We start from the raw sequence: 72,089 nt of genomic DNA, 5'->3' as shown, positions 1-72,089 counted from the left end.
ATTTGCAAAACCATTTTTATTAGGTACCACTTCACATTTGAAGTGACTTTTAGGGGCCTATATGACAGAAAATACCAGAAATATGACACTATTCTAAAAAATGCACCCCTCAAGGTACTCCAAACCACATTCCAAAAGTTTATTAACACTTCAGGTGCTTCACAGGAATTTTTGGAATGTGGAATGAAAAAATAAACATTTACTTTTCTTTTACAAAAATTTCCCTTTAGACCCTTTTTTTTTTGCTTTCGCAAGGGTAACAGGAGAAAATCGACCATACATTTTGTTGTGCAATTTCTCCTGAGCATGCCGATACCCCATATGTGGGGGAAATTTCAGAGCCTTTGTGCTACCAGTAACGTGGAAGCCCCTTATATTTCCATTAACAGATGACAAATCTGAATGGAGACTTGCTTTTTTTGTGGATTGAGCAGAAGCTTTTATTGGGAACATTTTACATAAAGTTTGGGATCACAGCAAGGTAGCAGTTACTCTGGACTCCGTCTGGCCTCTGTTGGGCAGCTTTCTTCTTTTCAGAAGTGCACAAAACTGTGGCTTGTCGGCACTGTTATGCAATCCTAAAAAGATGGACACCCCCGGATCACAGGTGCTATGGCGTCCACAGTGCCTCCATCTGCCTCATTATAGGGAATTTTCCGTCATGATTCTGTCTGAACCACGTATTTCAGAAATTTACACAGAAACCCCGATGTAACCGCTCAGTGTAGAGGGTATGATAAATGCGCGCCGAGCCTTACTGCAATCTTTGGGAGTCAGAATGAAAAAATCAACAGCATGTGAAGAGTTGGTCTTATTTATTTTTTATACCGTTCCTCGTGCGGTATAAATGATTAGGTGTTAGGGTTTACGGATCGCACCAAATATAAATTATGAGGAAATGCGATAGCAACCCGGGGTCCACCGTGCGGTGATGGAGGAACCACAGCTAATAAACAATAGCGGAGCGATGCTGCATGCAAGCACCATAAACACACGGAGTTAAAGGTCACTCCGTTTAAAAAGAGTGCAAAAGTACCCGCTCGGTTGTTCCACAGAGCGGTACATTGACGGAGCACTCAAAGCTATACCCTGTTAGACTTCACAGGAGTATAGTAAATAATGACGCTAGTTGGGGTCCCTATAGTTACCTCCCCAGGAAAGTCTAGGCTGGTGGTTGTGTGGTGCCCTGCATCTTTATCCCCCACAAAAGGGTTAAATATGTACTGTTTTGTATGTGTTTTGTGATCAGTGGGAGTTATGCTTTCTCTGCTAGAGACCACAAGACACACACACACAATTTACCTCACTCCCTTACTTGTCTGAAGCTTAGAGCATTACAGACATACCCTAACTGGGAGGGGGAGGAGTCTAGAGTTGTTTCAGTGAACAAGAAGGAGGAAGGACGCTCTTGGAAGAATGTTTTCCCTCCAAAATACTGCAACAACCTAGGATCAGTGAAGGATAGTGCAAGTGGGAACTTGAGCTGCTTCACAAAGGATTCAAGCTGCAAATTGCTGAAGGAGAAATACACAGTGAGTAGAAGCTATACTAGAAGTTCCAAACCCTGGGAAGCCTTGGTCCCTGAAGGGATTAGAATAGCAGGAAGCTTACACTAAGTCACAGCAGAGAGAAGGATAACTCCCATCCTCCAGAGCAGACTGTATCCTGGTGAGAGTTGTAATATCTCCTCTGAACTGCACCTGAACTACAGTAAATGATAAAGTGACTTTCCTTGTCTCCTGCCTTATTACTCCATGCCTTCTACTTCCACCACAATCTCTGGGGGTCAGCTCTGGTTGGAGAGGGTTAAACATCTGCACTGCCATCACCATCTACTCCCCCAGGGATCATCTGCAGTGCCGGCTATACTACAATCGAACACTCCAACTGGCGTCATGACTCACTACATAAACTTTATCCCTAATCAATACTCCCCTTTTACATGACCGCCTGGGGCCATGGACCGGGTCACTGCCACTGTGACACATCCCTTTAAGATGACTGGCCCGGTACCGAGTATCCCACGGCCCCTGGGACGCATCAGTTGAGCTTGCTCTGACACTCAGTTGTGCTAAACAGCACATGCGACTTAGGAGGCCCTGAGTCAGATGCTAAGCCAAGCTGGAGTTACCACCCTACACTGCCTGCCTAGACACACAATTGCAGTGCTAGAGGTGGCACGAGTGCACTCAGAGTGGTAACGTGTCCACTGCCACACATAAAGCATAGAGGATCTTAGCGCACCGATGTGCGACCCCAAAGCCCCTTTTATATGCTCCGCTTAAGTCCAGCCAGACAGGACCTTGCTCCTGGACCAATCTGGAACTGCCACATCACCTGAGCAGCTGACAACCAACCACAAATGAGAGGTCGCCACCTCACGAGCATGCTCAGTAGAGTGATTTCTGGACTTAGCCTCCGGAGCATCTGTTAGCCACTGCTTATGGCTGATTACCATGGATCTGAGCAAGACGCTGAAACTGATGTCTTTGCTGACCATCCTACACTGTGGCCAGAGCAGAATGGGAGACTGCAGAGGCAGACAAGACTTGGGATCTACCCTGTGCAATGGGAGAATCCCGGCACCTAACATTAGGCGTCTTTATTCTTTGGGTCGGTGCGATAACAGATTTACAGTATGTCAGGTCTTTATGTTTTGCTGCTGTCACTCTCTAAAAGACGCTTTTTATTGCGAAAACTAGTTTTTGCATCACCATATTTTGAGAGCTATAATTTTTCAATATTTTGGCCGACAGAGTCATGTGAGGGCTTTTTTTTTCGGGATGAGTTGATGTTTCTATTGGTACCATTTTGGGCACATGGAATTTTTTTATCGCTTTCTATTCTGATTTTTGAGAGACAGAATGAACAAAAACCAGCAATTCAGGAATTTGTTTTTTTTTTTATACTGTTCCGCATGTGGTAAAATTGGCAAGGCAGCTTTATTCTTTGGGTCAGTATGATTACAGATATACCTCATTTATATAGTTTTTTTATGTTTTGGCACGTTTACACATTAAAAACTATTTCAAAGAAACAATAATTATTTTGCATCGCTTTGTTCTGAGAGCTATAACTTTTTTATTTTTCTGCTGATGGAGCTCTATCATGGCTTGTTTTTTGTGGGACAAAATGACATTTTCAGCGATATCACGTTTGTTTATATCCGTCTTTTTTATCACGTTTTATTGCATTTTTTGTTCAGTGGTATGATGAAAGTGCATTGCTTTTGCTTCATTTTTATTTATTTTTTATGGTGTTCACTGAAGGGATTAACTAGTGGGACTGGTTTATAGAGTGAGTCCTTACAGATGCGGCAATATCAAATATGTGTACTTTTATTATTTTTTTATTTACATAAATGTATTTATTGGTAAAAAATTTTTTGCATTATTTGGGGATTTTTAAGAAAAATATTTTTACACATTATAATATTTTTTTAAAACTTTATTACATTGTCCCAGTATGGGACAATACTATTTTACAGCAGATCACTGATTTGACAGTGCACACCAGAGTATCAGAATAGCAATCTGACAGGCAGGGAAGGAGGCATGCAAGCCACCTTCCCTGCAGGACCCTGCAGGACCCCGCGGCCACCTTGATGCCGGGGTCTCTATGGAGATCACCAGAACAACGCGATCACATCACGTTGTTCTGGTGGGAGCGTGTAGGGAAGGATGCTGACACCCGCGCGCGATCACCACGACGCTCAGCGTGAGGCTGTGCAATCGTGCCGCTGTACTAGTATTGTTTAGGGTACAAAGTCACCTCCCACAGAGCAGTACTGGTATGGCGAAGGTCACAAAGGGGTTAAAATCATTTTTCAAGCTGGTGTTATAAAGTATTCTAATTTACTGAGATAATGACTTTTGGGTTTTCATTGGCTGTAAGCTATAATCATCAACATTAGCAGAAATAAACACTTGAAATAGATCTCTCTGCTTGTAATGACTGTATATTATATATGAGTTTCACTTTTTGTACTGAAGAACTTAAAGAAATTAACTTTTTTGAGGATATTCTAATTTTGTGAGAAGCACCTGTATATCTTTGAAGCAAAAGAGTCCCACTCTTATACAATAGCTAGTCACAAATATTGTAAGGCTCTCTGGGAGTTGTGGAGTAAATAAGATTTGGGTTAAGAGGGATGCATGGGTGGCCAGCTGGCATTTTTTCTGCATTTGTACCAGATGTCACTGGAGAAAACTATAGTGCTCAGGAAGGCACAGAAGGAAATGTCATATGTGATACCGAAAACCAATGAACTAGGAAGGGGAAGAACAATCTACAATGTTTTTATTTCTGCCCATTTGTTAAAAGCATAAACGGTTGACCATGAACAAAAATGGCACAACTGGGCTGCTGGGTAATGTTAGAGAAAGAAATTCCACCTTACAACTTACAAGCATACATGACCGAGTTGCGAAGACAACGTTTGCCAGAATGCCAGAGTAAGTTCAGGAGCGAAGCTTGAAACTTCTTCAAGGTTGATGAAGTGATTTTTGTTGGTTGATAAACTAAAATAAATAGAGAAACTTAAGGAACAGAAATTTTGACTGTTACTATTTTACCTAGACAGGAGATATGGAAAGATGAAAAGCAGTTTTAGCAGTAAGTCAACTTCTCATATGTAGGGTGGAAGGTTTGCTTGGAACAGAACATTGTCCTTGGATGTTATATTGATTCCTAGATATTACAATGACCTCTCTAGGCAGTTGTAAATGTAAGATATTTTTAAGGGTTGAAGTCTAGAATCCAGTATAATAAGGGATAGAGCTTTCATTTTATTAATGCTGAATTTGAAGCCAGATAACTTACTGTATTTGTCAAGGGTTGAGTGTAAATTAGGAAGGGAGGTCTCAGGGTTTATTACTTTAAGCATCACATCGTATGCAAAAAGCGATAGTTTAAAGTCTCAGTCTCAGTCTTATATTCCTTTTATGTCTGGATTATTTCTATCTTGGGTTGCCATAGATTCTATGCTGAATACATAAGCAGTGGGTTTAGTGTGCAGCCTTGATGGGTATCATTGCTGATTGGTAAATTGGCAGAATGAACATGAGGTAAGCAGGCAATTGACCTTTGCATTGAGTATAGCCTTCTCAACGCCATTAGGAAAGGTCCAAAGAGACTGAAATGGTTTAATGTGTGGAACACAAAGCAATTCAACTGGTCAAAGGCCTTTTCTGCATCTAGACCCAATAGGACAGCTTCTTTGTTGCCTTTATTACCGTATATACTCGTGTATAAGCCGACCCCCCTGATTTTGCCACAAAAAACTGGGAAAACTTATTGACTTGTGTATAAGCCGGGGGTGGAAACCATAGACTATGCCCCCATATGCTGCTCCATAGTTTATGCCCCCATATGCTGCTCCATAGAATATGCCCCCATATGCTGCTCCATAGATTATGTCCCCATATGCTTCTCCATAGTTTATGCCCCCATATGCTGCTCCATAGAATATGCCCCATATGCTGCTCCATAGAAGATTGCCCCATATGCTGCCCCATAGACTATGCCCCCATATACTGCTCCATAGACTATGCCCTCATATACTGCTCCATAGACTATGCCCCCATATACTGCTCCATAGACTATGCCCCCATTTGCTGCCCCATAGACTATGCCCCCATATGCTGCCCCATAGAATTTGCCCCATATGCTTCTCCATAGTTTATGCCCCCCATATGCTGCCCCATAGACTATGCCCCCATATACTGCTCCATAGACTATGCCCTCATATACTGATCCATATACTATGCCCCCATATACTGCTCCATATACTATGCCCCCATATGCTGCCCCATAGAATATGCCCCCATATGCTGCTACATAGAATATGCCCAATATGCAGCTCCATAGACTATGCCCCCATACACTGCTCCATAGACTATGTCACCATATACTGCTCCATAGACTATGCCCCCATATACTGCTCCATAGACTATGCCCCCATATACTGCTCCATAGACTATGCCCCCATATACTGCTCCATAGAATATACCCCCATATGCTGCCCCATAGAATTTGCCCCATATGCTGCTCCATAGACTATGCCCCCATATGCTGCTCTATAGAATATGCCCCCATATGCAACTCCATAGAATATGCCCCCATATGCTGCAAGAAAAAAAAAGCCATACTCTCCTGGGTCCATCACCGCTGTCTGATGCTTCTTGTGTCAGTGACTGTTCAGCCAGCAGAGGGGCGGTGCGCACTAACCACGTCACTGCGCACCCTGCTGCCTAAGCGTCACTAACACAGGATGCAGCAGAGACAGCGGTGAGCAGCGATTGACCGGGGGACAGGTGAATATCGCTATACTCACCCATCCTGCCGCGGTCTCTGCAGCCTCGCTTGCTTCTCCACTGTCTCCCTTCCCTTCCTGTCTTCAGCGGTCACATGGTATCGCTCATTACCACTCATGAATATGCGCATATTCATGAGTGTCAATGCAAGAAAGCGGACGGCACCGCTGTTACCGTGCTAAGGTCCGCCAGTCAGCCATTTGACACACTCTCCTTCACATCTCCGACGTGACATGTAATTCAGTGTCAATAAACATTCATCATTATCCCGCAGAGTGCGACCTTTTTCTCTTGGAAACTATATTCATGAGTGTAATGAGCGGTACCACGTGACTGCTGAAGACAGGAAGGGAGACAGTGGAGAAGCGATGCTGCAGAGAACGCGGCAGGACTGGTAAGTATGATCTCTGACACCCCCGCTCCCCCTCCTCCGCCAACCCCCAGGTATATGACCCGTGTATAAGCCGAGAGGGGGACTTTCAGCCCAAAAAAATGGGCTGAAAATCTCGGCTTATACACGAGTATATACGGTAGCTACATCCACCAGATCCACCAATCACCTAGTATTATCTTCAGTTTGGCAAAAGTGAACAAATCCAACTTGGCCTTCGTGGACCAGATTGGGAAATCAAATGTTCAGACGTTCTGCTAACTGTTTAGTAGGAATCTTCAGATCTGAGTTTAACAGGCTTATGGAGCGGTAACTTGGGAATTCAGATAGGTCTTGCTGTAATAAATGATTAAAACAGCATGTCTGGGACAGCTCCTCCGTTCATAAAGCAATTAAATAATGAAATCATACGTAGGGATAATATATCTTGTTAGGTTTTATAGTATATGTTGGTTAGTCCACATGGCCCAGGTGACTTGGCAAGCTCTTTATAATTGCCCACAGCTCTTCCACTGTCAGCATCTGGTTTAAACAATCTGAAGCCTCCTGACACAATCTAGGAAGAAAAGAGGATAGGTGTTCTTCCATAATCCTGTTCTCATCTGCCAGGGATGACGATAAAGCAGATGGGAGAGAATAAAAAGATGACTAGTAGTCACAGAAAATCTGCAGTATTTTAATGGGATTGTAAACAGGTCACAATTTGCAACACGCAGATATAAGCAAAGAGGAAGTAGTCAATGTAACTGTTTATTTCCCTAAGGTGGGAATGGGAATGAGTGGTTTAACAGAAAGAATATGAAACATAAAACAGTATACTGTGTGGTGTAGTGACCACTGTGTCCGCTAGGGGGCGCTATGTGGGTATCCCAGGATGGGTGGAGTGCCCTCACTCACCAGGGCCGTGGGGTACTCGGTACCGGGCCGGTTTATCTTCTCAACGGGGGTTGTCACGGCAGCAGTGACCCGGTCCGTGGCCCTGGGGCTCCATTGTAAAAGGGGTTGTTTCAGTGTGCTTATGATGGTGAAAGTTTATAAGTGATTAGTGACGCCACCTGTGGTGTTTGGCAACTGTTAAGCCGACGCTGCAGACAGATCCTCTGGGACAGATGGTGTAGTGCAGCAATTATGTTATAGCCCTCCACAGGCAGGGCTGTAGTCCCAGGGCAGTGTAGGTTAAGTGACACTTAGATGGTGTAATGTCGGGCACAGGAGGGATGTAGTAGTGTCGGGCAGGCTGGCACAGGAATAAGTGGAGGGCATGTAGTTCCAAAGCTTTACTCACAGTCTGTTGTGGTACAGGTGCCCGCATCCGTGCCGTGTCCTCCGGGTCAGGAGCTCAGCCAACTTCCAGGCAAGATGAAGTATTCCCTTCCAACACTCCGCCAACATATGTGCCTTTTCTGAACGTCTCCCTCTTAGCGCCTTTGGGTGAAGTACTCACAGTACTGAGATACACTGGAGTTCCTCCTGTCAGATGTTCCTAAGAATCCTACTTTTACGGCAGACAGTTGTAGCCTACTTCAGGGACTCCTTCTACCTTGTCCCAGCTCACACACGTTGCTGTTGTGCCCCCAAGTCTGGTGTGGGAATAAAGTGGTCACTACTTCTATTCCTCCGGTGTCTGCTGCAGGACCATTAGTATCCATACAACCTCGGGGACCAGACCCCGGCCTTGCGCTTAGAACTTGGGAGGGGTTCTCCTCTAACCCTGGTCCTTGTTCTCTTATTCTCCTCACGTTCCGCATCAATCCTTCCTTTCTTATGGAGAGTCAGGCTTTCTATCAATGTTCCTTTCTTGTGCCAGCGGACCAGATCACTGAGGTCGGCTGCAGCACTTCCTTCCTCCATCCCACTCAGGGGATATCCTTTCACAGACTGACCTTGTCAGACTCCTGTGACTAACTAACTGAATCCTAAACTCTTCCCGCTCTTTTAGTGCAGACCAAACTCCACCCACCTCCCAGCACGCTTTGTGTTCCAAGCAGGGAACCACCAAAGGGTGCTTTGCTACACTACTATATTGTGTGGGATGCAGGTGTTGGAGTGTGGTCAGGTATCTCCACCATACCTGGATAGTGGGGCACCACACCTCAGGAGGAGGTGTAGTACCTTTGTGGCGACTGAACCCTCAGGGGCGCCACACAGGCGTATAGGCATGTCCAGTGTGGTAATAGGAGGAGGATGCTAAATAACCGTTATGTATCCCAAGGTGGGTGGCCTTGGGGTGAAGGCTTGGTTATGTGTTGATCAGCAGAGGTGCTGCTGAGGTTTCTGGTACAATGTGTCAGAGAAGCCTTCAGGTGACTGGTGAGATTGGTGGAACCAGTCACCTACCAACCCACCCAGGGGCGGGTGTCTAAAATGCCAATAGTAAAGTGTATGTGTGTGAATGGTTGTAGGACCTGCGATGAGGTCATAGCCAAGGATCCGGTGGGTGTGGCTACCGACCATATAAGTTGACCAGGATAGGTCACATGAGTGAATGCTTGCACCTGGTTGGTCCGTATGGAAGGTCTCTTCAGGCCGACTGCTGGGAGGTGTGGCTGCCTTCCAGGACAGCACATGTGGACGCTGTGTATAATGGCTGCGTGTGTCTGACAGTTCCAGGAGGGAACAGACGTCTGCAGTGTGAAGCAGCTAAGAGGTAACCCGAACACGGGAGAGTATAACTGAGAGACTGTATAGCCTATTGGCTGGATGAAGCACAGCCTGTGTGGCCAAAGGGCTAAGGGGAGCAGAGCTCCATTATGAAGATACCCAGTTGTCTGCTGTAAGACTGTTGCTTGCTGCTTTGGTTTATGATGATGAATAAACCGCATGGACTATGTTGATGTTTAATGAAAAACCCGTGCCGGACCTGGTTATTTGGCTGCACAGCGAGTATCCCCAACCCGAATAACAAGTGCTACCTTACAACTGTTAATACACTATGAAATATACAATGTTGGTTACTGCACACTAGGATTTTTATAATAAATTCTCTATATTATCTAGCTAATATTCTATGCAGGAAGTGACCACAAACTTATAGATTTCTATCACAATGTTCCCTTCTCTTCTATTATTCCCTAGTGAGGGTCTCAGGTTGGTCCCACTAGGCTACAAGTCCTTCCAACAAAGTCAAGCAATACTCTCTTAGCCTTTGTCACACTGACCGGTCCCTGTTCCATCTGTTGCAGTACCCCAGATTTTAGCCTTTACCGTACACCAGTTCTGGAAGAAATGGCCCGGCTCCCTCATGCCTGTGCTTCACTGCCACTGACGTCCACTTCCGGGTCTAGGTCCCCATCTGGTCTTTGGTGATTGACCTTCAACGGGCGATAATTAAGCCTGGAAGAACGAGGGATGTGGCCCGAATCTTGAGCGGCGCAGGCTTGTTCTCGGATCTTGCCTGACGAGGATCTGGAACTCAGGCCTTGACTGGTGTAGTCTGGTGCATGGACCTTGACCGGCATTGTTTGGACCCTGCTCACGGGAACACTGTGACACATTGATTCAGGCCTCCTGGCTGATTACGGGATCTTGGCTTCAGTGTCCCCCTTCACAGACGTCTTGCTCGTCTCACCCATTGGTGCCAAATATCCTCCCACCTTACTGCTCTGGCCATTTGTAATGGAGAACTGCATCATTAGGGCCACTTGACCTAGTGTTCCGTCTAGACCCTTTCTCTCCGAAACTCTTCCTCTTCCAGTTGGTTCCACAGGGTTCTGCTTGGACAGCAGGTGGCAGTCTCTGGACACAAAAGCTGCATAGCACTGGTGAATCTCATTTTTTGTGGCACACCCTCTTAGGCTGTGTGCACACGCTGCGGAATTTGCTGCGGTTCCGCAGCGGTTTTGGCCGCTGCGGACCCGCAGCAGTTTTTGCTGCGGTGTACAGTACCATGATTCCCTATGGGAATCAAAAACCGCAATGCAGACAGTGCGGAATTTTCCGCGCGGATTATCTGCGGTTTTCAATCCGCAGAAAGAATTGACATGTCAATTCTTTCTGCGGATTCTGCTGCGGTTTGCCATCTCCTCCATTGAGGAGATGTAAAACCGCAGGGCAAAACCGCAGAGCAATCCGCAGGTAAAACCGCAGGTATTTTGACCTGCGGTTTCACCTGCGGATTTTACAAAATCCGCGCGGATGAATCCGCACCTAATCCGCAGCGTGTGCACACAGCCTTACAGAATCACAGTGCAGCATTCCTGCTGAATCTTTGATTCCATAGGGGATGGCGCTGACTGTTCGTTCTCCTATTTTTTTAATAACATAGTGTGAGATTTATTGCTATATTTGTAATAAAGCTGTGGGAGTAGCCTAGTAGTTTTTCAAATTTCACCAAGGAAAGGCTTTTTAATTGGGCTCTAAGATCAATCACTTGAGGAGTTGCTTAGTGTGGTGGACAATTAATTCTTCTTAAGATCATTTCTGTTCTTATTCACGTAACATATTTTTTTAATTTGGAGCCATTTTATGGTTGAGAAGAGGTTGCTATACATTCTTCTCTAAATACGGTTTGAGGGGGCTGTGGAGGCATTGAAATAGTGGAAGCATCAGAAATATTTAGTGTTTTTCCTAATTCTTAGACCTAATTATGTAGGTCTTTGAGTTTCTTAACTCCTCCTTTAGTGGCTTGATATAAGTAAAATTCACTTTCTGGACACTTTGGTATTCATGGACACCACTGGACATATGATGACAGACTTATACACCAAACCTAAAGACCGAAATGGTCTTTTACATTATCATAGTCTTCATCCCACAACTATGATTCAGTCTGTCTTCAAATCACAATTCCAACGGGTGAGGCGTAACATGAGTTATCTCACTCTGCAAAATCAGAGATTAAAGGAGATAAGCAAGAAGTTCTCTGAAAGGGGCTATCCCTTGGACCTTTTTTAAAAATCCTCTGATCCCTCCACACCTACTCCATGTGCCCGTCCAGTGAGTGACCACATTCCCTTTGTACATACTTACATCTGTTTACCTGTATTTTACATAAAATCATCCGCAAGCATTGGAACATACTTCACACAGCATATCTTTCTGTAAGAGAATTCCAAAAATCCTTTCTTCCATGCTTCAAAAGTGCACCTAATATTAGAGATACACTTGTACTTGCACATTTTGGTACTGCATGTGGTCAGACTAGAAAAAGATTTCTACAAACCCTCAAAACTGGCACTTTCCCATATCTTCAATGCCACTAATGTAGTAACGTATTACGAGGTAACCTGTTACACCATCCATACACAGGAAAAAAAATATACCATCAGAGATTACACCACCAGTGACTCCTCGTAAGTCATCTATTTCATTAAAAGCCCATGAGGGCTTCTGTATATAATACTCATAAAGAGACTTTTATGAACCCATTTAGACTGGGAACTGTACAGTAGATGATTATGAGCCAAAGCTCTTGTCCCTTCATGAGCACATCCAAGATAAGGCACCTCCCCATTTCCAACTCAATAATTAGTTGGCATACTACATCTGCGTCTTTAAAAAGAGCTGCCACCCCGCTATATGGCTCCACCACAAGAGATCAGTTGGAGGGCCAATGGGTCCACTCCCTCCTTGCTTTCTTCAAGGGTAAGAGATCTGTCAACCTGGTCTCTCACGAAAACAAAATTTCGGTGTCAAGGCGACCGAGAAAATGAAAGGCCATTTACTTCATGCTGGGTGATCCGACTGGACAATAAGCTTTTTCCCACTCCTCTGCACAGTATGCTCACAATTTTCAGAGGAAGACATCCCATGCTTCATATTCACAAACATTTCTTACCCCTATCAGGCACACCCTGGCCTTGGAGCTACCCCCACATCTGCTACCTCCAGTGCAGGAGTCCCAGCATCCCCCGGAGTCCCAGAGACCTTGTATTTGACACCCGGCACCACTCCTTCCGCCTCTTGCTCCCTATCCAAAGAAAAGGGGAGGACCTCTCTGAGCATGGTACTGTTTAGTGAAGTCCATCGGAGGCACGGTGGTTGATCCGTTCTGGTCCATGATAGGTTTTTCCAAGGGGTCTCATTCCAAGGACTGGTTCCAGGGCTCCCTTGCTCTCCCTCTGTTATTTTTTTCCCGTTAATATTTTTCCTATTTCTTTTCTTTTTGCATTTGCCACTTTTCCTTCTCCTCATCCAGACTTTCACAGGACGAGGACTGGGAAGCTACGGCATCATTTTCTCTGACCAACCTCCTGACAAGATCGTCCAGTTCACCATCCGGAACCTCAGCTGCAAGCTCACCTGGGCTAGGATCCAGGGGTAGGTACATAGCCCTTTCTCCTTTTCCCTCTCCCTCTGGTGTTCTTCTTGCCAGCTTACCCTGGAAAGTAGCATCTTGCTTTTCACTGGTCCCTTGCTACCCTTGCCTCTGCTAGTCCCTTCACTGGCTGGATTTGACTCCTCTTCCTGACACAAATCCCACGGATTCAGGCCCGCATTGGCATAGGAGCAGAGAGAGTGACTAAACTGGTGGTCTAGATCCCCATACAGGTTACACCAAATATTAACACAAGATGAAGCAAGGTGACCCATTCTCCCACATATGACACACTTTGCCACCTTACACCCTGTGCTGAAGTCGGAGGGAGTACCACACTTGTGGCAAAGCTTATGTTGCTCCTGGTAGAAAACCAGGATTCAGTCTCTCCCCCAATATGTTAAGGTAGGAATGTGAGTAACTGAGTTGCCTGAAACCTTTAACTTAACCATAAAGGTCCAGGCTTCTGACCAAATCATGCTTATCCAAGTTTATCCTTGGGACCTAGACCACTTCCCTGAAGCGGCTGATCCAGGTCATGGTGTCCATACCAGAAAGTGACTCATTAGTGGTTAACACAGTCACTTTCTTTACCAAATTTTGGCAGAAGATTGCTTCAGTCACAAAATCCCGCCACTCAGGGCGACTTTGTGTCAGCTCATACTGAGATCAAAAGAGCTTGAAACCCTCGTGCCTCACAAATCTGACGTCAAAGTAGGTGGTAACATAGGGATAGATGAAAGCATGGATGCCATGTGCCTTGAAACCTGCCTTCAGAAGGAGCTCTACTACTTTCTCCCTAGAAGGACATGCTTCATTGCTTACCCACAAAAGGCGGGCCACATTCCTATGTGTAACTTCTGACATTCTGTTGACAGAGACCAAGCAGTCTTAGCCCCTTTCTTTCGGAAGGCAGATAAGCCATGTCTTTATATCATCTTTCAAGATGTGGTTTTAATCCATAAAATTGGTTACATTGATATATGCGGAAGTGCAGGTGTCAGTGAAGTTATTTCATGAACAATGAGACCTGCTGGACTATGGCCATTTCATGCCTTGCTGGCACTTCTACTGGACCTGCAGTGATGGATTCATCACCCCTCGCCCTTCAAGACCTCGAGGAAGCGCTGTTGCAAGTCACCATCTCCAAGATGGTCAAGGGCCTATTACTACTCCCATATGGCATGGGGTGGTGGTCAGAAGGGATAGCGGCATTTCCAGAAGTGACAGGCTGAGCGAAAACACCCCTTGCATGGTGAGGGTGAGGTGAATGGCTTCAGAGGAACACCATGGCTACCCTGCCTGATCAACCAATGCACCCAAGGCAATGCACAAGGTCACTCAGAAGAGGGGAGAGGGCATGGTGACCTATGTGGCGCCATGCCCTGGATCTTTTAGCCCCCAATTTTTTTATTTTCACAAGGGTAACAGGAGAAATTGGACCCCAAATTTTGTTATACACTGGTATCCCATATGTGGGAGAAAACTATTGTTTGGGCACACGGTGGGGCTCGGAAGGGAAGTAGTGACGTTTTGGAATGCAGACTTTGATGGAATAGTCTGCGGGAGTCATGTTGCGTTTGCAGAGCCCCTGATGTGCCTAAACAGTAGAAACCTCCCACAAGTGACCCCATTTTGGAAACTAAACCACCCAAGGAACTTATCTAGATGTGTAGTGAGCACTTTGAAACCCCAAGTGTTTCACTAAAGTTTGTAATGTAGAGCCGTGAAAATAAAAAATCATTTTTTTTCTACAAAAATGATCGTTCAGCATCCAATTTTTTATTTTCTCAAGGGTAACAGGAGAAAATGTATTCCAAAAGTTGATGTGCAATTTGTCCTGAGTACGCTGGTACCCAATATGTCAGAGAAAACTACTGTTTGGCCACACGGTCGGGCTCGGAAGGGAAGTAGTGATGTTTTGGAACACATCTCTAACCCTAATCCCAATTATAACCCTAACCCTAACCACATCCCTAACACTAACACAACCCTAACCACAACCATAACCCTAATCCCAACCCTAACCCTAGCCCCAACCCTAATTTTAGCCTCAATCCTAACCCAATCTTTAGCCCCAACCCTAACCCTAACTTTAGCCTAACACTAGCCATAACTTTAGGCTAACCCTTACTTTAGCCTAACCCTATCCCTAACTTTAGCCTAACAATAACCCTATCTGTAGCTCAACAATAACCCTAACTTTAGCCTAACCCTAACCCTAACTTTAGCCTAACAATAACCCTAATTTTAGCCTTACAGTAACCCTAACCCTTACAGTAACCCTAACCCTTACAGTAACCTTAACCCTAACAGTAACCCTAACTTTAGCCTAACAGTAAAACTAACAGTAGCACTAACTTTAGCCTAACAGTAACCCTAACCCTTACAGTAACCCTAACCATAACAGTAACCCTAACTGTTGTGAGTTCATTCTCTGGTTAACCAGTTGTGAGTTCCCCTTCTGGACTCCCTCTGGTGGTGGCGGGAGGTGGTGCGGCTGGTTTGATCGGTGGAGATCTGCCGCCTGAGAATGAGGATGATGATTGGATCTCAGGATTCTCAGATTGGATTTAAGACAGCCGACGCCCTATTCAGTTGCTGGTGATTCCTTCTGGCTTGTCAGCTCTTGGTTTTCAGCTCTGTTCCAGTCATCTAGGGCTGGGTTTTTCTGCTAATGTTCACACTTGATTTTGTTGGTCTATTCAGTTTTTTGTTTGGTCTGCCAGCCCAGGCTGGGGGCTGAGCTGAATTTCCACTCTTATTTATTAGTATTTTGTCAATTGGCTTTTTGTCCCTTACTAGTTCGGTCTCTTTTTGCTCTGTCTCAGAATATTCCAGAGTGCTGATATAGTGGGAGAAGTCTAGTGACTTCAGGGTTAATTTTGCTATCAGAAGTGTTGGACATTATTTTTGCAGGGTTTTTTGCAGGTTGCAGACAGTGACTTGCCTTTCCTGTCTAGTTAGTTTGGGCCCCATCATTTGCTCAGCCTATTTTCCTGCCTGTGTTTGTGCCTTCATCTTATTTCACCGTCAATACATGTGCGGGGGCTATCTATTCCTTTGGGGTCTGCTCTGGGGCAGTTAGTTTTCCCTTTTCTTGCTTTAGGCTTATGTAGTCCTCCGGCCATGACGAGGCGTCTAGGAACATCGTAGGCACGCTCCACGGCTACTACTAGTTGTGTGGTAAGATCAGGGATCTGCAATCTGCATAGTTACCAACTTCTCTGGTTTTCTGTGGCTTAGCTTGTTTTGTTTTTTTTCTTCTCAGTGACCCATTCATAACACCTAACTTTAGCCTACCACTAACCCTAACTATAGTACTAACCCTAATCCTATCAGTAACCCTAACAGTAAACCTAACTATAGCACTAACCCTAACTATAGCACTAACCCAAACCTGCCGTATCTGTTTTATTACATTATGACAAGATCGCTGACTGGCACAGCTCTTGCCAGCAGCACTTGTCACACTGTTTCTCCTCTAATCTCTCACTGACAGGATATCAGAGGAGAAACAGCATTACTATGAGGCAGATCACTGGGAAAGTTCATTGCTACAACAAACTTTCTGAGTGCTCTCTCTCATTGGCTGGTGTGATGCTGACGTCATTAGGACCTGAAACAATAAGGTCACAATGAAGTCGGGGGTCACAGGAAGCGTTGTGCGCCGGGATCCCCTCGTTATAAGGTACGTGAGGGTACTGATAAGCACAAAATTGCCGACCGTAGAAAAATGGCACTGCACAAAGCCCAGCAAGCGCGGACGTTTATCTACCGTTGGCGGTCGGGAAGCGGTTAAAGAATCTGGAAATGTTTAGCTTGCAAAATAGAAGGCTAAGAGGAGACTTCATAGCTGTCCTCACATATTTGAAGGGATGTCACAGTGCAGAGGAGTCATCTTTATTTTCTTTTGCACGTGGAAACATGAGAAGCAATGGGATGAAACTGAAAGGGAGAAGATACAGATTATATATTAGAAAAAACTTTTTGACAGTGAGGGTGGCGAATAAGTGGAACAGGTTGCCACAAGAAGTAGTGAGTAGTCATGAACAAACCCGAACTGTAAAATTTGTGATTTGGGCTGGACTCTTACATCCATGCACAGACCCCAAACATGGACTATTCCCTGGAAGTCTGTCATAATGTTTCGCCAGCTGACAGGTTTCTCCAGTGAAATAATTCTTCTTGAAAGGCTGCTGCACAGCCAAAGAACAAGCTTTTGCACTGTGCACTGTGTGCACTTCCGGAGCCATCACAGCCATGCCAAGTACTGGCATGGCTGTGATTGGCCAGTGCACAATGTGACCCTACTTGTATAGAGGCCAAGTCACGTGTTGAAAGGACAGTCTATTCCTTGTGCACTGTTAGTGTGGTTCTGTATGTAATATCAGCCTCATGTTGTGTGCCATATAAGCTTCGTACTCTGTGTCTGTAAAGCCTGCTACTGTGTGCCATAGCAGTGTTGTGTAGATTACCTTAACCCCTTAAGGACCAAGCCACTTTGTAGGTTAATGACAAGGCCTTAATTTTTAAATCGGACCACTGTCACTTTATGTGGTTATAACTCTGGAACGCTTCAATGGATCCCACTGATTCTAATATTGTTCTTTCGTCACATATGGTACTTCATGTTAGTTGTAAAATTTCTTCAATATGGTTTGCGTTTATTTATGAAAAAAGCGAAATATGGTGAATATTTTTAAAATTTTGTGATTTTCAAACTTTTAATTTTTATGCCCCTAAATCAGAGAGATATGTCACAAAAAATAGTTAATAAGTAACATTTCCCGCATGTTTAGTTTACATCAGCACAATTTTGGAACCAAATTTCTTTTTGTTAGGAAGTTAAAAGGGTTAAAAGTTGACCAGTGATTTCTCATTTTTCCAACAAAATTTGCAAAACCATTTTTTTAGGGACCAGCTCCCGTTTGAAGTCACTTTGAGGGGTCAATATGACAGAAAATACCCAAAAGTGACACCATTCTAAAAACTGCACCCCTCAAGGTGTTCAAAACCACATTCAAGAAATGTATTAACCCTTTAGGTACTTCACAAGAATTGAAGCAATGTGGAAGGAAAAAATGAACATTTAACTTTTTTTCCCCAAAAGTTTTCTTTGGACACAATTTTTTTTATTTTGTCAAGGGTATCAGGAGAAAGTGAACCACAATATTTGTTGTGCAAGTTCACTTGAGTACACCAATACCCCATGTGTGGAGAAAGACCAATCTTTAGGCGCACGGCAGTGCTAAGAAGGGAAGGAGCATCACTTGAGATTTTGAATGTCAAATTGGCTGGAATCGAGAGCGGATGCCATGTCGCGTTTGGAGAGCCCTTGATGTACCTAAACAGTGTAAACCCCAATAGTGACCACATTTTGGAAACTAGACCTCCCAAGGAACTTATCTAAATGTGTGGTGAGCACTTTGAACCCCCAAAGTCTTCACAGAAGGTTATAACGTTGAGCCGTAAAATTAAAAAATCATATTTTTTCTACAAAAATTATCTTTTCACCCCCAATTTTTATTTTCCCAAGGGTAAAAGGACCCCAAAAGTAATTGTGTAATTTGTCCTGAGTACGCTGATACCCCATATATGGGGACAAACCAATGTTTTGGTGCATGGCAGAGCTCGGAAGGGAACGAGCACCTTTTGACTTTTTTGGCTGGAATAGAGATCGGACGCCATGTCACGTTTGGAGAGAGTCTCTGATGTGCCTAAACAGTGAAAACCCCCCACAAGTGACACCATTTTGGAAACTAGACCTGCTTATGTAGATGTGTGGTGAGCACTTTGATCCCCCAAGTGCTTCACAGAAGTTTATAACGGTAGAGCTTGGAAGGGAAGGAGCGCCATTTTGTAATGCAGAATTTGATGGAATGGTCTGCGGGCGTCATGTTGCGTTTGCAGAGCCCCTGATGTGCCTAAACAGTAGAAAACCCCCCACAAATGACCCCATTTTGGAAACTAGACCCCCCAAGGAGCTTATCTAGATGTGTAGTGAGCACTTAGAACCCTCAAGTTCTTCACAGAAGTTTATAAAGTAGAGTTTTGAAAATTTAAAAATCATATTTTTTTTCCACAAAAATGATTTTTAATGAGCTATAATTTTTCCATATTTCGGCCGACAGAGTCATGTGGGGGCTTGATTTTTGCGGGACGAGCTGATGTTTTTATTGGTACCATTTTCGGGCCCATAACTTTTTTTGATCACTTTCTATTACAATTTTTGTGGAGGCAAAATGTACAAAAACCAGCATTTCATGAATTGTTTTTTTTTTTGTCATTTCGCGTGTGGTAAAATTGGTAAGGCAGCTTTATTCTTTGGGGCACTATGATCACAACAATACCTCATTTTTTTTTTATGTTTTGGCGTTTTTTACACAATAAAAACTTTTATAACAAAATAATTATTTTTGCATCACATTATTCTGAGAGCTATAACTTTTTTATTTTTCCACTGATGGAGCTGTATGGTAGCTCGTCTTTTGCGGGACATGATGGTGCTTTCAGTGATACTATATCTACCACTATTTGTTTTTTTATCACGTTTTATTACACATTTTTCAAGCGGTATGGTGACACCACTTGGAAAAAGTATAATTTGCTACTTTTTTGTGTTTTTTTACCGCGTTCACTGAAGGGGTTAACTAGGGTGACAATTTTATAGATGGGATTTTTACGGACGTGGCGATCCCAAACATGTGTATTTTTTTTTTTTTTTTACATAAACATGTGTATTTTTTAGGTGATTTTTTTATTTTTATTATTTTTCAATATTTTTTTAACATTTTTTTTTTAAAAAATGTTTCTTTTTTACCTTGTCTCTTTATGGGACTTTCACTTTTGTTGCAGTTATAATACATTGCAATGCTGGAGCATTGCAATGTAATATACCCTATGGAGAAAGCTTCTGAGACCATGCTGTGAGCATGGTCTCAGAGGTTTTCCGTAGCTGGATGACCTGGAGGTTGTCATGGCAACCCCAGGTCATCATGGCTGAGATCGGGCCCCGTGATTGCATCGCGTAGATGCCAATCTGAGGCAGAGGAAGTCCCCTGCCCTCTGCCTACCCCTGAATGCTGCGATCACACTCAATTGCAGCACTCAGGGGGTTAACAGCGAGTGGCGGCGCGGACGGCGCTCCTGGCTGTAAGTGCCAGAAGCTCAGCCACAGCATCTCCTGCCCGATCGTGCTGTGATCAGTCACTCATATTGACTGATCGATCGCAGCATTCTGGGTGCAGGGGTCCCTGCATCCCTTGCTGTGCCTTTCAGCTGTCTATGACAGCTGTCGGCAGTGAACTACTACTATGTGTTTACACGCAGTGGTAGTTCAAAGGCATGAAGGGCGTAGCCCTTCATGGTGAGGGAAGTTACATCCTGCCATGACGGGTTATCCCCGTCAATGGATGTTAAAGGCCTAAGCAGGTTTATTTTACAAGTGAACTTCATTGTTTCAAAAGTGGTTTCCCTGTCTAAGCTTGTTATTATAGTACTTACATGTATTACACTTAGTGTTGAGCATTCCGATACTGCAAATATCGGGTATCGGCCGATATTCGCTGTATCGGAATTCCGATACCGAGTACCGATATTTCTTCAATATCGGATATCGGAATCGGAAGTTCCCATAATGCAAAGAGCCACTGCTGTGGCTCTGATTGGCTGCCGAAATGACATCAACATGATGCGCGGTCTGTGCGCATCATGATGTGCCGTCAGTTCGGGACATCCGGGGGGTCTGTACCGGCCTGCCCGGGTGTCTGTGCCGGCCTGCCTGGGGGTCTGTACCGGCCTGCCCGGGGTGTCTGTAATGGCCTGCCAGGGTGTCTGTATCGACCTGCCCGGGGGTCTGTACCGGCCTGCCGGGGGTCTGTGCCGACTGTCCGGGGGTCTGTGCAGGCTGCGGGGGTCTGTGCAGGCATCGTCCGATGGGACTACAAGTCCCATCGGGCAATGCCTGCTACCATGATGGTGATTGACACCTTAGCCAATGATGGGACAGTAGTAGTCCCATCATCCGGCCTATGTGTTGAATGTAAAAAAAAAAAATACATACTACATACATGCTACATGCATGCAACATACATACATACTACATATATACCACATGCATGCAACATGCATACTACATATATACTACATGCATGCAACATACATACTACATATATACCACATGCATGCAACATGCATACTACATATATACCACATACATACTACATGCATGCAACATACATACAACATATATACTACATGCATGCAACATGCATACTACATATACACTACATGCATGCAACATACTTATATACTACATGCAACATGCATACTACATGCATGCAACATACATACATACTACATATATACCACATGCATCCAACATGCAAACTACATATATACCACATATATACTACATGCATACTACATGTATACCACATGCATGCAACATACATATATACAACATATATACTACATGCAACATACATAATACAGATATACTACATGCATGCAACATACATACAACATATATGCTACATGCATGCAACATACATACAACATATATACTACATGCATGCAACATGCATACTACATATATACTACATGCATGCAACATACATATATACTACATGTAACATGCATACTACATATATACTACATGCATGCAACATAAAATACATGCTACATATATACCACATGCATGCAACATACATATATACAACATATAAACTACATGCAACATACATACTACATATATACTACATGCATGCAACAAAAATACATACAACATATATACTACATGCATGCAACATGCATACTACATATATGCTACATGCATGCAACATATACATACTACATGCAACATGCATACTACATATATACTACATGCATGCAACATACATACTACATGCATGCAACATACATACTACATATATACCACATGCATGCAACATGCAAACTACATATATACCACATATATACTACATGCATCCTACAAATATACCACATGCATGCAACATACATATATACAACATATATACTACATGCAGCATACATACTACATATATACTACATGCATGCAACATACATATATACTACATGCAACATACATACTAAATATATACTACATGCATGCAACATACATACTACATACATACTACATGGATACTACATATATACCACATGCATGCAACATACATATATACAACATGCATGCTCCATATAAACCACATATATACTACATGGATGCAACATACATACAACATATATACTACACGCATGCAACATGCATACTACATATAAACTACATGCATGCAACATACATATATACTACATATATACTACATGCAACATGCACACTACATACATACTACAGGCATGAAACATACATACATACTACATATAAACCACATGCATGCAACATGCATACTACATATATATATACCACATATGTACTACATGCATGCAACATACATACATACAACATATATACTACATGCATGCAACATGCATACTACATATATACTACATGCATGCAACATGCATACTACATATATACTACATGCATGCAACATACATACTACATATATACCACATACATGCCACATGCATACTACATATATACCACATATGTACTACATGCATGCAACATACATACATACAACATATATACTACATGCATGCAACATACATACAACATATATACTACATGCATGCAACATACATACATACTACATATACACCACATGCATGCAACATGCAAACTACATATATACCACATATATACTACATGCATACTACATATATACCACTTGCAGGCAACATACATATATACAACATATATACTACATGCAACATGCATACTACATATATACTACAGGCATGCAACATACATACTACATATATTCCACATGCATGCAACATGCAAACTACATATATACCACATATATACCACATGCATACTACATATATACCACATGCATGCAACATACATATATACAACATATATACTACATGCAACATACACACCTACATATATACCACATGCATGCAACATACATATATACTACATGCAACATGCATACTACATATATACCAAATATATACTACATGCACGCAACATACATATATACTACATACATATATACTACATGCAACATACATACTACATATATACTACATGCATGCAACATACATACTACATACATACTACATATATACTACATGCATACTACATATATACCACATGCATGCAACATACATATATACAACATATATACTACATGCATGCAGCATACATACTACATATATACCACATATATACTACATGCATGCAACATACATACAACATATGTACTACATGCATGCAACATGCATACTACATATATACCACATATATACTACGTGCATGCAACATACATATGTGCTACATATATGCTACATGCAACATGCATACTACATACATACTACATGCATGAAACATACATACATACTACATATATACCACATATATACTACATGCATGCAACATACATACATACAACAAATATACTACATGCATGCAACATGCATACTACATTTATACAACATATATACTACATGCATGCAACATACATATATACAACATATATACTACATGCAACATACATACTACTTATATGCTACATGCATGCAACATACATATATACTACATATATACTACATGCAACATACATACTACGTACATACTACATATATACCACATGCATGCAACATGCATACTACATATATACTACATGCATGCAACATACATATATACTACATACAATACATTCATACAATACATACATATAGACATACAGTACATATAACATAGAGTACATACTCACCATCACTTGTCACTTTGATCCCCGAAGCCATTGTCATCTTTGGAATAAATATTAAAATAACAAACCACCAATATACTTACCCCTGATCTGCAGAAGTTCACGAGTGTCCCACGACGATCTTGCGTGGAGAACAGCAGCATCAGCTGATGCTACCGTTCTCTACGGGCTCCAGGAATCCACTGTCGGGAGGTAGGTATCCTTCCGCACTGTATTCCTCCGCCACTGTAAAAAAAAATTCCCTAGTCTCACTTTATGGCAAAAGTTGCGTGGGGTAAGTATATTGGTGGTTTGTTATTTTAACATTTATTCCAAAGATGACAATGGCTTCGGGGATCAAAGTGACAAGTGATGGTGAGTATGTACTCTATGTTATATGTACTGTATGTCTATATGTATGCATTGTATGAATGTATTGTATGCAGTATATATGTATGTTGCATGCATGTAGTATATATGTAGTATATATGTAGTATGCATGTTGCATGCATGTGGTATATATGTAGTATGTATGTATGTATGTTGCATGCATGTAGTATATATGTATGTTGCATGCATGTAGTATATATGTAGTATGCATGTTGCATGCATGTGGTATATATGTAGTATGTATGTAGTATGTATGTTGCATGTAGTATATATGTATGATATATGCATGTTGAATGCATGTAGTATATATGTGGTATATATGTATTATATATGTATGTTGCATGCATGTAGTATATATGTGGTATATATGTAGTATGCATGTTGCATGCATGTAGTATATATGTTGTATATATGTATGTTGCATGCATGTGGTATATATGTAGTATGCATGTAGTATATATGTGGTATATATGCAGTATGTATGTATGTTGCATGCATGCAGTATATATGTAGTATGCATGTTGCATGCATGTTGTATATATGTAGTATGTATGTTGCATGTGGTATATATGTAGTATATATGTATGTTGCATGCATGTAGTATATATGTAGTATGCATGTTGCATGCATGTGGTATATATGTAGTATGTATGTAGTATGTATGTTGCATGTAGTATATATGTATTATATATGTATGTTGCATGCATGTAGTATATATGTGGTATATATGTATTATATATGTATGTTGCATGCATGTAGTATATATGTGGTATATATGTAGTATGCATGTTGCATGTATGTAGTATATATGTTGTATATATGTATGTTGCATGCATGTGGTATATATCTAGTATGCATGTAGTATGTATGTATGTATGTTGCATGCATGTAGTATATATGTAGTATGTATGTTGCATGTAGTATATATGTAGTATATATGTATGTTGCATGCATGTAGTATATATGTAGTATGTATGTTGCATGTAGTATATATGTTGTGTATATGTATGTTGCATGCATGTAGTATATATGTTGTATATATGTAGTATGCATGTTGCATGCATGTAGTATATATGTTTTATGTATGCATGTAGTATATATGTGGTATATATGTAGTATGCATGTTTCATGTAGTATATATGTATGTTACATGCATGTAGTATATCTGTGGTGTATATGTAGTATGCATGTTGCATGGATGTGGTATATATGTAGTATGTATGTATGTTGCATGCATGTAGTATATATGTGGTATATATGTAGTATGCATGTTGCACGCATGTGGTATATATGTAGTATGTAGCATGCATGTAGTATATATGTAGTATGCATGTAGTATATATGTATGTTGCATGCATGTAGTATATATGTGGTATATATGCAGTATGCATGTTGCATGCATGCGGTATATATGTAGTATATATGTAGTATGTATGTTGCATGCATGTAGTATATATGTAGTATGTATGTTGCATGTAGTATATATGCAGTATATATGTATGTTGCATGCATGTAGTATATATGTAGTATGTATGTATGTTGCATGCATGTAGCATATATGTAGTATCTATGTTGCATGTAGTATATATGTAGTATGCTTGTTGCATGCATGTGGTATATATGTAGTATGTATGTAGTATGTATGTTGCATGCGTGTAGTATATATGTAGTATGTATGTTGCATGTAGTATGCATGTTGCATGCATGTAGTATATATGTATGTTGCATGCATGTAGTATATATGTAGTATGCATGTTGCATGTAGTATATATGTAGTATGCATGTTGCATGCATGTGGTATATATGTAGTATGTATGTTGCATGCATGTAGTATATATGTAGTATGCATGTTGCATGCATGTAGTATATATGTAGTATGTATGTTGCATGCATGTAGTATATATGTTGCATGTAGTATATATGTAGTATGCATGTTGCATGCATGTAGCATATATGTTTCATGCATGTAGTATATATGTAGTATGCATGTTGCATGCACGTGGTATATATAGTGTGTATGTATGTTGCATGCATGTAGTATATATGTAGTATATATGCAGTGTGCATGTTGCATGCATGTAGTATATGTAGTATGTATGTAATATGTATGTTGCATGTATGTAGCATGTATGTAGTATGTATGTAGCATGTAGTATGTACAGTCATGGCCAAAAGTATTGACACCCCTGCAATTCTGTCAGATAATATTCAGTTTCTTCCTGAAAATGATTGCAAACACAAATTCTTTGGTATTATTATCTTCATTTAATTTGTCTTAAATGAAAAAACACAAAAGAGAATGAAGCAAAAAGCAAAACATTGATCATTTCACACAAAACTCCAAAAATGGGCTGGACAAAAGTATTGGCACCCTCAGCCTAATACTTGGTTGCACAACCTTTAGCCAAAATAACTGCGACCAACCGCTTCCGGTAACCATCAATGAGTTTCTTACAATGCTCTGCTGGAATTTTAGACCATTCTTCTTTGGCAAACTACTCCAGGTCCCTGATATTTGAAGGGTGCCTTCTCCAAATTGCCATTTTTAGATCTCTCCACAGGTGTTCTATGGGATTCAGGTCTGGACTCATTGCTGGCCACCTTAGATGTCTCCAGTGCTTTCTCTCAAACCATTTTCTAGTGCTTTTTGAAGTGTGTTTTGGGTCATTGTCCTGCTCGAAGACCCATGACCTCTGAGGGAGACCCAGCTTTCTCACACTGGGCCCTACATTATGCTGCAAAATTTGTTGGTAGTCTTCAGACTTCATAATGCCATGCACACGGTCAAGCAGACCAGTGCCAGAGGCAGCAAAGCAACCCCAAAACATCAGGGAACCTCCGCCATGTTTGACTGTAGGGACCGTGTACTTTTCTTTGAATGCCTCTTTTTTCTCCTGTAAACTCTATGTTGATGCTTTTGCCCTAAAAGCTCTACTTTTGTCTCATCTGACCAGAGAACATTCTTCCAAAATGTTTTAGGCCTTTTCAGGTAAGTTTTGGCAAACTCCAGCCTGGCTTTTTTATGTCTCGGGGTAAGAAGTGGAGTCTTCCTGGGTCTCCTACCATACAGTCCCTTTTCATTCAGACGCCGACGGATTGTACGGGTTGACACCGTTGTACCCTCGGACTGCAGGGCAGCTTGAACTTGTTTGGATGTTAGTGGAGGTTCTTTATCCAACATCCGCACAATCTTGCGTTGAAATCTCTTGTCAATTTTTCTTTTCCAGCCACATCTAGGGAGGTTAGCCACAGTGCCATGGGCTTTAAACTTCTTGATGACACTGTGCACGGTAGACACAGGAACATTCAGGTCTTTTGAGATTGACTTGTAGCCTTGAAATTGCTTATGCTTCCTCACAATTTGGTTTCTCAAGTTCTCAGACAGTTCTTTGGTCTTCTTTCTTTTCTCCATGCTCAATGTGGTACACACAAGGACACAGGACAGAGGTTGAGTCAACTTTAATCCATGTTAACTGGCTGCAAGAGTGATTTAGTTATTGCCAACACCTGTTAGGTGCCACAGGTAAGTTACAGGTGCTGTTAATTACATAAATTAGAGAAGCATCACATGATTTTTCAAACAGTGCCAATACTTTTGTCCACCCTCTTTGTTATGTTTGGTATGGAATTATATCCAATTTGGCTTTAGGACAATTCTTTTTGTGTTTTTTCATTTAAGACAAATTAAATGAAGATAATACCAAAGAATTTGTGTTTGCAATCATTTTCAGGAAGAAACTGAGTATTATCTGACAGAATTGCAGGGGTGTCAATACTTTTGGCCATGACTGTATGTAGTATTTATGTAGTATGTATGTATGTTGTATGAATGTAGTATATATGTAATATGTATGTAGCATGTATGTAGTATGTATGTTGCATGTATGTAGCATGTAGTATGTTTGTAGTATGTATGTAGCATGTAGTATGTATGTAGTATGTATGTAGCATGTAGTATGTATGTAGTATGTATTTTTTTTTTTGTACATTCAACACATTAGCCGGATGATGGGACTACTACTGTCCCATCATTGGCTAATGTGTCAATCACCGTCATGGTAGCAGGCATCGCCCGATGGGACTTGTAGTCCCATCGGACGATCCTGCACAGACCCCCGCAGCCTGCACAGACCCCCGGACAGTCGGTACAGACCACCGGCAGGCCGGAACAGCCCCCCGGCAGGCCGGCACAGACCCCCGGCAGGCCGGTACAGACCCCCGCAGCCTGCACAGACCCCCGGACAGTCGGCACAGACCACCGGCAGGCCGGCACAGCCCCCCGGCAGGCCGGTACAGACCCCCGCAGCCTGCTCAGACCCCCGGACAGTCGGTACAGACCCCCGGCAGGCCGGTACAGACCCCCGGCAGTCCGCACAGACCCCGTGCAGTCGGCACAGACCCCCGGAAGGTCTGTACACCCCCCCGAGAGGCTGTACAAGGACAGAAAAGGGTTTTTCTTATTCCGATACCGGAAGTCCCATAGACTTGAATGGGACTTCCGGTATCGGAATCGACGATACCCGATACTTTTTTTGTATCGGGCCGATACCATCCGATCCGATATTTTAGGGTATCGGATGGTATCGCTCAACACTAGTTACACTGATACATCACGGGCCCTATGCATGAAATGAAAGACTAAAATACAACGTGGAGACTTAATCAGAGCAGTTTTATTTACATTCAGAACAGGTTTAAGAGGAACAAATTACCATTTTCCACAGAAATCTCAGACTTTTACTTATAGAAATATTGGATAAATAACATTTTAACATTATATATAGAAACATTTCTAATTTTATAAAAGTGCATTTTTTTGCATTGAAAACTTCGTGAGTTTGCTTTATGCAATTCTTATGTATTGTAAAACTGTAATATGCTATTGGTGCATGAGGGCAGGACTTTTGGTAGGGTCTATGGCTTGGCCCCCCCAGGCCTGCCTCCGATGTCTGAGGCTTCGGTGTCCCAGATCAGAGATCATAATACCTGCTTTGAATAGTGAAGGAGAAGAAAGCCAACCCTGAAAAAACATCCAAGGTGGGAACGCCCGTCATGCCGAAAACAGTCTGCTAGATCCAGGCCTAGCAGACCAGCACTGATGGGTTTGTGGATGCCAGGAGGGGGCTGGCCTGAAGGAAGGTCTTTTTTTTCTGGTGGGTTGGAAGTTGTCCTGTCGGTTGCTTTTTTGGACTGAACGTTTCCAAAACAACCAAAATTGGACTATGCATCTCTTGGGAGATGGAAGTTCAGTCCTCTGTTGCAGAAGCAAAGTACAGGCTGGGCCATGTATATGGATACAACTAAATAAAATGGGAATGGCTGGTGATATCAACTTCCTGTTTGTGGCACATTAGTATATGGGAGGGGGGAAGACTTTTTAAGATGGGTGGTGACCATGGCAGCCATTTAGAAGTTGGACATTTTGGATTCAACTTTATTTTTTCCAGTGGGAAGAGGGTCATGTGACACATCAAACTTATTGAGACTTTCACAAGAAAAACAATGGTGTGCTTGGTTTTAACGTAACTTTATTCTTTCATAAGTTATGTACAAGTTTCTCTTTGTTTACAGCCATTGACATGTCGTAGAGGTTAAAACGTGAGGATAGAAATTATGTTGATGTCTGGTGAACGCAGTACCCGGGTCATTGCAGAAGATTTCAATGCAAGACACCCTACACAAGAAAACTGTCACCGTATCCATTTTATTTAGGTGTTTCCATATAAATGGCCCACCCAAAAAAGTTTGCCTCATCATTGAGCTTAATGTTCTGTGTAAACTGAGGGTCCTGTGCCAATTATTGTTTTGCCCATTCTGCAAATTCAGCACACCGATCTGGCATCAGTTGAACATCCCTTTGGAGGATATTAGTTACTCACAAATGGCACCCTTAAAAAATCCAGTTGCTGCAGCACCTCAACGAGGATGACCCAGATAGGCATGCTGAATTTGCAGAATGGGAGTTCCGAATTGTTTTAGTGAGAAACTCTGGTAGTGATGGCCGGAAGGTTTAAATAAATATCGCCAGCCTGGACTGGTGATATATATCCCCACCTCACTGGGAGCGCCTCACTAACTTGTCCCTATAAGGGAAGCCTTTCCAGCGACTATTTGCCCTCTGTGCAGTTCCCTGACTGACCTGGAGCAAGTGGTGGGCCAGAGAGCCGATCCCTGTGGGTCCTTCTCTCCCCTCCCCCCGAGGTGAGTGAAGTTGATGCCCCCCTCCCCTGTGAGATTACTCACAGATACGGATGCCCCCCCTCTAAGCATAACCCCCCCATCGGACGGACGCCCCCCTCTAAGCATAACCCTTATCGGACGGACGCCCCCTCTAAGCATAAACCCCCCATCAGACAGATGCCCCCCTCTCTAAGCATAACCCCCATCGGACAAATGCCCCCCCCTTTAAGCATAGCCCCCCCATCAGACAGACGCCCCCCTAAGCATAAACCCCCCTATCGGACGGATGCCCCCCCAGAAAATGCACCCCCCCATTGGGTGGATGCCCCCATCTAAGCAAAAACCCCCATCGGACTCACACGCCCCTTTCTAAGCATAAACCCCCTCCTCGGACGGACGCACCCTCTAAGAATAAATCTTCCCCCATCGGACAGACACCCCCTCTAAGCATAACCCCCTATTGGACGGACACCCTCCTTTGGATGGACGCCCCCTCTAAGCATAACTCCCCCATCGGACAGACGCCCCCCTAAGCATCAACCCCCCTGTGAGGGATTGCAAAGGTGAAGGGGGTGTCAACTTTGCTCACCTCAGGGGAGGGAAGGACCCAGCAGGAATCAGCTCTCTGGCGTCATCCCTTGCCCCAGGTCGCCGTAAAGGCTTCCCTTATAGGTACGAATTATTGAGGCACTCCCAGTGAGGAGGGATATACATCCTATATAAACCTCCCAGCTGTCACTATCGGAGTTCCTCACTAAAACAGTACGGTATTCTGCCACCAGTTCCTCGTTCGACATAGCCCCGTTCGACAGCAGGCTTATATCAGGTCAGAAACCAACTCTGGGGTAGCGTATAATACAACCAACCGAGTGTGCGGACATGGAGATTAGAGAATCTAGATAAAAGAGCAGCTCAAGATTAATTTTATATTTACTCGCCAAAAAGGTGCACTAGAAATATACAGGTATAATATATATATATATACTAGCTGAAGAGCCCGGCGCTGACCGGGCATAGTAACTAACTGTGGTTAGTTATAGAAAATTATAATTATCCTCCATCCCATAGTCCCGTGCCCATATACCCATCATACATATCCACGATCCCATAGGCCCGTGCCCATATACCCATCATACATATCCTCCATCCCAAAGTCGAGTGCCCATATACCCATCACACATCCTCCATCCCATAGTCCCATGCCCATATACCCATCATACATATTCTCCATCCCATAGTCCCATGCCCATATACCCATCATACATATTCGCCATCCCATAGTCGAGTGCCCATATACCCATCACACATCTTTCATCTCATAGTCCCGTGCCCATATACCCATCATACATATCCTCCATCCCATAGTCAAGTGCCCATATACCCATCATACATATCCGCCATCTCATAGTCCCGTGCCCATATACCCGTCATACATATCCTCCATCCTATAGTCCAGTGCCTGTATACCCATCACACATCCTCCATCCCATAATCCCGTGCCCATATACCCGTCAAACATATCCTCTATTCCAAAGTCCAGTGCCCATATACCCATCACACATCTTCCATCCCATAGTCCTGTACCCATATACATATCCGCCATCCCATAGTCTCGTGCCCATATACCCGTCATACATATCCTCCATTCCATAGTCCAGTGCCCATATACCCATCACACATCCTCCATCCCATAGTCCCGTTCCCATATACCCATCATATATATCCTCCATCCCATAGTCCCGTGCCCATATACATATCCTCCATCCCATAGTGCCGTTCCCATATACCCATCATACATATCCTCCATCCCATAGTCCGGTGCCCATATACTCATCACACATCCTCCATCTCATAGTCAACCATTATAACATCATAATGACATCATAATGAGCGGCGGCGGGGCTTGCAACCTTTGATGGCATCAGCATCGCCATGGCAACCATTGTGACATCATAATGAGGGGCGGGGCTTGGCGCGCACACACTGCTTCCCCAGTATGCAAATAAGGGCATTGTGACATCACAATGAGGGGCGGGGCTTGACGCGCACACACTTTTTCCCCGAGTATGTAGATAGGGGCAAAATTTTTTTATTGAATTGGAACACGCGGGGTTAAAATTTCGCCTCACAAAATAGCTTAGGACGCTCTCGGGGTCCAGACGTGTGACTGTGCCAAATTTTGTGGCTGTAGCTGCGACGGTGCAGATGCCTATCCCGGACATACAAACAAACATACACACACACACACATACACACTTTGAGCTTTATATATTATATATATATATATATATATATATATATACACACACATACATACATACATGTGTATATACACACATACATACATCTATATACACATACATACATGTATACACATACATATACACACAAACACACACGTATGCAGTCAAGAGTGTAGTACAAGGGTAGGGTATAGATAGGCTGCAATTACCGTGTTATGTAGCACATGTCCACAGGAAGGCGCTGATGGATCACAGGTCCAAATCTTAGTTACAGGCTTTCCTGGCTGTGTTAGCTAACATATCCTCCTGCCAGTAAAAAACTAAGCGTAAAATGAGGAGCTGCCAATTATCTCCTAGGCTGCTCCTCCCACACTCTGCGCCCACCCCTGGGCTTGTGTAGGCTCTCCCCCTCCCATATCTGAGAATACGATTTTCGGTCTATAACCGTGTAGGCTCATAACTTTCCGCCCGTAGCTCCAAATGGAATAGAAGCAGTGCCACTGGCTTTGGCTGGATTTTATCTGTGCAGGGAGGCCAAATATGCCTACCGTAGGTAATTCCTGGTAGCTATTCTTTATAATTCAATAACGCAGAGTGCTACAGGTGGCTGCCAGGCACATGGGGGAAGGAATGCCATTTGCGATTATGTGCTCGGCTAATCTCAGAGATATTGCATTATGTGATTATAGGTCATTTTCCAGATTTAATTCCTCAGAGCCTGCTGTGACTTATAGTGCCACGCTGTCACCATGTGCTTGAATCAGACAAAAAGAATCCAGTTTGCCTGTAGCTGCAGGAGAGTTCACATCCTGGAGCTAATTGATGGGGACCGAGCGTCAAAGGGTTTGTTCCTGGATTTTAATTAAAAATAAACATTGATCCTGGGGAAGGAATGACAAGGGAGGGGGCTGAGTGGTCTAAAGCAAGTGTTTTTGGGCCAAACACATCTTGATGGTTAATTCCATCAGAAATCAAAATTATATTTTCCCATATCTCACACCTCCCCCCCTTTAGAGGGTGCTAGGGGACATCACATTCCTGTGTTCCCCTGAGGGCACTCCCCCAATTTCTCCTTGGTCCTGAGGGTGGGCCAGGATGCAATGGCATCCACTTTCCCAGGCTCTGGCTTCAGAACCACCCTGTATACTCGGTGACCCAAGTAGAACACCTTGCTTATGCCCAGCTGGTACTTTTCCGGCTTGATGGTCAGTCCTGCCTGAGGATCTGCTTAAGCTCCTGCATCAGAGGCTCTAGATCAGGGGTGGGGAACGTCCGGCCCACGGGCCATATATGGCCTGCCATATCATTTGATCAGGCCCGCAGCTGCTCCAGAGCCGCGATCGGGTACCTTGCTGCAGGAGCCAGAGGAGCAGAGGAGCACTCTTGCTCTGCTTCCTAGCCCCGCCCACTGGATACCGCTCACTGATACGTGCACGAACTGACGGGGACTGAGCACACCCCGCTGGACCCCAGCGGCCCCCGCACACTGATACTAATGAAGAGGACGAGTAACCGCGCATCAGAGTGTGAGCTGCGCTGGACTGGTCTGCGGCCTGCCTCCCCGGCCTGCCTTCTTCATCACCCCAGCCTGCCATCTTCATCACCCCCGTCACCGGTGCGGTGATGACCGTGTGCTGCTGTGTGTGCGGTGCGGGGCCTGGGGGCCATCCAGGAGTCACTGTGTTCAACACCAGGTCAGTATGTGCTGCCTAATTATTATTATTATTATTATTATTTATTGTTATAGCGCCATTTATTCCATGGCGCTTTACATGTAAGGAGGAGTATACATAAAAACAAGTACAATAATCTTAAACAATACAAGTCATAACTGGTACAGGAGGAGAGAGGACCCTGCCCGCGAGGGCTCACAATCTTCAAGGGATGGGTGATAATACAGTAGGCGAGGGTAGAGCTGGTCGTGCAGCGGTTTGGTCGATCGGTGGTTACTGCAGGTTGTAGGCTTGTCGGAAGAGGTGGGTCTTCAGGCTCTTTTTGAAGGTTTCGATGGTAGGTGAGAGTCTGATATGTTGTGGTAGAGAGTTCCAGAGTAGGGGTGATGCGCGAGAGAAATCTTGTATGCGATTGTGGGAAGAGGAGATAAGAGGGGAGTAGAGAAGGAGATCTTGTGAGGATCGGAGGTTGCGTGCGGGAAAGTACCGGGAGACGAGGTCACAGAAGTATGGAGGAGACAGGTTGTGGATGGCTTTGTATGTCATGGTTAGGGTTTTGTAATGGAGTCTCTGGGCAATTGGGAGCCAGTGAAGGGATTGACAGAGGGGAGAAGCTGGGGAATAGCGGGGGGACAGGTGGATTAGTCGGGCAGCAGAGTTTAGAATAGATTGGAGGGGTGCGAGAATGTTTGAGGGGAGGCCACAGAGCATGAGGTTGCAGTAGTCAAGGCGAGAGATGATGAGGGCATGGACTAGGGTTTTTGCAGATTCTAGGGTGAGGAATAGAGTTGAGCGAAACGGGTCGAAAAAATTCAAAAGTTGCCGACTTTTGGCAAAGTCGGGTTTCATGAAACGAAACCCGACCCTAGGATGAGGTCGGCCACGAGGTCGGCGACTTACGCGCCAAAGTCGCGTTTCAAAAGTTTGTTTTGCGCTCTTTTTCAGCCAATCAGGATCCACAGACACTGTGGGCAACGTGATGACATAGGCACGGGTCACCACCATCTTTCAGAAGGGCATGCAAGTGATTGGCTTGCTTTGGTGGGCGTCACAGGGGGTATAAAAGGGCGTGCACGCCGACCTCCATCTTACTTCTGCCGATCTTAGTATAGGGAGAGGTTGCTGCTGATTCTGCAGGGAGAGCGTTAGGCAGGGAAGAAGACAAAAAAACTGCTTCTGCTGCTAGCGATTTGGCCTGCACAACACACAAGTCACTGTGTGTGCAGTGCAAGGGGAGGCTATATTGTGGTGTATCAGTGGTGTTGGTTGTTGGGCTGCCTTTTAAGGCTTCCTGACACGCTGGCATTGCTGTTTACCGACTGCTCCGCAAACTGCTTTTTTAAAAGCAATCCAATCTCCCTTATCCTCTCGTCGCTTTGGTCACAGGCAGCTGTGCCATCGAGCGTGTCACATAGCGCTCAGATATCAGTGGGCCTCACACCATCCACAAGTGTCCAGTGTCCAAAAGTGTACGCAGAGATTCAAAATCTCCATTATCCACTCGTCACTTTGGTCACAGGCAGCTGTGCCATCGAGCGTGTCACATAGCGCTCAGATATCAGTGGGCCTCACACCATCCACAAGTGTCCAGTGTCCAAAAGTGTACGCAGAGATTCAAAATCTCCATTATCCTCTCGTCACTTTGGTCACAGGCAGCTGTGCCATCGAGCGTGTCACATAGCGCTCAGATATCAGTGGGCCTCACACCATCCACAAGTGTCCAGTGTCCAAAAGTGTACGCAGAGATTCAAAATCTCCATTATCCTCTCGTCACTTTGGTCACAGGCAGCTGTGCCATCGAGCGTGTCACATAGCACTCAGATATCAGTGGGCCTCACACCATCCACAAGTGTCCAGTGTCCAAAAGTGTACGCAGAGATTCAAAATCTCCATTATCCTCTCGTCACTTTGGTCACAGGCAGCTGTGCCATCGAGCGTGTCACATAGCGCTCAGATATCAGTGGGCCTCACACCATCCACAAGTGTCCAGTGTCCAAAAGTGTACGCAGAGATTCAAAATCTCCATTATCCTCTCGTCACTTTGGTCACAGGCAGCTGTGCCATCGAGCGTGTCACATAGCGCTCAGATATCAGTGGGCCTCACACCATCCACAAGTGTCCAGTGTCCAAAACTGTACGCAGAGATTCAAAATCTCCATTATCCTCTCGTCACTTTGGTCACAGGCAGCTGTGCCATCGAGCGTGTCACATAGCGCTCAGATATCAGTGGGCCTCACACCATCCACAAGTGTCCAGTGTCCAAAAGTGTATGCAGAGATTCAAAATCTCCATTATCCTCTCGTCACTTTGGTCACAGGCAGCTGTGCCATCGAGCGTGTCACATAGCGCTCAGATATCAGTGGGCCTCACACCATCCACAAGTGTCCAGTGTCCAAAAGTGTACGCAGAGATTCAAAATCTCCATTATCCTCTCGTCACTTTGGTCACAGGCAGCTGTGCCATCGAGCGTGTCACATAGCGCTCAGATATCAGTGGGCCTCACACCATCCACAAGTGTCCAGTGTCCAAAAGTGTACGCAGAGATTCAAAATCTCCATTATCCTCTCGTCACTTTGGTCACAGGCAGCTGTGCCATCGAGCGTGTCACATAGCGCTCAGATATCAGTGGGCCTCACACCATCCACAAGTGTCCAGTGTCCAAAAGTGTACGCAGAGATTCAAAATCTCCATTATCCTCTCGTCACTTTGGTCACAGGCAGCTGTGCCATCGAGCGTGTCACATAGCGCTCAGATATCAGTGGGCCTCACACCATCCACAAGTGTCCAGTGTCCAAAAGTGTACGCAGAGATTCAGAATCTCCATTATCCTCTCGTCACTTTGGTCACAGGCAGCTGTGCCATCGAGCGTGTCACATAGCGCTCAGATATCAGTGGGCCTCACACCATCCACAAGTGTCCAGTGTCCAAAAGTGTACGCAGAGATTCAAAATCTCCATTATCCTCTCGTCACTTTGGTCACAGGCAGCTGTGCCATCGAGCGTGTCACATAGCGCTCAGATATCAGTGGGCCTCACACCATCCACAAGTGTCCAGTGTCCAAAATTGTACGCAGAGATTCAAAATCTCCATTATCCTCTCGTCACTTTGGTCACAGGCAGCTGTGCCATCGAGCGTGTCACATAGCGCTCAGATATCAGTGGGCCTCACACCATCCACAAGTGTCCAGTGTCCAAAAGTGTACCCAGAGATTCAAAATCTCCATTATCCTCTCGTCACTTTGGTCACAGGCAGCTGTGCCATCGAGCGTGTCACATAGCGCTCAGATATCAGTGGGCCTCACACCATCCACAAGTGTCCAGTGTCCAAAAGTGTACGCAGAGATTCAAAATCTCCATGATCCTCTCGTCACTTTGGTCACAGGCAGCTGTGCCATCGAGCGTGTCACATAGCGCTCAGATATCAGTGGGCCTCACACCATCCACAAGTGTCCAGTGTCCAAAAGTGTACGCAGAGATTCAAAATCTCCATTATCCTCTCGTCACTTTGGTCACAGGCAGCTGTGCCATCGAGCGTGTCACATAGCGCTCAGATATCAGTGGGCCTCACACCATCCACAAGTGTCCAGTGTCCAAAAGTGTACGCAGAGATTCAAAATCTCCATTATCCTCTCGTCACTTTGGTCACAGGCAGCTGTGCCATCGAGCGTGTCACATAGCGCTCAGATATCAGTGGGCCTCACACCATCCACAAGTGTCCAGTGTCCAAAAGTGTACGCAGAGATTCAAAATCTCCATTATCCTCTCGTCACTTTGGTCACAGGCAGCTGTGCCATTGAGCGTGTCACATAGCGCTCAGATATCAGTGGGCCTCACACCATCCACAAGTGTCCAGTGTCCAAAAGTGTACGCAGAGATTCAAAATCTCCATTATCCTCTCGTCACTTTGGTCACAGGCAGCTGTGCCATCGAGCGTGTCACATAGCGCTCAGATATCAGTGGGCCTCACACCATCCACAAGTGTCCAGTGTCCAAAAGTGTACGCAGAGATTCAAAATCTCCATTATCCTCTAGTCACTTTGGTCACAGGGAGCTGTGCCATCGAGCGTGTCACATAGCGCTCAGATATCAGTGGGCCTCACACCATCCACAATTGTCCAGTGTCCAAAAGTGTACGCAGAGATTCAAAATCTCCATTATCCTCTCGTCACTTTGGTCACAGGCAGCTGTGCCATCGAGCGTGTCACATAGCGCTCAGATATCAGTGGGCCTCACACCATTCACAAGTGTCCAGTGTCCAAAAGTGTACGCAGAGATTCAAAATCTCCATTATCCTCTCGTCACTTTGGTCACAGGCAGCTGTGCCATCGAGCGTGTCACATAGCGCTCAGATATCAGTGGGCCTCACACCATCCACAAGTGTCCAGTGTCCAAAAGTGTACGCAGAGATTCAAAATCTCCATTATCCTCTCGTCACTTTGGCACAGGCAGCTGTGCCATCGAGCGTGTCACATAGCGCTCAGATATCAGTGGGCCTCACACCATCCACAAGTGTCCAGTGTCCAAAAGTTTACGCAGAGATTCAAAATCTCCATTATCCTCTCGTCACTTTGGTCACAGGCAGCTGTGCCATCGAGCGTGTCACATAGCGCTCAGATATCAGTGGGCCTCACACAATCCACAAGTGTCCAGTGTCCAAAAGTGTACGCAGAGATTCAAAATCTCCATTATCCTCTCGTCACTTTGGTCACAGGCAGCTGTGCCATCGAGCGTGTCACATAGCGCTCAGATATCAGTGGGCCTCACACAATCCACAAGTGTCCACTGTCCACAAGTGTGTGCAGAAATTCTAAAACTCCCCTGTCCTATAGACACCTTGTACCTTGTTTTACATTACTATATAGTTTGTTGGATTTTGTCTACATTTCTACCAAAAATGAGGAAGGCTGGTGGAAGAGGCCGTGGAATTGGGAGGGGGTTGGCAGCTGGTAATGATGGTGTTGGTGGTGGATCTGATGGTAGTGGCAAGAGCAAAATAGGACCGAATGCAGGAGGTGCTGACCCTGCGTCATCGTCTGGCTACATAAGGCCTCGAACGCTTAGTTTTCTAGGAGTTGGCAAACCGCTTTTAAAGGCAGAGCATCAGGAAAAAGTTTTGTCTTACATTGCTGACTCAGCCTCCAGCTCTATCGCCTCCTCTTCTTCAGTTGTAAAAAGTAAAAGCACTGAGTCGTCATTGGAGGCTCATGTTCATGAACCACACCTTTCCTTGTGTCCTTCACCCCAACCAAGATTGAAGGATGACGCAGGCCATACTACTGATTACTCCATGGAGCTGTTTTAACATACCATGCCTGGATTATCAAGTGAAATGGTGAATTACCCAGGCCAAGATGAATCTGACATGGAGTGCACTGATGCACAGCCGCTGATGGATGATTCTGCTGGTACATTCACTCAGAGCACTACATTGTCCTCGCAGTGTACAGAGCCAGATTCTGACCCTGATGAGACTCAGGTGCCCCTTCCCGCACACTATACCACCATACACGGTGACACAGAGGAAGGTGCACATGACATAGAAGAGGAGGTGATGGATGACCCAGTTGTTGACCCAGATTGGCATCCATTGGGGGAAGAGGGTGCTGCTTCCAATAGCTCAGATGAGGAGCATCCACAGCAGACATCGACATCGCAACAGCTGTTATCTGGCAGGCCCGGAGCACTCCAAAGACAGGTTCCAAACATCAAAAGAGTTGCTGGACAGCTTGTCCAGAGGGTCAAAAGATCACAGCGTGCTAGGCCGCAAAATGTCTGCCAAAGTAGGAAGAGTGCAGTGTGGCACTTTTTTGAACAAAATCCTCATGATCAGGCCAAGGTTATCTGTAAGAAGTGCGCAAAGACCTTTAGCCGAGGGAAAAATCTGAAAAATTTGAATACCAGTTGCATGCTTAGACATTTAACCAGCATGCACTTGCAAGCGTGGACACAACACCAAACCTCAAGTGCCACATGTGCAACTGATCACAACGAAGGTAGTCAGCAGCGCTACATTGTTTCCCCCACTGTAAGCCCACCGGTTAGCACAGCAGCAAATGTTGAGGTGTCGTTGCAAGGCCACAGCAGTCAGGGAATCCCACTGTTATATCAACGAAAGACTGATTCTAGGCCATCAGAAAGAACACCAACTCCATCACCATCATCAACCCTCTCTCAGTCCGCCCTGTCCACCGCTACTTCCACCATATGCAGCTCTCAAGTCCAGCTCACCCTCCCAGACACTATGAGTAGGTCAAGAAAGTACTCAGTCTCTCATCCGCGTACACTGGGTTTGAACGCCCACATTGCCAAACTAATCTCGTTTGAGATGATGCCCTTTCGGTTGGTGGAAAGCACAGCTTTCCGCGAACTCATGGCCTATGCAGTACCACGCTATGACCTACCCAGTCGCCACTTCTTCTCTCGCAAAGCCATCCCAGCCCTCCACCATCATGTGAAAGACCGCATTGTCCATGCACTCAAGCAGTCATTGAGCGGAAAGGTGCACCTCACAACTGATGCATGGTCCAGTCGGCATGGCCAGGGCCGTTACGTGTCCATCACTGCGCACTGGGTTAATGTGGTGGATGCAGGGTCCACAGGGGACATCGGTGGTGGGACAGTGCTGCCTAGCCCACGGTATAGGAAACAGTTGGCTGTAGGCGTTCGACCCTCCTCCTCCTCCTCCAGAAGCGAAAGCTCGTCCACAGAGCGCAGTCGTACGAGCACTCCATCTGCAGCTGCCACTGTTGCACACGATGTGTCCCCCTATCGAGCAGCTGGTGGAAAGCGTCAGCAGGCTGTGTTGCAGATGATGTGTTTGGGCGACAGACACACCGCCGAGGTGCTGGCCGAGTACTTGAAGCGACAAACTGAGTCATGGCTGGGCAGTGTACATCTTGAGGCAGGCAAGGTAGTTAGTGATAACGGCCGTAATTTTGTGGCAGCCATAGCCCTTTCAAAACTCAGCCACATACCTTGCTTGGCTCACACCTTGAACCTGGTGGTGCAGTGCTTCCTCAAAAATTATCCGGAGTTAACAGCCCTGCTCCAGAAGGTGCGAAGACTGTGCGCGCACATCCGCCGGTCGCCTGTACACTCCGTTCGTATGCAGAAGCTGCAGCGATTGCTCCACCTTCCCAACCACCGCCTCATTATCGACATTGCAACAAGGTGGAACTCCACCCTGCACATGGTGGAGCGGCTGTGCGAGCAGAGGCAGGCCATAATGCATTTGTGGGAGGATACACAGCCAGGCACTTTGAGAGCAGACATGGAGTTGACAGGCGTGCAGTGGTCGAAGCTGAAAGACCTTTGTAAAGTCCTTCAGTGTTTTGAGGAATGCACATGGCTGGTAAGCGCAGACGACGCCTTCCTAAGCATGAGCATCCCACTTATGCGTCTACTCATGCAAACTTTGACGCACCTTAAGGAGCAGGCGTCTGCAGCCAATGTTGATGAGGAGGAAGAGGAGGAGGGAATCCTTGATGACATTCAGCCATTGTCTGCTCAGGGACCTCTCCTGGACGAGGTGGAGGAAGAAGAGGAGGAGGAGGAGGAGGATGATGGGGATGATTACTTAGGGGAGGATGATGCATCTCGTGGGGCAAGTGAAAATGTTGGCGTGGCAAGGTCTGGTACAGGGTTTGTGCGTGACTGGAGGGATGTGGATTTGCCAGAAAGTGCTCCTCCACCCAGCACTCGCAGTGCATCATTGACACCGGGAACATTGGCCCACATGTCAGATTATGCCTTGCGGATCCTAAAAAGGGACCCCCGCATTGCCAAAATGATGAACGATGACGACTACTGGTTGGCCAGCATCCTGGATCCACGCTATAAAGGCAAATTACAAAACATCATGCCACAGGAGAACCTTGACCTAATATTGGCTAATAAACAAGCAACTCTGGTAAATCGGTTGCTTGAGGCATTCCCAGCACACAGCAGCGGTGATGGTTCTCACAAGAGCCGTACGGGCCGGGGGCAGCTTGGCAGAGTTGTTCGTGGTGCACACAGCAGAAGTGGCGTTGGAGACAGGGGTTTCATGACAATGTTGTGGACTGATTTTTCAAATACCGCTCACACAACTGGTAATACTGCATCGATGGAAAGTGACAGGAGACAGCAGTTGTCAACTATGGTTACAAACTACTTTTCCTCCCATATCGATGTTCTCCCACACAGGTCATTCCCCTTTGACTATTGGGCCGCTAAACTGGACACCTGGCCTGAATTGGCCCAATATGCCTTACAGGAGCTCGCTTGCCCAGCTGCAAGTGTGCTATCGGAAAGAGTCTTCAGTGCAGCTGGATCAATCCTGACAGAAAAAAGGACCCGTCTGTCAACCCAAAATGTGGATGATCTAACCTTCATTAAAATGAACCACGCATGGGTTTCCAAGGATTTTGTCCCACCTTCCCCTGATGACACATAGGGTGACAGAAAAATGGCTTGCTTTGGTCCACCTCTTCCTGGTACTTCACCTATTTCGCCTTTTGCATCAGCTGAATGTCCAACATCAACATATGCCACTTTCTAAAACTCCATAACTGTGTTGCCTCCCCCCCCATGGCCGGGGTCACCACCTACCGCACGACACCGTGCGAGTGCCGTTGCCCTGGACAGGTGGGTAGGCCGACTCTTGGGCGCGGGCACTGGCACAGGGTCCCTCATAGTGCAATCAAGTGTCTCTGACGGTGGTGGTGCACACCCGCCGTCAGACACACCGCTGTACTATGAGGGGCCCAGTGCCAGTACCGACGCCCACGAGTGGGCCCCCCTTGCTTGGCCAGGGCCCCAGCATTTGCAATCTTTACCTCTCCCTGCTCCTCCGCTGTGTAATCTGGGCCGTCAAATCCATACTGTGCCTGACACCGTCTGAGCCTGCCTCCTGAGACATATATTTTGAATGTGTACGCTATCCATACATGTTATCCAGGGATACGGTACCCTTTCTAACCTTTGTGCAATGACGTGCAATCCATACTGGGCCTAACACCGTCTGAGCCTGCCTCATGCTGTATAGACATATATTTTGAATGTGTACGCTATCCATACATGTTATCCGGGGATACGGTACCCCTTCTAACCTTTGTGCAATGACGTGCAATCCATACTGGGCCTAACACCGTCTGAGCCTGCCTCATGCTGTATAGACATATATTTTGAATGTGTACGCTATCCATACATGTTATCCGGGGATACGGTACCCTTTCTAACCTTTGTGCAATGACGTGCAATCCATACTGGGCCTAACACCGTCTGAGCCTGCCTCATGCTGTATAGACATATATTTTGAATGTGTACGCTATCCATACATGTTATCCGGGGATACGGTACCCTTTCTAACCTTTGTGCAATGACGTGCAATCCATACTGGGCCTAACACCGTCTGAGCCTGCCTCATGCTGTATAGACATATATTTTGAATGTGTACGCTATCCATACATGTTATCCGGGGATACGGTACCCTTTCTAACCTTTGTGCAATGACGTGCAATCCATACTGGGCCTAACACCGTCTGAGCCTGCCTCATGCTGTATAGACATATATTTTGAATGTGTACGCTATCCATACATGTTATCCGGGGATACGGTACCCTTTCTAACCTTTGTGCAATGACGTGCAATCCATACTGGGCCTAACACCGTCTGAGCCTGCCTCATGCTGTATAGACATATATTTTGAATGTGTACGCTATCCATACATGTTATCCGGGGATACGGTACCCTTTCTAACCTTTGTGCAATGACGTGCAATCCATACTGGGCCTAACACCGTCTGAGCCTGCCTCATGCTGTATAGACATATATTTTGAATGTGTACGCTATCCATACATGTTATCCGGGGATACGGTACCCCTTCTAACCTTTGTGCAATGACGTGCAATCCATACTGGGCCTAACACCGTCTGAGCCTGCCTCATGCTGTATAGACATATATTTTGAATGTGTACGCTATCCATACATGTTATCCGGGGATACGGTACCCTTTCTAACCTTTGTGCAATGACGTGCAATCCATACTGGGCCTAACACCGTCTGAGCCTGCCTCATGCTGTATAGACATATATTTTGAATGTGTACGCTATCCATACATGTTATCCGGGGATACGGTACCCTTTCTAACCTTTGTGCAATGACGTGCAATCCATATTGGGCCTAACACCGTCTGAGCCTGCCTCATGCTGTATAGACATATATTTTGAATGTGTACGCTATCCATACATGTTATCCGGGGATACGGTACCCTTTCTAACCTTTGTGCAATGACGTGCAATCCATACTGGGCCTAACACCATCTGAGCCTGCCTCATGCTGTATAGACATATATTTTGAATGTGTACGCTATCCATACATGTTATCCGGGGATACGGTACCCTTTCTAACCTTTGTGCAATGACGTGCAATCCATACTGGGCCTAACACCGTCTGAGCCTGCCTCATGCTGTATAGACATATATTTTGAATGTGTACGCTATCCATACATGTTATCCGGGGATACGGTACCCTTTCTAACCTTTGTGCAATGACGTGCAATCCATACTGGGCCTAACACCGTCTGAGCCTGCCTCATGCTGTATAGACATATATTTTGAATGTGTACGCTATCCATACATGTTATCCAGGGATACGGTACCCTTTCTAACCTTTGTGCAATCACGTGCAATCCATACTGGGCGTGAGAACGGCTGGCGAGCTGTTAAGCAAGCTACAGCACCTGTCCAGACAAGTACAGGGATTCCCTAGCGAGGAGACTTATTTGATTGTTTTCAATGTTGGGACAGCAATTTTTGGGGAGCACTATACTCTGGAGAATGATAGATGGGGCCCACCATACACTGGAACATTCCAAAGGTGGACATCAGACACTGGAGCAGCATTTACAGGGCCCATTATACACTAGAGCATTAGAAATGGGGCCCATTATGTTTGGAGCATTATTTGGGCCCATAAGACAGTGGAGCTTCATCCATGGGGACCAACATATACTGTAGCATTATGTGGAGCTCATCATATACTGTTTCAAACATTATATGGGACCAATGATTTTGTATGGAGAAATAGATGGGCCTCGTCATGAGATGTAAAAAGTGAGGTATTTTTCATTGTACTATACCGCTATTTCTCTGCCGTATCGGAGCATGATGAGTTGTGGTATGTGTTAAAGGGGCGCTCTTTCGCCCAGGGCACATGAAAACCTGCAGCCAGCCCTCCCCCCCCACAAATTTAGCCAAATAACCCCCATTTTTCAGTGCGTAACTTGTATTATGAAGTTAATTAAGGTTGAGAAGCTTAAGTAAGAAGAATTGATGCTTTTGGCATTCAAATGGGCACTGTAGGTGTGTTTCCTGTCCTCCTCTCACTGCCGACTTTTATTCCCCATTGACTTACATTGGGTTTCGTGTTTTGGGACGACCCCGACTTTTCCCTATAATCGGACGATCTTGCTCGACCCGACTTTTGGAAAAGTCGGGTTTCACGAAACGAAACGCGACCCTAAAAAACCAAAAGTCGCTCAACTCTAGTGAGGAATGAACGGATTCGTGAAATATTTTTGAGTTGAAGTCAGCAGGAAGTGGAAAGGGCTTGGATATGTGGTTTGAAGGAGAGATCAGCATCAAGGATTACTCCGAGGCAGCGAGCTTGTGGGACTAGGGAGAGTGGGCAGTCATTTACTGTAATTGATAGGTTCGTAGGGGGGTCACGTGAGATGGGGGAAAGATGATGAATTCTGTTTTGTCCATGTTGAGTTTCAGAAATCTAGCGGAGAAGAAGGATGAAATAGTGGACAGACATTGAGGGATTCTGTTTAGTAGGGAGGTGATATCTGGTCCAGAGATGTAGATCTGTGTGTCATCAGCGTAAAGATGATACTGAAAGCCATGAGATTCTATGAGCTGTCCTAGGCCAAAGGTGTAAATAGAGAACAGCAGGGGCCCAAGGACTGAACCTTGTGGGACTCCGACAGATAGGGGGCGAGGTGAGGAGGTGGTGTGTGAGTGGGAGACGCTGAATGTCCGGTCTGTTAGGTATGATGAGATCCAGGATAGGGCCCAGTCTGTGATGCCGAGGGATGAGAGGGTCTGTAATAATAGGGAATGGTCCACTGTGTCAAAGGCAGCCGACAGGTCCAGGAGGAGGAGGACAGAGTAGTGTCGCTTGCTCTTGGCGGTTAAGAGGTCATTGGTGACCTTAGTAAGGGCAGTTTCAGTGGAGTGGTGTGACCGGAAGCCAGATTGTAAGCGGTCGAAGAGGGAGCAAGAAGAGAGATGGGAGGACAGTTCAAGGTAGACGTGTTGTTCCAGTAGCTTGGAGGCGTAGGGGAGAATTGATATAGGGCGATAGCTAGATACAGAGGATGGGTCAAGAGAGGGCTTTTTGAGGATAGGTGTGATGGAGGAATGTTTAAAGCTTGAGGAGAAAACACCACTTGTTAGTGATAGGTTGAAGAGATGGGTTAGGGTTGGGATGAAGACTGTGGTGAGGTTTGGTATGAAGTGGGATGGGATCGAGTCGAGTGCACAGGTGGTGAGATGTGATCTTGAGAGTAGAGTGGAGAGTCGATCTTCTGTAATGGTGGAGAAGTTGGTTTTGAAGGTGGAGGGCTGGGAAGTCGGGAGGAAGGGCTCTGGGGGTTGTTGACCAAAACGGTCCCTGATGTTATCAATTTTCTGCTTGAAAAATGAGGCAAAGTCTTCAGCTGAGATGAGTGGGGAGGGAGGAGGTGCTGGGGGGCGGAGGAGAGAATTGAAGGTGTTGAATAACTGTTTAGGGTTGTGAGACAGGGAGGATATGAGAGATGAGAAGTAGGTTTGTTTAGCTGTGGCGAGTGTGGTCTTGAAAGTAGTGAGGGACTGTTTGAATGCGATGAAGTGCTCGTTGGAGTGGGATCTTTTCCATCTGCGCTCAGCAGCCCTGGAAGCTCGCCTCAGCTCTTTGGTCAGGCTGGTGTGCCAGGGCTGTCTGTTGATTTTGCGAGTTTTGGTATGTGTAAGTGGGGCAGCGGATTCCAAAGCTACAGCTATTGTGGTGTTATATAGAGCAGCAGCGTCATCTGCATTGTGTAAGGAACTTATATCTGTGAGAGGGAGGAGGGATTCAGAGAATGAGTGTAGGTCAAGGTGTTTAAGATTCCTGCGAGGGTGTGAAAGTTTGTGGGGTGGGGATTGTAGACATGGAGTGAAGAGGGAAGAGAATGTGAGCAGGTGGTGGTCAGAGAGAGGAAGAGGTGAGTTAGAGAGGTTAGATAGGGAGCAGAGGTGGGTGAAGATGAGGTCCAGTGTGTGGCCATCTTTATGGGTGGATGTAGAAGACCATTGAGTGAGGCCGAAGGAGGAAGTGAGAGATAGAAGTTTAGTGGCAGCTGAGAGGGAAGTGTCAATGGGGATGTTGAAGTCGCCCATGATGATAGTAGGGATGTCCGCGGAAAGGAAATGAAGTAACCAGGTGGTGAAGTGGTCAAAGAAGGTGGTGGCTGGCCCTGGGGGGCGGTAGATGACAGCCAGTTGGAGGTTGGAGGGGGAGTAGATGCGCACAGAGTGCACCTCAAAGGAAGGGAGGGTAACAGAGGGTGGCAGTGGGATTGGGGTGAAGGAGCAGGTATCTGACAGGAGAAAACCAACTCCTCCGCCATGTTTGCTGCTGGGGCGGGGGGTGTGAGAAAGGTGGAAGCCACCATACGAAAGTGCAGCAGGAGAGGCTGTGTCAGAAGGGGTGAGCCAGGTTTCGGTGATGGCGAGGAAGGAAAGTTTGGTAGTAACAAAAAGATCATGGATGTAGGAAAGCTTGTTGCAGACAGAGCGAGCGTTCCACAGAGCTCCTGTTAGTGGGACTGGGGAAGCGGGGGCTGGGTGAATGGGTATAAGGTTGGAGAGGTTACGGAAGGTTGTCATAGAGCGTGGATGGGAGGTAGAAATGACTGTGGGAATGTGGTGAGGAGGACCAGGATTTGGAGAGATATCACCAGCAGTGAGAAGGAGCAGAGAAAGTGTTAGTAGGTGGGAGCAGGAGAGGGCATGAGGGGGCTGTCTGTGTTTGGAGACAGAGGATTGTATCTTAAAGAACAGTTTTGAGGTGGAGGTGAGGTGGATGGAGAGGATTGAAGGGGAATTAGCAGAAAGTGAAGGATTATTGGGGTGAAAGTGAAAACAAACAGAAACATTGTTTACAGTGACTGTGTACAGTTACCTTCAGTTCTCTTCTGGTTCAATTCTGGTTTTAATTCTTAAATTAATCTTCACACTTCTAGAACACACTTATAGAATTCACACTGCAGACTGAAGTCTTTATGCAGACTTGTGCTCTGCAATATATGTACAACTAAGTGCAGTCAGGTGTGAAGCAGAGAGGAGTGGTCTCTGCTCTTCTTGGTCAGACAATTAAGAGTGGACCAGATGCATATGATCAAGCCAGAGTAAACAAGGTCATAAATAACACTGGGGTAAGCTGGGGTTAGCTGAAAGGCATACCATGTGAATGCTAGGTGCAGAGGCAAGTCTATGTGCAAAGCTGGGTGATGCACTGTGTGCCCTTCACAGACAGACAGCAGGGACCAGTGCTGCTTAATGGGGACATGTGCTGCGTAATGGGGACCTGTGCTGCCTAATGGGGACCTGTGCTGCCTATTGGGGAGATGTGCTGCCTAATGGGGACCTGTGCTGCCTAATGGGGACATTTGCCTGCCTATTGGGGACCTATGCTGCCTAATGGGGACCTGTGCTGTCTAATGGGGACCTGTGCTGCCTAATGGGGACCTGTGCTGCCTAATGGGGACATGTGTTGCCTAATGGGGACATTTGCCTGCCTATTGGGGACCTGTGCTGCCTAATGGGGACATGTGCTGCCTATTGGGGACCTGTGCTGCCTAATGGGGACATTTACCTGCCTATTTGGGACATTTTCCTGGCTATTGGGGGCCTGTGCTGCCTAATGGGGACCTCTGCTGCCTAATAGGGATATTTTCCTGCCTATTGGGGCCAGTTACCTGCCTATTGGGGACCTGTGGACCTATGCTGCCTATTGGGGACCTATACTGCCTATTGGGCACATGTGCTGTCTAATGGGGACCTGTGCTGCCTAATGGTGACATTTGCCTGCCTATTGGGGACCTATGCTGCCTAATGGGGACCTGTACTGCCTATTGGGGACATTTTCCTGCCTCTTGGGGGACCTGTGCTGCCTATTGGGGACCTATGCTGCCTATTGGGGACCTGTGCTGCCTAATAGTGACATTTGCCTGCCTATTGGGAACATTTACCTGCCTATTGATGACCTCAGAGATGTAGTTTTCGTAGCCTCAGCTGCATGATTTATGGCTGCTGGACAGCCTGAATACATGTGAGGAATGCCTGTTTGTTAAGGAATCCCCACATGTATTCAGGTTGACCAGCAGCTGCAAATCATGCAAATGCATCGACAGAAACTAAATCTCCGAGCACGCCAAAATACTCAGAGGACACCCGAGCATGCTCAGAAAAACCCGAGCAACGAGTATACTCGCTCATCATTATTAATAATTTTATGCGGCCCCCGAACGCTATTATAAAATTCCAAATGGCCCTCGGCAGAAAAAAGGTTCCCCACCCCTGCTCTAGATAATCCTCCCATGTGGGACTGAAGTTGGCAATATCATCCACGTACACTGCCGAGTACCCCTCAAGTCCCTAGAGCAACATGTTGACCATCTGCTGAAAAGTGGCAGGGGCATTCTTCATGCTGAATGGCATCACTGTGGACCCGAACAGTCCAAATGGGGTGATAAAGGCAGAGTGCTCCCGAGCCTCGCAGGTCAGAGAGATCTGGCAGGTAATTAGCCCCGGCCAACTGGTCAAGCAGGTCATCGATGCATGGCATAGGGAACGCATCGGTGACTGTGACAGCATTAAACCCCTGGTAGTCCACGCAGAACTGTTGTTCCGTCCTTTTGGGGGACATGGACTACGGGTGATGCCCACACATTGTTAGATGCCTGGATCACCCCCAGCTTCAGCATCTCGTCAATCTCCTGGTGCATATGATGCTGCACCTCGAGAGACCCGATATGCTGACCGCTGAATCGGGGGGTGATCCCCAGTGTCTATGTGATGGACAGCCAACTCAGTCTTTCTGGGAAGGCTGATGAACAGCTCCCGGAAGGGACATAGAGTATCTGCCAGCTGGGACCGTAGGTCTTCAGAGACCTGGTGGCCAACCTCAAAGGATCCAACCGCCTTGGCTGAGCAGATCAAGGAGGGTTTTGGCCATAACTTCCTCGGGAAGGTTGCACACAGGGAGAGCGTAGGCCTACCGCTCATGATAGGCCATCATGGATGGCTTTCCTCCTTTCACGGGTGTAGTCTATGGTGACCAGGTATGTGATGTCATTGAGCCGCTGGTGCACAAGGTATGTGCCCTCCCATGCTGCCAGAAGCTTGACCTGTGGAACAGGGACTAGTCCTAATACATTCTGACCCACCTGGTAGTCCGTCTGATGGGGGATGGGGTCTGATAGAAGGGTCTGATAGGGGGTCTGGGATTGATGGAGGAATCTGATAGGGGGTCTGATGGGGGGGTCTGAGATTGATGAGGGGGTCTGATGGGGGTCTGGGAATGATGGGGGGGTCTGATGGGGGAGTCTGATAAAGGGTCTGGAATTGATAAGGGGGTCTGATGGGGGTCTAATATGGGGGTCTGATAGGGGTCTGGGATTGATGGGGGGGTCTGATGGGGGGTCTAAAGGGGGTCTGGGATTCATGGGGTGGTCTGAGAGGAGAATCTGGTCTGATGGGGGTCTGATAGGGGGTCTGATAGAGGGTCTGGGATTGATGGGGGTCTGATAAGGAAGGGTCTGATAAGGGGTTCTGGGACTGATAGGGGGTCTGGGATTCATAGGGGGTCTGGCAAGGGGTCTGGGATTGATGGGGGGTCTGATAGGGAGTCTGGGATTGATAGGGGGTTTGATAGGGGGGTCTGATGGGGGGTCTGATGGGGCATCTGGGATTGATGGGGGGTCTGATAGGGGATCTGGGATTGATGGGGGTCTGATAAGGGGTTCTGATAGGTGGTCTGGGATTGATGGGGGTCTGATAGGGGGTCTGGGATTGATAGGGGGTCTGATAGAGGGGTCTGATAGGGGGTATGGGATTGATAGGGGTGGTCTTATACTGGTGGTCTGATATGGTGTTCTGACAGGGGGAGTCTGATAGGGGGTCTGATAGGGGGTCTTGGATTGATGGGGGTCTGATAGGTGGGGTCTGATAAGGGGGTGTGTCTGATAAGAGAGGGGGTCTGAAAAGGGGTCTGGGATTGATGTGGAGTCTGATAGGGGGGTCTGATAGGGGGTCTGGGATTGATGAGGGATCTGAAAATGGGGTCTCATAGTGGGCGTGGGATTGATGGGGGGGTCTGATAGGGGGGAGTCTGATATAGGGGGTCTAATAGGGGGTCTGGGATTGATAGGGGGTCTGATTGGGGGGGTCTGAAAGGGGGTCTGGGATTGATGGGGGTCTGATAAGGGATCTGGGATTGATGGGGGGTCTGATGGGGGGTCTGGGATTGATAGGGGATCTGGGATTGATGGGGGTCTGGAATTGATGGTGGGTCTGATAGGGGGTCTGGGATTGATAGGGGGGTCTGATAGAAGGTCTGGGATTGATGGGGGTCTGATAGGGGATCTGGGATTGATGGGGGAGTCTGATATTGAGGTCTGATAGGGGGTCTTGGATTGATGGGGGGTCTGATAAGGAGTCTGGGATTGATGGGGGTCTGATAGGAGCAGTCTGATAATGGGGTGGGTCTGATAAGGGTGTGTGTCTGTTAAGGGGGGTCTGATAAGGGGTCTGGGATTGATGGGGGTCTGATAGGGGGGTCTGATGGGGGTCTTATAGGGGGGTCTGATAGGGGGCTGTGATAGGGGGTCTGGGATTGATGGGGGTCTGAAAGGGGATCTCATAGTGGTCCTGGGATTGATGGGGGGTCTAATAGGGGGGAGTCAGATATGGGGCGTCTGATAGGGGGTCTGGGATTGATAGGGAGGTCTAATAGCGGGGTCTGATAGGGGGTGTCTCAAAGGGGGTCTGGGATTGATGGGTGTCTGATAAGGGGGGCTGATAAGGGAGGGTCTGATAAGAGGGATCTGATAAGGGGGGTCTGGGATTGACAGGGGGTCTGATAGGGGTCTGGAATTGATAGAAGGTCTGGGATTGATAGGCAGTCTGATAGGGGGTTCTGATTATGGGGGATCTGATGGAAGGGGGTCTGATAGAAGGGGGTCTGATAGAAGGGGGTCTGATGGGGAGTCTAGGATTGATGGGGGTCTGATAGGGGATCTGGGATTGATGGGGGGACTGATAGGGGGGTCTGATAGTTGGTCTGGGATTGATGGGGGTCTGATAGGGGATCTGGGATTGATGGGGGGGTCTGATAAAGGGGTCTGATAGGGGGTCTGGGATTGATGGGGGTCTGATAGGGGATCTAGGATTGATGGGGGTCTGATAGGTGGGGTCTGATAAGGGTGTGTGTCTGATAAGGGGGTCTGATAAGGGGTCTGGGATTGATGGGGGTCTGATAGGGGGTCTGGGATTGATGGGGGGTCTCAAAAGGGGGTCTCATAGTGGGCCTGGTTTTCATGGGGGGTCTGATAGGGGGGAGTCTAATACGGGTGGTGTGATAGGGGGTTTGGGATTGATAGGGGGGTCTGATTGGAAGGGGTCTGATAGAGGGTGTCTGAAAGGCGGTCTGGGATTGATGGGGGGTCTGATAGGGGGGAGTCTGATATGGGTGGTGTGATAGGGGGTTTGGGATTGATAGGGGGTCTGATTGGAAGGGGTCTGATAGAGGGTGTCTGAAAGGCGGTCTGGGATTGATGGGGGGTCTGATAAGGGGGATTGATAAGGGAGGGTCTGATAAGAGGGGTCTGATAAGGAGAGGTCTGGAATTGATGGGGGGTCTGATAGGGGTTAGGATAATGGGGTCTGGGCTTGAGGGGGGTCTGTTGTGGGGGTCTAATGGGAGGGTCTGATAGGGGGGTCTGATAGGGTGTCTGGGATTGATGGGGGGTCTGATAGGGTGTCTAAAATTGATAGGTCTGGGATTGATAGGCGGTCTGATAATGGGAGGGATCTGTTAGAAGGGGGTTTGATAGAAGGGGTGTCTGATAGGAGGGGGTCTGATAGAAGGAGGGTCTGATAGAAGGGGGTCTGATAGAAGGAGGGTCTGACAGAAGGGGAGTCTGATTTGGGGGTCTGATGGGGGGATCTGATGGGGGGTCTGGGATTGATGAGGGGTCTGATAGGGGGACTGGGATTGATAGGGCAGTCTGATAGGGAGTCTGGGATTGATGAGGGGTCTGATGGGGGGTCTGATGGGGGTCTGGTATTGATAGGGGGTCTGGGATTGATGGGGGATCTGGGATTGATGGGGGTCTGATAGGGGGTCTGGATTGATGGGAGGGTCTGATAGGGGATCTGGGATTGATGGGGGGGTCTGATAGGGGATCTGGGATTGATGGGGGTCTGATAGGGAGGTCTGATAGGTGGTCTTGGATTGATGGGGGGTCTGATAAGTGGGGTCTGATAAGGGGGTGTGCCTGATAAGGGGGGTCTGATAAGGGGTCTGGGATTGATGGGAGGGTCTGATAGGGGGTCTGGGATTGATGGGTGTCTGATAAGGAGGTCTGATAGGGGGTCTTGGATTGATGGGGGGTCTGAAAAGGGGGTCTCATAGTGGGCCTGGGATTGATGGGGGGTCTGATAGGGGGGAATCTGATATGGGTGGTGTGATAGGGGGTTTGGGATTGATAGGGGGTCTGATTGGAAGGGGTCTGATAGAGGGTGTCTGAAAGGCGGTCTGGGATTGATGGGGGGTCTGATAGGGGGGAGTCTGATATGGGTGGTGTGATAGGACGTTTGGGATTGATAGGGGGGTGTTATGAATGAGTCACCGGAGGAGGAAAAAACAAAAACACAAGCTAAGTCCAGAAAACCAGAGAGGTTGGCAGCCAGCGGATTGCAGACCCCCCGATCCTATCCACCACAACCAACAGCAGCCGCGGGGGCCCCCCACAGCGCCCCAGACCCCTCGTCACAGCCAGAGAGCCAAAAAAGCCCAAATAAAGAAAGGGGAAATCCAAACTGCCCCAGAGCAGAACCCAAAGCAACAGACAGCCCCCAACACAAACCGTCAGTGAAAAACAGATGAAAACACAAACACAGACAGAAAGACAGGCTGAGCAAACGACGGGGCTCAACTAACCAGACAGGAAAGGACAGAAAAGACGCTGGCTGCAATCACGAAAAAAACCCTGCCAAAAATAATGTCCAACACGTCTTATAGAAAGGCCCTGAAGTCACTAGACTTCAAAATCACTATATCAGCACTCAGGCATATTCTGAAGACAGAGCAAAGAGATCAACTGATCAGAGACAAAAATGGAGTTCAGCCCGTCCCAACCAGGGCAGCCTGAACACAAACACTAAGTAAACAGACAAAATCTCATGGAAAAATATCAGAGCAAAAACTTAGCTTTTAGTAGACAGGAACTAAACTGGATGCCAGAGCTCAGAGCAGAAAGGATCACCAGCGACCCTGCAGGGCGTCGGCTGCCTTATATCCACTCAGAAATTCCGGATGTCCAATCACACTCCACCTGTTCAGATGACAGGTTCTTCCCATCCAGATCAATTTCACTACCTCCTTTCACCAGCAGAGGGAGTTCATCAGACATCAGAGGTGAAGGAGAAAATGAACTCATAACAGTACCTCCCCCTTGAGGAGGGGTCACCGAACCCTCATCCACGCCACCAGGGTGATCAGGATGGGCCCGATGAAAAGCACGAACCAATCTTTCGGCATGAATATCGGATGCAGAGACCCAAGAATTATCCTCCTGGCCATAACCCTTCCATTTAACCAAATACTGGAGTCTCCGTCTAGCCAGACGAGAGTCCAGTATCTTCTCAACCTCATATTCCACATTACCTTCAACCAATACAGGATCAGGAGGTGCCACCACAGGAACTACTGGCTCAACAAGCCTCTTTAACAGAGACTTATGAAACACGTTATGGATCTTGAATGTAACAGGAAGAGCCAATCGAAACGAGACTGGATTAAGAATATCCAAAATCTTGTAAGGTCCAATAAATCTAGGTTTAAGCTTTGGAGAAGCCACCTTCATAGAGATATTCTTTGATGACAACCAAACCATATCACCCACCTTAAACCGGGGACCAATGGTCCTATGCCGGTTGGAAAACTGCTGGGCCTTTTCCTGGGAGAGAGACAACTTATCCACCACTTGGTCCCAGATCTCGTGCATTCTCTCCACCACAGTGTCAACACCTGGGCAGGGAGAAGACTCCACCTGCCCTGAAGAGAATCGAGGATGAAACCCAGTTACAAAAAAAAGGTGACATCAAAGTGGCAGAACTAGCTCTATTATTTAAAGCAAATTCGGCCAAGGGCAAAAATGAAACCCAATCATCCTGATCAGCAGAAATAAAACATCTCAAATACGACTCCAAAGTCTGGTTTGTTCTCTCCGTCTGCCCATTGGTCTGAGGGTGAAACGCAGAGGAGAAGGACAACTGAATTCCCAGGTTGGAACAGAAAGTCCTCCAATCTAGAAACAAACTGAACTCCTCTGTCAGATACAATGTTCTCAGGAATCCCGTGCAAGCGAACCACCTGTTGCAAAAACAAGGGCACCAACTCAGAGGAAGATGGCAACTTAGGGAGTGGTACAAGATGGACCATCTTAGAGAATCTATCACAAATCACCCAAATAACAGTCATTCTCTGAGAGACAGGCATATCAGAGATAAAATCCATTGAAATATGGGTCCATGGCCTCCTGGGCACCGGCAAAGGCATCAACAAGCCACTAGGGCGAGAACAAGGTTTAGACCGGGAGCAAGTCCCACAGGACTGCACAAAATTCCTGACATCATGAGACAAGGCGGGCCACCAAAAAGACCGACTCACCAGATCTCTAGTACCAAAAATACCTGGATGACCAGCCAATGCGGAGCAATGAACTTCAGACATTACTCTCTTCCTCCACTGGTCAGGAACATACAATTTTTCACTGGGACAACGCTCAGGTTTGTCCTCCTGAAACTCTTCCAGAGCACGTCTCAAATCGGGCGAGATGGCAGAAAGAACTACCCCCTCGCCTAAGATGGTAGCAGGCTTAGTCACAACAGGAGAATCAGCAAGGAAACTCCTAGAGAGGGCGTCTGCCTTGACATTCTTAGTGCCCGGAAGAAAAGAGACCACAAAATCAAAACGTGTGAAAAACAAGGCCCACCTAGCCTGTCTAGGATTCAAGCGTTTGGCCGACTCCAGGTAAATCAAATTCCTGTGGACAGTAAGGACCACGACTTGATGTTTAGCTCCCTCCAACCAATGTCTCCACTCCTCAAATGCCCATTTCATGGCTAACAGTTCCCGATTCCCCACATCATAGTTACGTTCGGATGGGGAGAACTTTCGGGAAAAGAAAGCACAAGGATTCATTTTAGATGTCACAGGATCTTTTTGGGACAACACCGCTCCTGCACCAATCTCAGAAGCGTCCACCTCCACCTGAAACGGGAGTGAGACATCAGGTTGCCGCAAGACCGGAGCAGAAGTGAACCTTCGCTTCAGCTCCTGAAAGGAAGAAACAGCCTCCGGAGACCAATTCAGCACATCAGCAACCTTCTTAGTCAAATCAGTCAATGGTTTGGAAATACCAGAAAAATTAGCTATAAATTTCCGATAAAAATTAGCAAAACCCAAAAACTTCTGGAGGACCTTCAAATAAGTGGACTGAACCCAATCATAAATGGCCTGTACCTTGGCCGGGTCCATTTCAATAGTTGACGGAGACAAAATAAATCCCAAAAATGAAATCCTCTGTACCCCAAAAAGGCATTTCGATCCTTTGACATACAGGGAATTCTCCCTCAAAATCCGGAACACAGTCCGAACATGTTCCACATGAGAGTCCCAATTCTTGGAGAAGATCAAAATATCATCCAGATAGATAATCAAAAATGTATCCACAAAGTCTCGGAATATATCGTTCATGAAGCACTGGAAGACAGAAGGGGCATTAGTGAGCCCAAAAGGCATCACCAGGTACTCAAAATGTCCCTCCGGAGTATTAAACGCCATCTTCCATTCATCCCCATGCTTAATGCGAATAAGATTATACGCCCCCCTGAGGTCAAGCTTGGTAAACCAGCAAGCACCTTTAACTCTGGAGAATAGATCAGAAATCAGGGGTAACGGATACTGATATTTAACAGTAATTTTGTTGAGGGTACGATAGTCAATACAAGGCCTTAATGAACCATCTTTCTTGGCCACGAAAAAAACCCCAGCACCTAAGGGTGAAGAGGATGGTCTAAAATGACCTGTCAGAGACACCGCACTGAACTTGCTCACTGAGCCAGTGTGCGTGTCCTGAGTAAAGCGAAAGCGTGCTCAAAGCTACCTGTGGAGCGGGCAGCAACCGAATAGATGTGTACTTCAGAGCCGCAGGACCTGAAGCACGTGACTGCTAGAGGCGTGGCCTAAACTCCACAGAGCTAGGAGCTGCAAGAAAATTCCTAGCAGAGTAACTGCGAGACAAAGTTACCCAGGGGCATAGACAGTGAGAATAGTCAGGACGTAGCCAATGAGTCACACACAGAGATAGCTGCAAGGTACCAAACGGGGCGAGCAGAGAGTAGTCAGGTCACAGGCAATGAGTCATACACAGATAATAATGCAGTACAAAATCAACAGGCAAACTCACAACGGGAAACAGAGCCGGGTCAGAACCATATAAACAAGCTATAGCAACAAACAGGCACACGGGGGTCAGCACACTAGGCCAAAGGCAAAAGTATAACTGGCAGGGATTGAAGCTACCCAGGGGTTTATGAAGCTCTCCCAGAACCAGAAAGAGGCCACAATCATTAACCCCAAGTGTGCAGGTCAAAACCTGCACAGAGCTCCAGACATTAACCTCCGGTGTGCTGCTCAAAAACCTGCACTGAGATCATGACAGTACCCCCCTCTCAACGGGGGCCTCTGGACCCCCAGGCTTCCCCGGGTACTTGGCATGGAACGCCTGAACCAGGCGATCTGCATGTACTGAGCGAACAGGGTCTTCTGGTTCATATCCCTTCCAGTGGACCAGGTACTGCAAAGAGCGGCGCACCCGCCGAGAGTTCACAAAATGTCCGACCTCATACTCCAATTGACCCTCCACCAGCACTGGAGGAACAACAGTCTCAGAGTTCTCTTTGACAGATCCTGCTGGTTTCAACAGAGACTTATGGAACAAATTAGATATTTTTAAGGAGGCGGGGAGACGCAACCTTTATGCCACAGGGTTGACTATCTCCATAATCTCGTACGGACCAATGAACTTTGGTCCCAACTTAACTGATGGTACCTTTAAGTTGATGTTACGCGTGGAGAGCCAAACCTTCTCTCCCACCTGAAACATGTCTCCCGAGGCTCTCTTTTTGTCCGCAAAATATTTGTATCTCCCCTGGGCCCGAGAGATATTACGCCGGACTTCAGCCCAAAGGTTTTATAACCGTTGAACGGACCCCTCTGCTCCTGGACAACCGGAATCCACCCGAGAAAACTCCCCAAAATGCGGATTAAAGCCATAGTTAATCAGGAATGGGGACATGTTGGTGGACTGACTCACCCGGTTGTTAAAAGCGAATTCAGCCAACGGTAACGCATCACACCAATCCTCCTGTCTGGCGGAGGTCAGACACCTGAGAATTTGTTCCAGGGATTGATTGGTGCGTTCTGTCTGACCATTGCTCTCCGGGTGATATACCGACGAGAAGGAGAGTGAGATGCCCAATTTCATACAGAACGCCCTCCAAAATTTGGCCACAAACTGCACACCTCTGTCAGACACAACATTCAGGGGTACCCCATGCAATCGGACCACATGCTGCACAAACAACCTTGACAATGTTTCTGCTGAAGGTAATGCTGCCAAGGGAATGAAATGGGCCTGTTTAGAAAACCTATCCACCACCACCCAGATCACGGTATTGCCCCTGGATGGTGGAAGGCCGGTAATAAAATCCATGGAAAGATGAGTCCATGGCCTATCAGGAACCGGTAAAGGTATGAGTTCCCCAGCCGGTCGGTTATGCGAGCTTTTGGAACGGGCACACATGCCACAAGCAGAAACAAATTCCTTGACATCGGACCTTAATGAAGGCCACCAAAAACCCCTGGCTACTGCCTCTCTAGTGGCCGTGATACCTGGATGAGCACTCAGCCTAGAATCATGAAACGCCTGCAGAAGTCTAGGCCGCAATGAATCTGGAACAAACAGTTTATCGCTTGGCCTGGTTGCCGGAGCTAGGGCCTGAGCCCTTAGGATTTGTTGTTCCAACTCAGTTGAGACCCCCGCCACTACCACCCCTGGGGGAAGAATGGAGGAAGGCGGCTCAGGGGGAGACACTGGATCAAAACTTCTGGACAGGGCATCCGCTTTAACATTTTTGGACCCCGGTCGAAAAGTAATTGAGAGCTGAAATCGTGAAAAAAAGTGACCAACGGGCCTGTCTAGGAGTAAGCCTCTTAGCAGATTCAAGGTATGCCAAATTTTTGTGATCCGTGACAACCGTGATAGGGTGAGCCGCCCCTTCCAAAAAGTGCCTCCATTCCTCAAACGCCAGCTTGACCGCAAGAAGTTCTCTATTGCCTACATCATAGTTTTTCTCAGCTGAAGAGAATTTCTTGGAGAAGAAGGCACAGGGTTTGAGATTGGTAAGGGTGGCCGGACCCTGGGACAGCACAGCCCCCACCCCCACTTCAGAAGCATCCACCTCCACAATGAATGGTTTGGACGGGTCAGGTTGCACCAACACCGGGGCAGACATAAAACATTTCTTAATCGCTGAGAAGGATTCCTTAGTGAGTACAGACCAATTTTTTACATCAGCTCCCTTCTGGGTAAGATCCGTGAGTGGTTTAACCACTTGTGAGAAACCTTTAATGAATCTCCGGTAATAGTTCGCAAATCCTAAGAAGCGCTGGAGCCCCTTGAGATCTCGAGGCTGAACCCAGTCAGCAATCGCCAGCACCTTCTTAGGATCCATACGAAACCCCTCACAGGACACAATCAACCCCAAAAAAGACAGCTCCTGTACAAAAAACGAACATTTTTCCAATTTGGCGAACAATTGGTTCTCCCTGAGTCTCTGGAGAACTGTCCTTAGATGTTGCAAGTGAGATTGACTGTCCGGGGAATACACCAAAATATCATCCAAATAAATAATAACAAAACGGCCTATCAGATCAGAAAACACAACATTGATGAAATTTTGGAAAATAGCGGTTGCATTAGTTAACCCAAATGGCATTACCAGGTTCTCAAAGAGTCCTTCTGATGTGAGGAATGCCGTTTTCCACTCGTCGCCTTCCCGAACCCTTAGGCTGAGTTCACATGTGGCGTTTTTTTCGCGTTTCCGTGGCGGTTTTGCCGCGAAAACGCGAAAAATAAGCATCCCATGCAATCCTATGGGATTACGCAATGCTGTGCTAATGCTGCGGTTTTTACCGCGGCGGAATCGCTTCGGGGTAAAAACCGCAGCATGCTCATTAATTTGCGGAATCGCGGCGATCCCGCACCCATAGGAATGCATTGTTCCGCTTACTTTCTGCATGTGGCTGTGCACACCATGCGGAAAGTAAGCAGAACAATTGCGGATGGTACCCACGGTCCGGAGGAGAGGAGACTGTCCTCCGGGCTTTGGGTACCATATCCCTGTAAAAAATAGAATTTAAAATAAAAAATATTGTTATTCTTACCTTCCGGCGTCCCGCGCAGCCTTCCCGCCTCTCTCCACACTATGTTTGACGAGTGTGACCAACCTGTCAATCAGTTCTCCAAGCGATGCTACAGATCGCTCTGGAAAACGCTAGCATTTTGCAAGCTAAATACGCTTGCAAAATGATAGTTTTTCCGCGGGAAAATCGCGGGAATTTAAAATGCGATTTTCCTGCGGAATGGAATTCCAGAATTCTCGCGGTAATTTCCGCGAGAGTTCCGGTACGTGTGCACTTAGCCTTATCAGATTATAGGCCCCCTGCAGATCTAACTTGGAGAACCATTGGGCCCCAGCTAACTGGTTACATACAGTCATATGTAAAAGTTTGGGCACCCCTATTAATGTTAACCTTTTTTCTTTATAACAATTTTGGTTTTTGCAACAGCTATTTCAGTTTCATATATCTAATAACTGATGGATTCAGTCATATTTCGGGATTCAAATGAGGTTTATTGTACTAACAGAAAATGTGCAATCTGCATTTAAACAAAATTTGACCGGTGCAAAAGTATGGGCACCCTTATCATTTTCTTGATTTGAACACTCCTAACTACTTTTTACTGACTTCCTGAAGCACTAAATTGGTTTTGTAACCTCATTGAGCTTTGAACTTCATAGCCAGGTGTATCAAATCATGAGAAAAGGTATTTAAAGTGGCCACTTGCAAGTAGTTCTCCTATTTGATTCTCCTATGAAGAGTGGCATCATGGGCTCCTCAAAACAACTCTCAAATGATCTGAAAACAAAGATTATTCAACATAACTTTTCAGGGGAAGGATACAAAAAGTTGTCTCAGAGATTTAACCTGTCAGTTTCCACTGTGAGGAACATAGTAAGGAAATGGAAGAACACAGGTACAGTTCTTGTTAAGCCCAGAAGTGGCAGGCCAAGAAAAATATCAGAAAGGCAGAGAAGAAGAATGGTGAGAACAGTCAAGGACAATCCACAGACCACCTCCAAAGACCTGCAGCATCATCTTGCTGCAGATGGTGTCACTGTGCATCGGTCAACAATACAGCGCATGCATAACGCCTTTTTGTATGACCAAACAACTCAATCTTTGTTTCATCAGTCCACAGGACCTTCTTCCAAAATGTAACTGGCTTGTCCAAATGTGCTTTTGCATACCTCAGGTGACTCTGTTTGTGGCGTGCTTGCAGAAACGGCTTCTTTCGCATCACTCTCCCATACAGCTTCTCCTTGTGCAAAGTGCGCTGTATTGTTGACCGATGCACAGTGACACCATCTGCAGCAAGATGATGCTGCAGGTCTTTGGAGGTGGTCTGTGGATTGTCCTTGACTGTTCTCACCATTCTTCTTCTCTGCCTTTCTGATATTTTTCTTGGCCTGCCACTTCTGGGCTTAACAAGAACTGTACCTGTGTTCTTCCATTTCCTTACTATGTTCCTCACAGTGGAAACTGACAGGTTAAATCTCTGAGACAACTTTTTGTATCCTTCCCCTGAAAAGCTGTGTTGAATAATCTTTGTTTTCAGATCATTTGAGAGTTGTTTTGAGGAGCCCATGATGCCACTCTTCATAGGAGAATCAAATAGGAGAACTACTTGCAAGTGGCCACTTTAAATACCTTTTCTCATGATTTGATACACCTGGCTATGAAGTTCAAAGCTCAATGAGGATACAAAACCAATTTAGTGCTTCAGGAAGTCAGTAAAAAGTAGTTAGGAGTGTTCAAATCAAGAAAATGATAAGGGTGCCCATACTTTTGCACCGGTCAAATTTTGTTTAAATGCAGATTGCACATTTTCTGTTAGTACAATAAACCTCATTTGAATCCAACAATATAACTGAGTCCATCAGTTATTAGATATATGAAACTGAAATACCTGTTGCAAAAACCAAAATTGCTATTAAGAAAAAAGGTTAACATTAATAGGGGTGCCCAAACTTTTACATATGACTGTAAGTCTGGGATGAGGGGAAGCGGGTAAGAGTTCCTAACCGTTATCTTGTTCAGTTCCCGAAAGTCGAGGCACGGCCGCAAACCACCATCTTTTTTCTTCACAAAGAAGAACCCTGCTGCCACAGGTGACACAGAAGGCCTGATATGCCCTTTGCGGAGACTCTCAGCTATGTACTCCTTCATGGCTTGGCGCTCAGGCCCAGACAAATTGAACAATCGAGCCTTAGGTAACTTGGCTCCGGGTACTAAATCAATGGCACAATCATAGGGTCTATGTGGTGGCAGCGCCTCAGCCTCACTTTCGGAAAAAACGTCTTCGAAATCTTTCAGGTACTCCGGAATACCTTCCAGATCGACAGACGACACAGACACGGATTTAACAGCGCTAACAAGATGTCCCCGGTTACCACATTTATTATTGCATCCCCATTGAGTGATTTCCCCTGTAACCCAATCAATGGTAGGATTATGGCGTTGAAGCCAAGGCATCCCCAGTACCAGTCCTGCAGGCAAGTTATCTAGCACCAGACAATTTAGTTTCTCCACATGAGTGGAACCCACTTTTAGAGAAAAAAGTTCAGACCTGCAACAGATACCATCTTGGGTAAGAGGAGATGAGTCAATTGCCACAATTTTAACAGGATCGTGAAGCCTGACTGTCCCTATCTTATTAAGAGTCATAACCTTGGTATCAATCAGGTTCACAGCCGAACCGCAGTCAATAAAAGCAGTAGTCTGAACAGGACCATAACCAAGTTCCAGTTCCACCTGCAGCACCATTTTTGCACATGAGGAAAATTGTACCTGAAGGTCTGGGTAGCCTCCTCGATTACTACCCAGACCTAGTCGTTTCCCGCCATCTTGGAGGATGACGGACAGGAGGGGCAGTCCTTCTTCCAATGTTCAGATTTCCCACAATAGAAGCACATCTGCTTTTCCTGGCGGCGTCTTCTTTCCTTTCCCTCACAGGTGACAGCGCTCACCTCCATAGCCATAGGAAGAGTCTGGGTCTCATCTCCACTGAAGAATAAGGGCGTTTCCCGTTGCATAATGCCTCTAGCCCGCAGCCTGCGATCCATGCGAACCGCTTGGACCATGGCATCCTCAGGGAGTCAGGCGGAGGATAAAGTGCCAAAGCATCCTTCAGATGTTCACACAGGCCTCTGTGGAACAGCCCCCGAAGGGCGGCATCACTCCAGGAAATCTCCGCTGCCCAACGTCTGAATTCAGTACAGAACCATTCGGCCGAGTGCTCCCCCTGACAGACACTCATCACTTTGTCCTCAGCCAACTGCACTCTATCAGGCTCATCAAAAATAAGCCCTAAGGCTTCAAAAAATGCATCCACAGACATTCTCTCAGGGGCAGAAGAGGAAAGCGAGAATGCCCAGGCTTGTGGGGACCCCCTAAGCAGGGACATCACCACCCCCACCCTCTGTTTCTCATCCCCAGAGGAGCGGGGTCTCAAAGAAAAAAAAAAGCTTACAGCCCTCCTTAAATGCCCTGAAATCATCCTTGTTACCAGAAAATATATCTGGCAATTTAACCGGGGATTCAGGTGGGACTAAAATGACATCTCTATTCCCCACCTGCTGGAAGCCTGCGGAAAGTACCCCCTGAACTGAGTCCTCAACCCGCCGTTGGGACTGGGCCAGAGCTTGGTGTTCCAAACTAAGCTTCTGCAGTGACTGCGACAAGCTTTTCACCTGCTCAGATAAAGCACACATTGGGTCCATGCTGCAGAAGTAAGGAGAGAAAAAAAAATTGTGGGCCAGTTATAATGTCAGAGACACCGCACTGAACTTGCTCACTGAGCCACTGTGCGTGTCCTGAGTAAAGCGAAAAGCGTGCTCAAAGCTACCTGTGGAGCGGGCAGCAACCGAATAGATTCGTACTTCAGAGCCGCAGGACCTGAAGCACGTGACTGCTAGAGGCGTGGCCTAAACTCCACAGAGCTAGGAGCTGCAAGACAATTCCTAGCAGAGTAACTGCGAGACAAAGTTACCCAGGGGCATAGACAGTGAGAATAGTCAGGACGTAGCCAATGAGTCACACACAGAGATAGCTGCAAGGTACCAAAGGGGGCGAGCAGAGAGTAGTCAGGTCACAGGCAATGAGTCATACACAGAAAATAACGCAGTACAAAATCAACAGGCAAACTCACAACGGGAAACAGAGCCGGGTCAGAACCATATAAACAAGCTATAGCAACAAACAGGCACACGGGGGTCAGCACACTAGGCCAAAGGCAAAAGTATAACTGGCAGGGATTGAAGCTACCCAGGGGTTTATGAAGCTCTCCCAGAACCAGAAAGAGGCCACAATCATTAACCCCAGGTGTGCAGGTCAAAACCTGCACAGAGCTCCAGACATTAACCCCCGGTGTGCAGCTCAAAAACCTGCACTGGGATCATGACATGACCCTTCTCCAACGACTCCTTAATATAGGATCGCATAGCCTCGTGCTCGGGTACAGATAAATTCAAAAGTCCACCCTTGGGAAATTTACACACAGGGCTCAGCTCAATTGCACAGTCATAACTCCTAGGAGGAGGCAAAGACGCAGACTCATTCTCACTAAATACATCATAAAAATCAGCCAAATAGTCAGGAACATCATGCGACTGGGGAGAGGTGGAGAAAACAGGAGCGTCACTAAGGACACACCGACAACCCCAACTCACCACAGACAAAGATTTCCAATCCAAAACAGGACTATGGATTTGCAACCAAGGAAACCCCAGAACAATGGTATCATGCAAATTATGCAACACCAAAAATCTGCAATTTTCTTGATGGTCTGGGGCGACCCGCATTACCACCTGGGTCCAAAACTGAGGTTTATTCTTTGCCAAAGGAGTAGCATCAATACCCCTCAAATGGATAGGCGTCCGCAGAGGTGTCATAGGAAACCCACAACGTTTAGCAAAATCCAAGTCCATCAGGTTCAGAGCTGCTCCCGAATCCAAAAAAGCCTTAGCGGAAAATGTGGACAGAGAGCAGATCAGAGTAATTGCCAGAAGAAACTTAGGCTGAACACCACCCACAGCAAATGTGTGTGCAAAACGTTTCTCTTTTAGGGCAGACAGAAATAATATGAGAGGCATCTCCACAAAAAAAACACAGCTTATTACGCCTTCTGAACTCCTGACATTGCGCCCTAGACAAAACTCTATCACATTGCATAGGTTCATACATTTGTTCAACAGGTGGCAACATCTCTCGTGCAGTTTTGCGTTCACGCAAACGCCGATCAACCTGAATGGCTAATGACATAGAATCGTCAAGACCAGAGGGAGCAGGAAATCCCACCATAGTATCTTTTACGGTTTCTGACAAACCTTTCCGAAAGAGAGCTGCCAAGGCACCATCATTCCAGGTAGTAAGGACCGCCCACTTTTGGAATTTTTGACAGTACAACTCTGCAGAATCCTGACCCTGGCTCAATGCCAACAGGGTCTTTTCAGCCTGATCAATAGCATTAGGTTCATCATACAACAACCCCAAGGCTTGAAAGAATGCGTTCACATTAGTTAGAATAGGATCATCAGTAGTGTTGAGCGATACCATCCGATATCCTAAAATATCGTATCGGATGGTATCGGCCCGATACGAAAAAAGTATCGGGTATCACCGATTCCGATACCGGAAGTCCCATTCAAGTCTATGAAAAAACCCTTTTCTGTCCTTGTACAACCTCTCGGGGGGGGTGTACGGACCTTCCGGGGGTCTGTGCCGACTGCCCGGGGGTCTGTACGGACTGCTGGGGGTCTGTACCGGCCTGCCGGGGGGCTGTGCCGGCCTGCCGGTGGTCTGTACCGACTGTCTGGGGGTCTGTGCAGGCTGCGGTGGGCTGTGCCGACCTGCCGGTGGTCTGTACCGACTGTCCGGGGGTCTGTGCAGGCTGCGGTGGGCTGTGCCGGCCTGACGGTGGTCTGTACCGACTGTCCGGGGGTCTGTGCAGGCTGCGGTGGGCTGTGCCGGCCTGCCGGTGGTCTGTAACGACTGTCCGGGGGTCTGTACTGGCCTGCCGGGGGGCTGTACTGGCCTGCCGGGGGGCTGTGCCGGCCTGCCGGTGGTCTGTGCCAACTGTCTGGGGGTCTGTGCAGGCTGCGGAGGTCTGTGCAGGATCGTCCGATGGGACTACAAGACCCATCGGGTGATGCCTGCTACCATGACGGTGAATGACACATTAGCCAATGATGGGACAGTAGTAGTCCCATCATCCGGCTAATGTGTTGAATGTACAAAAAAAAAATACATACTACATACATACTACATGATACATACATACTACATACATACAACATACATGCTACATACATACTACATATATACTACATGCATGCAACATACATACATACTACATATATACCACATGCATGCAACATGCATACTACATATATACTACATGCATACAACATATATACTACATGCATGCAACATGCATACTACATATATACTACATGCATGCAACATACATATATACTACATGCAACATGCATACTACATATATACTACATGCATGCAACATACATACATACTACATATATACCACATGCATGCAACATGCATACTACATATATACTACATGCAACATGCATACAACATATATACTACATGCATGCAACATGCATACTAAGTATATACTACATGCATGCAACATACATATATACTACATGCAACATGCATACTACATATATACTACATGCATGCAACATACATACATACTACATATATACTACATGCATGCAACATACATATATACTACATGCAACATGCATACTACATATATACTACATGCAGGCAACATACAAACATACTACATATATACCACATACATGCATACTACATATATACAACATATATACTACATGCATACTACATATACCACATGCATGCAACATACATACATACTACTAGTGTTGAGCATTTCGATACTGCAAATATCAGGTATCGGCCGATATTCGCTGTATCGGAATTCCGATACCGAGTACCGATATTTTTTCAATATCGGAATCGGAAGTTCCCATAATGCAAAGAGCCACTGCTGTGGCTCTGATTGGCTGCCGAAATGACGTCATCATGATGCGCGGTCTCTGATCTGTTGATCTTTTGCTCTGTCTTCAGACTATACCTGAGTGCTGATATAGTCTTTTGAAGCCTAGCGACTTCAGGGCCTGTTTTTCCTATCAGTCGGTTGGCTCTTTTTGGATAGGGTTTTTGAGGATGGCAGACAGCAGCTTTCCCATCCTGTCCTATGTAGTTAGCTTGGGCCCCATCATTTGCTCAACCTATCTTTCTATCTGTGTTAGTGTTTTCATCTTGCTTCACCGTCATTATATGTTGGGGACTGCCTATTGCTTTGGGGTCTGCTCTGGGGCAGATTAGTTTTTCCCCTTTCTGTCTTTAGGCTATGTAGTTCTCCGGCTGTGATCGAGGGGTCTAGGGCACCGTAGGAACCCCCCACGGCTACTGCTAGTTGTTGTGGATAGGTTCAGGGGTCTGCAATTCGATAGCTGCCAACCTCTCTGGTTTTTCTGGACTTAGCTAGTATTTTGTTTTTTCCTCCTTCGGTGACTCATCATAACAGAATCACCAGCCATACCGCAGATCCTAGGGTACTCAATAGCAGGAGAGAATTGTAAAAAAAAAAAAAAAAAAAAAGGAAAAAAAATAAGTCAGAATTTTTTTTTTTTGTGTGCATATTTTTTCCTCTAGGGGGAACTTTTCTCTCAATGGAGATGAAGCAATAGTCTGATCGTGTGGAGCAGCTCGCTGCTGAAGTTTGGGCAATTTCCACCTATCTTGCTCATTCACATGCTGCTGAACCAAAGATTCCTACTCCTGAAGTGTTTTTTGGAGATTGGTCTAAATTCTTGAATTTCAAGAATAATTGTAAATTATTTTTTGCCTTGAAGCCTAACTCGTCGGGGAACTCCGCGCAGCAGGTTAAAATTGTCATCTCTTTGCTGCGCGGCGATCCCCAGGATTGGGCGTTTTCTTTGAAACCTGATGATCCTATTCTGAATAATGTGAACGCATTTTTTCAAGCCTTGGGGTTGTTGTATGATGAACCTAATGCTATTGATCAGGCTGAAAAGACCCTGTTGGCATTAAGCCAGGGTCGGGATTCGGCAGAGTTGTACTCTCAAAAATTCCGAAAGTGGGCGGTCCTTACTACCTGGAATGATGGTGCCTTGGCAGCTCTCTTTCGGAAGGGTTTGTCAGAAACTGTAAAAGATACTATGGTGGGATTTCCTGTTCCCTCTGGTCTTGATGATTCTATGTCATTAGCCATTCAGGTGGATCGGCGTTTACGTGAACGCAAAACTACACGAGAGATGTTGCCACCTGTTGAACAAATGTCTGAGCCTATGCAATGTGATTGAGTTTTGTCTAGGGCGCAACGTCAGGAGTTCAGAAGGCGTAATAAGCTGTGCTTTTTTTGTGGAGATGCCTCTCATATTATTTCTGTCTGCCCTAAACGAGAGAAACGTTGTGGGTTTTCTGTGGGTGGTGTTCAACTAAGTTTCTTCTGGCAATTACTCTGATCTTCTCCCTGTCCACATTTTCCGCCAAGGCTTTTGTGGATTCAGGAGCAGCTCTGAACCTGATGGACTTGGATTTTGCTAAACGTTGTGGATTTCCTATGACACCTCTGCAGACGCCTATCCCTTTGAGGGGTATTGATGCTACTCCTTTGGCGAAGAATAAACCTCAGTTTTGGACCCAGGTGGTAATGCGGGTTGCCCCAGATCATCAAGAAAATTGCAGATTTTTGGTGTTGCATAATTTGCATGATACCATTGTTCTGGGGTTTCCCTGGTTGCAAATCCATAATCCAGTTCTGGATTGGAAATTTTTGTCTGTGGTAAGTTGGAGTTGTCGGCGTGCCCTTAGTGATGCTCCTGTTTTCTCCACCTCTCCCCAGTCGCATGATGTTCCTGAGTATTTGGCTGACTTTTATGATGTATTTAGTGAGAATGAGTCTGCGTCTTTGCCTCCTCATAGGAGTTATGACTGTGCAATTGAGCTGAACCCGGGGTGTAAATTCCCCAAGGGTCGGCTTTTCAATTTATCTGTACCCGAGCACGAGGCTATGCGATCCTATATTAACCCCTTCCTGACATGAGACGTACTATCCCGTCCACGGTACCCGGGCCCGTATGACCGGGGACGGGATAGTACGTCTACCGCGATCAGCGGCGCCCACGTGGTGAGCGCCGCTGATCGCGGCCGGGTGTCAGCTGATTATCACAGCTGACACCCACCACTACGTGTCAGGGGCGGTCACGGACCGCCCCCGACACGTTAACCCCTTGCACACCGCGATCAAACATGATCGCGGTGTACCGGGGGTTAAAGGGAAGCATCGGCAGGGAGGGGGCTCCCTCCGTGCTTCCCTGAGCCCCCCACGGCAGCGCAATGTGCAGCGCTGCTGCGGGGGGCTCCTTTCCTCCAGGCCCCCGAATCCAAGATGGCGACGGGGGCCTTCGGGGGCCTGGGGAAGCTGGCTTCCTCAGTGCCTGCAAAGCGCAGGCATGAGGAAGCCTTGTGCACTGCCTGTGACAGATTGCTGATCTGTCACAGTGATCTGTGATGTGACAGATCAGCGATCTGTCACAGGACAGTGATGTCCCACCTGGGACTATGTAATAAAGTAAAAAAAAATTAAAAAAAAGTGTAAAAATAAATTTAAAAAAATCGCCAAATAAATTAGTAAAAAAAAAAAAAAATATTCCCCAATAAATTCATTTTTTGAAAATAATAAAAAAAACAAACAATAAAAGTACACATATTAGGTATCGCCGCGTCCGTAACGACCTGCCCTATAAAACTGTCCCATTAGTTAACCCCTTTAGCGAACCCCTTAAAAAATAAAAATAAAAAATGAAGCAAAAAATAATGATTTATTATCATACCGCCAAACAAAAAGTGCAATAACGCGCGATCAAAAAGACGCATATAAATATCCATGGTACCGCTGAAAACGTCATCTTGTCCCGCAAAAAACAAGCTGCCACACAGCATCATCAGCGAAAAAATAAAAAAGTTATAACTCGCAGAATAAAGCGATGCAAAAATAATTATTTTTTATATAAAATAGTTTTCATTGCATAAAACCGACAAAAACATAAAAAAACGACCTAAATGAGGTATCGCTGTAACCGTACTGACCCGAAGAATAAAACCGCTTTATCAATTTTACCGCACGCGGAACGGTGTAAACGCACCCCCCCCAAAAGAAATTCATGAAACGCTGGTTTTTGTTCATTCTGCGTCCCAAAAATCGGAATAAAAAGCGATCAAAAAATTTCACGTGCCCGAAAATGGTACCAATAAAAACGTCAACTCGTCCCGCAAAAAATAAGACCTCACATGACTCGGTGGGTCAAAATACGGAAAAATTATAGCTCTCAATATGTGGTGATGCAAAAACTATTTTTACAATAAAAAGCGTCTTTTAGCGTGCGACAGCCGCAAAACATAAAAACCGCCATAAATAGTAAATCAAACCCCCCGTTATCACCCCCTTAGTTAGGGAAAAATAATAAAATAAAAAAAATGTATTTATTTCCATTTTTCCATTAGGGTTAGAGCTAGGGTTAGGGCTAGGGGTGTGTTGGGGTAGGGTTGGGGTAGGGGTAGGGTTAGGGCTAGGGTTAGGGTTAGGGTTAGGGCTAGGGTTAGGGCTAGGGTTAGGGCTAGGGTTAGGGGCGTGTTGGGGTTCGGGTTGGAGTTAGAATTGGGGGTTTCCACTGTTTGGGCACATCAGGGGCTCTCCAAATGCAACATGGCGTCTGATCTCAATTCCAGCCAATTCTGAGTTGAAAAAGTCAAATGGTGCTCCTTCCCTTCCAAGCTCTGCTATGCGCCCAAACAGTGTTTTACCCCCACATGTAGGGTAGCAGCCTACTCAGGACAAATTGCAAAATAATTTTTGGGGTCCAATTTCTCCTGTTACCCTTAGGAAAATAAAAAATTGGGGGCAAAAATATCATTTTTGTGGAAAAAAATGATTTTTTTATTTTCACATCCGAGTGTTA

This window comes from Dendrobates tinctorius, unplaced genomic scaffold (genome assembly GCF_039654945.1).
Source record: "Dendrobates tinctorius isolate UK_male_01 unplaced genomic scaffold, ASM3965494v1 ptg000139l, whole genome shotgun sequence".
Classification (NCBI taxonomy): domain Eukaryota; kingdom Metazoa; phylum Chordata; class Amphibia; order Anura; family Dendrobatidae; genus Dendrobates; species Dendrobates tinctorius.
The sequence above is the reverse complement of the archived record's forward strand: the minus strand, read 5'-3'. Positions refer to the sequence as shown.